Raw genomic sequence first — 72,089 nt, forward strand, 5'->3', positions numbered from 1 at the left:
GATATTTAAAAAGCCACATAATAATTGAATACTATTCGCAAGGTTTCTCCTAAAGAGAAAAGCCAAAGACCTGTTCTTGATTTTATTTTCCATTTTACTTCTTCCTCCATTAACAAGCATAATGCCTTTGAGATTTGATAAATTCAAGAAATTTGGCTTAATGCAATTTCTGTGTATTGAGCCTACAAGTTCCTAAGGTACTAAATATTCATCCCAGGACTCCAATATTGTAGGTATAATTCATAGGACTCCATGTATTTGTCTCCTCCCTAACTTAGTTTTGTGTATCACAGGAAGCTCCTATCTGACCCTGTATTCATATGAATTCTTAGGACAGATGTTGAGTGTTCATTGGGCACTAGTCATGAAAAGGTATTGGAACCACATGTTTTGGCCATGACCTGCAAGACAATCCACAAGACTCATTCAATTTTAATGGAGATGAGGGGTTGTCAAATGTCTATCAGAAACACTGTTTTCTGTCATGGGGATGAACATGAAATTCTTGGGAGCAAAATGAAATCTGCAAATTTTCAAATATGAATTCTGTACACTTTGTGACTTTAATTATTATGGGGTTCCCCAAAAATCTTCCATTCACTGCCTCCTGAGTATCTCGGTTATTGGCATGAGACACTGCACTCATCCTACCAGATTTTTGGTAAAACAAGAGAGAAATCTTGTTTGCATTGTCTTTATGACTACATAGGGCTTTTCACCAGGAAAATCTTGGAAGTCTTCTGTTTTGACAACTCAACTAGCATTTGCTGACTGTGCTCTGAATTTAGGGATTCCAGTGAATTATAAAGATAGACCTGTGCTTGTTATCACCTCCATCATGTATGGGAAGGATAACTGCAGCTCATAAGCAAATGAACCAGAACAAGGAGATACACAATAATCAGCATGAATCTTCCTATTCTCTGCTCTACTCTATATCCTCCTACAATTCATAAGCATCCTACGAAATACCAAAATGTGAGCTGAAGTCAGAATTTCATATCATTTTATTTAGAATCATGACAGTTTCACTTATTATTTCTTTTTAACATAGAGGATATTTTTAGTATCTCTGTGTCTTAACTTGTTTATTGCTAGTTTGGGCAACTACAGTGAAGAAGGACTCAACAGATAATGTATACTGTCCATGTAGGATGAATACATAATGTAAAACTAAAATTTATTGATTTACTTTTAAAATTTTTGTTGTGCTGGGCAGGGATACATTGTGGCATTTATGAAGGTTCTTACTGTGGTACAGGAGTTTGAACTCAGGGTCGCAGGATTTCTAGGCAGGTGCTCTACCACTTAAGCCACTCTGCCAGCCTTTTCTTGTGTTGGGTAATTTCCCTGGACTAGCTTTAAACTGGGATCCTCCTGATCTTTGCCTCCCACTTGGTTCCAATTACAGGTGTGAGCCACAGGTATCTGGTATATCACAGCTCTTTCTGTGGAGTCTATTACTCACTCTGTTCCACTTATGTGATGTGTTTGGACAAATCCTTCTGAACCTCATTACTGTTTCACGGAAAAACCTAGAGATCTCCCCAGGGATACATTCCAACAAGACCTGGATTGTTAAAAGAAAGATTGTCATGATATTTTGAAACTGTGTCTTAAGTATAATAGAATAATTTTTGATAGTGACTGATTTTCATGGGAACAAAACTGCAGGTGATTAACAGTAAAATTGTTTTGAGTTGGTTGTTGGAGTTTAAACACTCTCCTACTCACACAGTTTCTGGAAACTCTCAATTCTGAGATATTGATAAAGGTATAAAAAGTTTTAAAAGATGATAATAGGGAATTGTGAAACTAATCACATCTTTCCCTCAGGGTCTGCTGTGCAAAAGAGAAGGCTTTGAGGTTGATGTATGTATTTCACAGAGAGACTTGAAGGTACATACCCCTGCAAACTCATACATTTCTGTTAAAATTGGCATTGTGTGGTAGACACTAAGATGGGATTTAGATATATTTAGTTACATTTTTAAGAAAACCATTCTGAATAATAAATTCATATTGACATGAAATATTGATATTAAAATATACATACCAAATGACTGAGTATTGATGTATTGGAAGGATAGGTGTGTAGGAGAATGAAATCATTTAGAAATACTCAGAACAAAAATTTCATAGATAATAACTCAAATCTCAATAAAATACCAGATGTTAAATGCATGTTATTACATATACATAATTTATTATTAATTTATTATAGGTAGAGCACACTATTGACAGTAATAGTAGCAATATTGACGGAGAATTTTTAAATTCCAATAAAATGTAGTTTTCAAAAGTTGCCAAAAATTGTAATGCAATTGCCACCAACCTGGTAAAGGACAAGAACACAAGAACTTCTGATCTCAACAACTTCAAATGCAATGGTCAATTATCAGAGTAACAAAGTAGTATTACCTAAGCACTAGAATATAAAAAAATAAAATCAAAGAAAAAATCATTCACCCCACATATTATAGTGAGTTTTCATTGAATTGATACAAATAATCACATACAAAATTTAAAGAATTAAAAGTATTTTTCAAGCTTTCTTTATTTTTAAATTATTTCCCAGTGCATTGTATACTTGATTACCTGGATCTTATATTTTTATAAACTCAGATACATCAAAATTGGTAGTATATCAAAGGGAAGAATAACTTTTCTATATTGCATATACTTAAAAGACAGTATTTGAGAGATCAAGATGGTGGATAGCAGAGTGAAGCAGAAACTCTGAGAGTCACAATTTCACACAATACTTCAGAGACATGGTAGTTACATTTGGGGTAATTGTGATTAATTTTAGTGAACTTAATTACCAACAACACTTAGGGTGCACATAAAATTCAAAGACTGACCCTTAAAACAGCTTTACTTGCACATAACACCCAGGGAAGTACTGGCATGTCCTGGAACAGCACAGCCACCAGTGTTTCTCAAAGAAAGCCACCAGCCATTATTTCTCTCCTTTTTTTTCTTTTTCTTTTTGTTTCTTTTTTCTTTGAAAAAGCAGAAGACTAAGGATCAAACTGAACTGGATTGTGATGCACTGGACTTGTATCACATGGACACAGCCTACATACACCCCACTGGTCTGGACCTAACTCCACCAGTGAATCTGAACTGTCAACAGCTGAGGACCACACACCACCTTCCCTTGAGTAAAACACATAATCTAATACAGCTGGTGGGCATATTTCCCTGCCTCCACCTGAACAAAACCGAATGTCATAAAGAAAGAACATAATTGATCTCTACCTGGCAGGGACCAGGTGGAACATTGCAACAACCTCTGAGAGTAGGGGTAGGGCAAGAAGTCAACCTCCCAGGTTGGGGAGCGGGAGTGGGGTGGATTGCTGTGTTTACTTCCTTGGACAGAGGGTGGGACACAACTCTGAATTGCCAAATCTTGCTTGGGGAGAGGCTAACCTACCACAGCCAAGGCAGCTATGGAGTAACTCAGCTGCTGCCTGGTGAAAAAATAAACATATCTGACCATGTTAGAGAAGCAGGGGGTGAGCACGCATAGAGCTAAATTGCAAACTGTGATGTGGGTAGGAGAGACCAGTGGATGCTAATCTCATGGTGAGATTACTTCAGAGAACCCACACACACACACCAGATGACTCACCACACCAAGGAAATACTGAGCTCAAAAACCCCAAACTAATTCTTCCCTAAGCTTTCTAACAAAGAGAGGCAATTTCCATTACCACACAGCTCACCATACCAACCTTGACAAGGGACAGGGACACTAAGAATGTCTGAGGCAAAAGCAATAGTACCTGGATTTGATTCCAAAGGATAAGTCCAGAGCTTTTGGTGAACTGTTTTTCTTTCTTTTTATCTCCCTTGTGTAGTTAGTATTTTTAATTTTATTACAACTATTTTCTTATCCTTACTCATACTCTGTTCATTTTCTCTCTTCTTCTTATACTACAAATCATTGATACTTATCTCTCTCTTCTTCTCTTCACAAATATTGACCTGCTTAGCCCTCTCTTGCCCCACTTTCCTTTCTCTCTTCAAACTATTTTTCTGCCTGTTTCTTCCATTATCTCCTCCTATCTTCACCTTTCACTCATCAGCTCTCCCTATTTTTTACACAAAGCCCTTATTTCATCCATACTCACCACTTAACAACTAGTCTGCTGTACCAGTTGTACACAGTTCCCCATCCATCCTGTCCCTCTGCAATCAGTCTCCCCCACAACTAATCTACATTTTAACATTTGTAAGGGTCCTACTACACTACAGCCCCCACACCTGACACCCCTTCCCACCCAACCCATCCCCTATTTCTATCCTCCTTTAACAACATCTTTTTAATTATCTAAGTGTCTATCTCCACCCAAACAACCATTATCCCCTCAATTCCTACAGTTAATAGATGATATCACCAAGGGGCTCTACATGTATTATGTAAATAATTGAGTGTGCAAATTTGTTATTGACAATTTATACCTCTATGTCAAGGAACAAAATACAGTGGAAAGCCATTCCAGCAGACTAGACAGGTAGACAGAATTTCAGGGTTCAACACAAAATAGATATGAAAGAAAACAACAGAAAACTCTTAGACAGAAGACTCAAGAGCTGTGAGAGTAATATGCAAGAACTCAGTGATTCCATAAAAAGGCCAAACCTGAGAATCATGGGCATTGAAGAAGAGAATAGGTGCAAGCCAAAGTTATACATAATAGATTCATTAAAACAATAACAAAAAATTTCCCAGATCTCAAGAAATATATCCATTCAGGTACAGGAAGCCTTCAGGATGCCTAATAGACATGACCAAAATAGAATCTTTCCATAGCACATTATTGTTAAAACAACTAGCTGAGAGAATTAGGAAAGAATACTGAAGTATGTAAGAGAGGAAAGTCAAAGAATATATAAAGGTAAACCCATAAAAATAACAGCAGATTTCTCAACAGAAACCTTAAAACCAAGAAAGGAAAGGAGTGAGGTATTTCAAGCACAGAAAGAAAAAATTTCAGTCCTCTGTTATTCTAGCCAGCAAAGCTATCATTCCAAATTAATGGAGGAATAAGTCTTCCATGCTAAACTGAGACAATATATTAACACCAAACCACCACTACACAAGATTCTGAAAGGAATCCTACACAGAGAAGATAAAAATAAACATAACTGTGAAAAGATAGGAAATATTAAACCTCAAGAGAAGAAAAGTACTCAGAAAGTAACATAGAATTTATTGTAAATGCACAAATACTTCAACAACAAAGAACTAAATGGTAAAAATCACCAAACACTTCTCAGTATTAACACTGAATTTTAATGGACTTAACTCCACCATCAAAAGACACCATTTGGCAAACTGGATTAAAAAAGCAGACACCACAATCTGTCACAAAAACACCCACTTTATTGATAGAAAAAAACTCTGTGTTAGGGTGAAAGGGTGGAAGAATATTTAACAAGCTTATGGCCCCCCAAAACAGGCAGGTGAAGCAATACTTATATCAAATAAAGTGGAGTTCAAACACAAATTAGTCAGAAGAGACAAAGAAGGTCACTTCATTCTAATAACAGGAGCAATACATCAAGTGGAAATAACAATTATCAACTTGCATGTGCCCAAATCATTGTGCTCATGTTCATGAAACATACATGAGTGAACTTAAAATCACAGAGAGACCACAATACCATGATAGTAGAGAATACACTAGAAGCAATAGGAATAGGCTATTTGACTAAGAGAATCAATCAACAAATGGGACTGCATGAAATTAAAAACTTCTTCACAACAAAAGAAATTATTTGTAAAATAAAGACGATACCCACAGAATGGGAGAAAAATCTTTGCCAGCTGTACAAGGGACAGACAACCAGAATATACAGGGAGCTCCACATATAAAATTCCAAAAAATCAATGTCCCAATGAAGAAGTGGCAAATGAGTTGAACAGATCCTTTTCAAAGGAAGGAGTCCATGTGTCTAATAAACACATGAAAAAATTCTCATCATCCCTGTTCACAATGCAGTCCACCTCACTCCTTTTAAGATAGGTACCATCAAGAACACAAACAACAGCAAATGCTGGTGAGGATGTTTGCAAAAAGGAACCATCATACACTGTTGGTGGGAATGTAAGATATTACTATCATTATGGAAAACATTATGGAGTCTTCTCAAAATACTAAAAATAGATCTGCCATAAGACCCAGCAATATCACTCCTAGGGATGTACCTTAAGTGTTATGAGTCAGATTACAACAAAAGCACCTGCACACCCATGTTTATTGCAACACTTTTCACAATAGCTAATTTATGGAAACAGCAAAAATGACCCACTACTGAAGAATGGATTAAGAAAACGTGGCATTTATACACAATAGAATTTTATTCAGCCACAACTAAGAATAAATTTTGTCATGTGCAGGTAAATGAATGGATTTGGAGAACATCATAAATGAAATTAGCCAGGCTCAGAAGGCCAAAATCTGCATGCGCTCCCTCATTGTTGTGTATTGACCTAATACAGCAATATTCTGAAACGCTGGTCACACTAAGGGCAGGACACACATGGGAGGGGTAGTTTAAAAGAAGAAAACTAAGAACTTGAATATGGTTGATATGCTCTGTATACAAGAATGAACATAGAAATCTTAAACTGACTGAAAACACCATGAGAAAGGAATTAAGGCAGAATGAAGAAAATTACAGTAGAAAAATCATTTGGTTTTATAATTCATATAGACATTGAAATGTCACATGGAAACACCTTGTGTCACTACCTTTCTCTCAAACAAGGAAAAATGTCATGTTTTTCTTTTTATCTTTTCTCTTTTTTCTACTACAATGTTGGAGAACAGGAGGGCAGAACAGCTCCTGCCCTGTGGTGGTGGTGGTTGTACCAGTGGGAGTTTGAGGATGGTGGAGAAAGCAGGTAGGAGGTAGAAGACTTGCAAATAAAGTGCACACATACATGTAAATGCAACATGAGACTTGCTGAAAGCACTCCAGGAATTGGTGGAGTGAGGAATAAAGGAGAGTAGTGAAGGGGGAGAATTCAAGTACGATATGCTTGATACATTGTAAGAACCTTTGTAAATCCACATTGTACCCACATCCCGCACATCCATATAGGGAAAAAGGGCAATATTTGAGAAAGCAATTAATTTCGATAAGGGCAGAACTGAGAAATTCAAAGAATCAAGAAATGTCAAGAAGAAAATTGCACATCGTAATGTTTTGAGATTACAAATTAGCAACTTTGATTTACGTACAGATAATTCTCTTCAATAGTTATAAAGTTTCCAATTAAAAGTAAGTGGTTCCATTAGCATACAATAATATAAGGTAGGTTTGGTTGATTTTTACCTTCCTTTAATTTGAACACTTTTTTCTTTAAAAAGCAGACTGGTATTTATTGTGTTTTTATCTTAATTAGTGGATTTATTTCGTGGTGATAGTGGGCTTGTTATATGCCATGCTCATGATCTTTTAACATCCTTCTTTCAAGTGTCTGCTAAGGTATGGTATATAGAATGAGAGGAATAACACAGAAAGCAATATTTAAAGAGGTTTAAGAATGATTAGCCCTAGATTTAAAGACCACATATGAGGGAGAACATGCGATTTTTGTTCTTCTGAGTCTGGCTAACCTCGCTCAGAATAATGTTCTCCAGTTCCATCCATTTACTTGCAAATGATAAGATTTCATTTTTCTTGAGGGCTGAGTAAAATTCCATTTCTTCCTCATGCCCCCCCACCTCCCTTTTCTTCCCCACCCAGCTTGCTTCCATGAAGAAACTGTTCAGCGCTTTTCTCCAGTCCCGTTGAAGAGTATAAATAAGCAATAATAAGAAACACATAGCATTTTTGCTAGTTGAGATAAGGACAGCTATACAGAGAGATCCCAAGCATTGCTTTCATGGACAAATGTAGTACAACCAAGGTTGATTCATCTCTAACTGATCTTTACACTGGTTCCTGATCCCCTTCTCACGTTGACCTCTGTCACTTTAAGGTTTCTGTATTAATTTCTCTGGAGTGGGAACATCAAAGGCTTTCACGTTTTGGGTTTTCTATCTAACCCTGTACCTCCTGTATATGTTCTCCCTTTGTCATGTAACCCAAGTCCTACAACATTGTTGTATTTGCCCTAGATCTAAAGGCTGCATGATGTATGCACAAATGAATAAATGAAAATTAAAAAATCACATAAAAATAAAATAATGATTAGCACTTTTGAGAAGTACTGTTAAAATGTGCACCTCAATTATAAATACATTTAAGTGGGAATATTTGAACCGGAAATATGTAGTGGTTATTTCAGAGGACCCATGTAATTACTTCCTTTTTCTCATCATTTTTTCTTTTTTAAACAGGTGTTTAAGCAATATGCAATTAACAAATCACATTTCAGAATTCCACATCATGACAGTCTCCTAGTATAAAGAACTGAAGCCCATCCTCCTTGGACTGTTTCTGTCCGTGCACCTGGTTATGATGCTCAGGAGCATGACTATCATCCAGAACATGGGCTTTCATACCTATCTCTACACACCTAGGTACTTCTCCCTCTGCAATCTGTCTCTGTATGGTATCTGTTTCATCTCCACAATGGTCCAGAAGATGACTGTGAGCATCTAAATTTAAAGTAGTCATCTACTATGTGGGGTCCCTGACAAGGTGTCTTGTCATTGCTGGGTGTATGGATGACATGCCATATGATTTTCTATAAATGGTTTGTGGTCATCTGTGTTCCCATTTCTCATCCCCTGCACTATTCAGTCATCATGAATCCTAGCCATTTTGTCACCTTCTTTATTCTGGCTTTTATGCTTAGCCTCTTAAACTCCTTCCTGCAGAATTCACTGTAAACTTTGCCCAGTTTTAAAATTTTATTCATAACATTTTTAGCACATAATTGTTGCACAGATCAATATATTGTGACATTTAAATAGGTTCTTATAATATATACTATTTAGATTTGCCCCTCCATTGTTCTCCCTCATCCCTCTTCTTAGGACAATTTAAACAGATTTTATCCTTCTATTTTCATATAAGAATACAAAATACATGCACCATATTCACCCTTCCCTTATGTTCAACCTGAAAAGACCTATTTTACTCCTTGTCCTTCATTTTATTAAATGTATATTGATAGTCCAGGTTTTTTTCCCTGATATTTCAAGCTGGGATATACCATGCTTCAATCAAATTAAACCCTTGTTACTCTTTCTCTATCACCATGCTTCCCTAATATTCAATAGCTTACAGAACAGTACACTATATTATATTCATACATATATAAATATATCTATATTCATATATACATAGATATGTTCTTTCAATATTGTTCATTTTCTAATATTTTCTTTCCCTCACTTGTCTCCCATAGTCCCTTCAGACACTCCCTGACACAGTTTTGATCTGTCTTGCTATATATGTGTACATATATACCTCTGTATGTGATTATATATTATACATATATATATTTAACTTATGTGTCTAATATCCATATGAGAGAAGACACTGACTTTGGATCTTTTGAGCTTTGTTTACTTTGCTTGAAATGACATTTTCCAGTTCCATCTATTCATCTGCAAACAACATAACTTCCTTCTTATTTATGGCTGAATAAAACTCCATTGTGTCTCTATACCACATCTCCAACAAATGGTGCTGGGAAAACTGAATTTCTACCTGCAGAAAACAAAAACAATATCCCAGTCTCTAACTCTGCACTGGCATCAAGTTAAAGTGGATTAAAGATCTTACTGTAAGATTTGAAACAGTGAAATTAATCCAGGAAAAAGTAGAGAACACACGGGACCACATAGGCATAGGAAAAACTTTATGAATACAACATGTTAGCAATTAAGAGAAAGTAAAGACAAATGAAATCATGTTGCCTCTTCATAGCAAAGGAAACAGTCACCAGACTAAAGAAACAGACTGCAGAATGACATGATAAGGGATTAATAGCAAGACATCTGACAAGGAATAAATAATCAGAATATACAAGGATCTCAAAAACTAACCTCTCAAAGAATCAACAACCCACTGAATAACTGGGGAAATGAACTGAGTAGACAATTATCTAAACAAGAAGTAAAAATGGCAAAAAAAAACCACATGATGAAATGTACAACATCTCTGGTCATGAATGAAATACCAATTAAAAGTACATTGAGATTTCACTTTACCTCAGTCAAATGGCTATTATCAATAACACAAACAACAAATGCTAGTGAAAATAGGTGAAAATAGTACACTTTGCCAATTTTAAGACATGTAAATTGATCGTTTATTCTGTTAGGCATCTATAGTCATCAATAGTGTCTGTTCTGAAACCTTCATCAATGTATTTATTTGTTACTATCTCTAGATTTTTTTCCTGTCTTGGAGACTGTTTCTCTTAATGGCAAAAATAATTCCTCCATTCTTAGAAAACCATCTTTGGCTCATTGGATGGATAAATTCCCATAAAAATATTATTTCCTTATCATCAGTTCTAACCTGACATTTGGCACAACCAGATAGGAGGATATTGATATGCAAAAAGTCAGAAATTATATGTGTAAATTTCATGGTCTGTCTTCTGTTGCTGCTTCTAGATAATCCACTCCATTTTTTATATTTTTACACAATTGTTATGCTGGTCATACATATTTCATCCACAAATGTAAAAAATAGATTTCTTTACAGTGTTCAGAAAGCACTGCACAAGTAAGTACTTGAAAGGGAATGATAAGGACAAGGATGAAAGTCACAGTGCCCTTAATATCGTGAATTGTATGATCTCAGATTCCTGAGTTGTAGGCCCTGAGCTAGGTTTTGTACAATTGTTTGTTTCATTTAATTACTTCAGTTGAAAAGTCTTTCACATGCCACAAATCTCCACTTTAGTTTCTAGATGAGGGAGACTTTGTATGTAACTACTGTTTTGTTGTTAGACAAAAAGAATAAACAGCTATTTAATTTTTCATATTTGAATACAGAGTAGGGTGTCCTATGGACAAAGCCAGGCAAGCTGGTCCCTTAATGTAAAAGAAAACTTCTCTGGAATCAGTGTAGGTGTCCACCTTCTGATAAATGGACATAAAAATATTGAATATATATACAAGGCAGTATTCTTCAGCCATAAAGAAGAAATAAATCATGTCTTTTACAGAAAAATGAATAGGAATGAAAAAAAATCAACATATTATGTTCTTAAGCAAAACTTAGACAGATACATTCTTTTTCATATGTGGAATATATGCAAAAAAGGGTGGCATGAATTTAGAACAGGAACTGTCTGATGAAGGGAACCAAAGACAAACAGTGAAAGAAAAAGTAAGGCAGGATTATGATCTAAACACTTTATATATATGTATGAAATTAGAATTATGAAATGTGTTAAATTGGCTTAAAGGGAGAATGGGGGCAAGAAAGAACAATAGAAGAGATGAATTTGGTGAAAGTACATTATATACATGCATTGAAATATCACAGTGGAATTAGTATAGATTAATTAGAAAAACAGTCCCTGCTCTTGTTTTCATCTTTCAATTGTTTGCTTAATTTTTACAACCGAACTGGACAGTAACTTGGTTCAGCTTTATTACATTGTTAAAGAAAAGGACTGTTAATTTCACTGATGTACACTAACATCACTTCTATCCAGAATTCATTCCTCTATAGGTTGAGAATCAGGGATATTAAACATCCTGTGAAGGCATCACACCAAACAGTGGAATTTCAGGATGTCTACCATTTATTGGAAATGTAGGTTGGCAAAAACAAAAATAAATGGGAGCCTGCAAGCCTCGATATTTGTAGGTTGTGGGATTTAATCATCACCAAGTTGCACAAAAAGTCATTACCCGTTTGGGAGGGCAAGAAGGTGAAATTTTAAAAATAGGGACATAATTTAGTTGGGGAAGTTGAAATTTATGGAAATGTATGTTGGTGATAATTGCACGAGATGAATCCCATTAATACTACTGAGTAGTGTGTGTGTCTGTATATTATATACAGCATATACATATATACACATATATATAGCATATAAATATATACACATGTATATATATATACGTATATATGTATATACATATATACACAATCACAATACATGATGGAAATAAAACAGAGATGGAAGTTTAAAAAAAAGTAAAACAGATGCCATGCATAATACACAGAGCTTCCATGTGAATATAGGAAGAGCCAGAAAAACTTTAGTAGACAATGATTTAAATTACTTCTTCCTCCATTAGCTTTAGGAAATCCTTAGAGATTTGGATAACACGGATGGGTATTGCTAATTATGAGCACAGAGCATTGAGCCTTAAGTTCATATAATAGTCAATAATTAACCTATGACTCCAGCTCATTAGTCTGGTGGCCCCATCCTTGTGGTCTCTCTACCAGTGTCTTCTCCTTCCATTGTTGTTGCATTAAGAAATTTTTATCTGACCCTGTGTTCCTGTAAGTCTTGAGGAAAGATTCAAATTTCACAAGGCACAAGGCAAGGAAATTACGTTGGTTCTGCATTCCTTCCTCATGAATCATCAGAGGAGTAGCCTAAAGCAGTAAGTGTTGAGTGAAAGTTGAATGGAGGAAGGCCCATTGGAAACACTGTTTACTCATCATCATGAGAAACATGAGGGTTAGGGAAGCCAGATATGAGGATAGGGCCAAAAATTTTCAGCTATGATTTTGAAATTTATATTGTTTGTTTTGTTAAGGATTCCAGATAATGCAATTAAAGTTTTGCTTCTTCCTGCACTTGTATACTGTATATAAGCCCTCGAAGTGGACTTTAGACAAGATGATGTTGAAGGATGAGGTTGACAGTAATAACATGACTCATATTTAAGGAATTTATCAGTTCTGGTTTCTGAGCGAAGTGTTCAATGATGCTTGTTTCATTTCAGCATTTCATTTATATAGTATTCCACAACTCATAAGTGCCCACATTATTTTTTGAAAAAAGAAATCACAGAATTTTCCAAAACTAATATATGGTTGTTATAATCAGTGATGAAATATTGGAATTGGTGTGTCTGAATATATACACAGGTCATCATTTCAGGAGAATCCTGGAGAGTTGTCTACTAAACAATTCTATGAGAATCTTTTCCTTCCTTGAAACTTCAGGAAGCATTCACTTGGTTGCTGCTCTCTTACTATTGGGGATTTCTAATTTCTTGCAGCACAAAGCTGTGGATGGAACCTGCTAAATCAAGCATAGAAAGGTAGTTGTATTTCAAAGGATAGGACCATAAAAAGAATATGCATGTGATAATAGAACACAGAATTCCTCCTCTCCCCTCTCAAAAATATCCTTGCATCTTACCACATGCTCCTTCATGGTTATTATCACATATTCTACTCAGAAAATGTAATGGAGTTTTAATACACACCACAGGTATAATTGTTTGTACAATTGGCTTAAATACATTTGAGGTATATTCAAGATGTACTCACAAATTTCTGATAGCTGATCATGGTTGTACATACATCTAATCCCAGGATTTGTGGAGATGCAGAAATATTACAAATTTGAGGTCTGTCTAGGCAGATCATTGAGGTTCTGTCTCATAAAAACAAACAAGACAAAAAAGTGGCTTGAAGGCTTAGCTAAGGTTCTGGAGACCTTGCTTAGTAAGCTTAAGTGTGTGTGTTCAATGCCCAATACTGTAAAATAAAAACCTTTCTGGTACAGGACACAATGAAGTTTCAGTATATCTTACACAGAGCCTGCCAACTTAATGTTAAGTGTATTGGCTTCATTTATTATAGGCCACATATTTACTCTCTCAGGGTCTTAACATTTATATCAGAGGTGACTTCATATTGAGACAACTGCATTGAAGAAGTAATAAACCAATATAGGTGCTTATTATAAGACAAAAATGTGATGAAGATATAAAATAAGCATGAAATATGTTTTATATATTATTAGTTATAATGCTAATCATCTTGCCATTTGATCAAAATGTCTTAGTTTTTTAAATTACTTTATTTCCATTTCTTTAATGGGCCTTTGTATATTTGTTCCTAGATAAGTTTAGGTTGCATATTTGAAGATGAATGCCTACTTCTCTCTCATTTGGGATTTTCCAGAGTCTTTACCTTGCTTGAGGCAGAGGTGGCATCAAATATAGAATCCTCTGTTAAACATTGAAAAGGCACTCTCTCGGGTCCCCAAAATTGACTGTAATTAGTGTGGCTTTGACTCAATTGTTGTATACCTGTCTGTACTTTCCCACATTACAGCAATATATAGCAGAAAAGAGACAAGAAATGATAGGTCTTGTTTGTGTCTGGCCCCCTGAATTTCATTTAATAGCATCTACACTAATTAATTCTTGAAAAATTATGGTAAATATTTACATAATTCTTCTTCCAAAAAACAGGCAGGAAGAGAAGTGCAAAAATAGCCTTTATTGTTGAGTTGATTTCCAGTTTGAGGTCCCATCAACCTACATTTTACTTTCTTTTGACAATTGTTCTCATGAATAAACTAATTATTTCTATGAAGATGAAATTCTCTATCAATTATTAGGTTCCAAAATTCCCTTTAGTAGCACCCATGTTGGGAAGATGGGTGTTAATCTTCCTTTTCCCCTTAAGCAGTATGTGTACTTAGTGATGGAGAGCTTCATATACATTTTGCATAGAGTCATAAGTTTTCCTAATTAAATCCTTGGGTAATATCTTCTCTATGGGAGTCAAATAGTAATATTTGCTATGTCAGATGTAAGTTCTTGGTCAATAATCATGCAAAGTGTTTTTATTAGATACATATAACCAATGTTTTTGACACTGTACACTAACACTAGTAGTTTCATTTTATTGGGACTGATTTTTACTGTGCCAACAAATGTAGATTAATAATAAAACAGAACACGCATCAATTGTTGAAATTCAAATAAGTATCTCCAACCCACATATTTAGCTGCAAAAGAATGTTTATATGGTATGGGAAGAGACAAAAGGATTTAAAAATACTGCTGAAAAAAACAAATCCTCTAATAAAATGATTTTCCTCCTCAAATAATGCTGTACATCACTTAAATTTGAAGTTTTTGCATATACCTCATAGTGCAAACATGGCAATATAAACTTTTACATTTCAAGGGAGCTAGATCTTAGGGTGAAGACTACTTAGATGAGTATTAGATATATTTTAAATAAAGCATAATAAAACTTCCATATGAATACACTAATCACTGCTGACACACATACATTAATGTACCCATTGAATTCATGCCAGCAGGACTTTCTTATTGTTTTGCTGGATATAAGTACATTGTGGCATTTACAAAGTTCTCACAATTTATCAACTATATTATACTTGTGTTAACCCCCTCCACTGTTCTCTTGTATTCCTATCATTCCTGGAATAGTTTCAACAGATATCATTTTTGCATTTGTGTACATGTGTATTGGGGATAAGAGAGGTAGGTAGTAGAATGGAATCATACAGAGATGCCACATATTCAAGTTATAAAATGATAAATCAAATTCATCCAAAGCATTCACTTTAATCATCCATTAAGAAATATTTATTTTACAATATAGTGTGTGGGTATTACTGAGTATAGTTACAGTCAATATTTATTGGTCACTTTCCAAATACCAGGAAATATTCTAAGACTCATGCTATTAATCCTTGTATAAGAACTGACCCCCAGATATACTGAAAGAGATGGATTTAGCCCAATATCACTGTATCTTGGTATTTGAAAATATACACATGTTAATATACTTACAAATGAGATTGAGAATCACTAAATTATGCAATTAGAAAAGGAAAGCCCTTTTTCAATAACACAATAAGCTAGATAATCATTATCTCTATTTTAGAGATGATAACACAGTCCAGGTATGATTACATGGGTTCATTTTTTATTTCTTCAAATTAAATTATAGTGAATTAACACCTGAATTAACCTCCAGTAGCTGAGGTGTGAGAATTACAATCAGAGCATGAAAATGTAAAATCAATTAAATGGTTCAAGAAATAAGGCAATCAAATATGTATTCAGATATATTCCTTGCTGACAAATGAAAGCCACCAATGATACAGAGAATATTTATGATTATAAAATCAATAAAGCAGTCTTCCATTATAGATATTCAGAAGAAAAAAAGGTGAAAGATTCTCTTGCTTAGTAGATATCTGGTTGAGATTATACGAAGTTGGTACAAATAAACCTCCATAAAATAATAAAAATATTCAGATGTGTTTCTTTCCATTTTCAGCTGTAGCATGTGCTAATTTCACATTCTTAGTGATGACATTGGTTATGGGCATTTAACTTAAACATATTTATCAAAATTTGAGGTCTACCAAAACTAATGATACATGTTTTCTGTTAAATAATTTTCAAAAATGAACAAAATTTGGGTGACCACATATCCACAAAGTAGGGAAATGATAATCATATGAAACTGAAAATGTCCTGGGACATAACTGCAATTTAATGTTCAGATAATTCTGTCAAAGCTCTTATGCGATGTTTTAAATATCTTAAGTTAAAGTCATTGCTATCATTGTAGAAGTACTTTGTCCCTATTTCTTTTTCCAAAGGTGCCCAAGCAAAACAGAAGCACATAATCTAACTCAGATTTCAGAATTCCATCTCATGGGACTCTCAGAGGATCCAGAACTGGAGCCCTTCCTTTTTGGACTGTTCCCAACCATGTACCTGTTTACAGTGCTTGGAAACCTGCTTATCATCCTGGTTGTCAGCTCTGACTCCCACCTCCACACCCCCATGTACTTCTTTCTCTCCAACCTGTCCTTTGCTGACATCTGTTTCATATCTACCACAGTCCCAAAGATGATGGTGTGCATTAAAAATCAGAGTAGGGTCATATCCTATGTGGGCTGCATGACACAAATGTCTCTATTTTTTGTTTTTGGAAATATGGATGATAAGCTTTTGACTGTGATGGCCTATGACCGGTTTGTGGCCATCTGTCACCCCCTGCATTATTCAGTCATCATGAACCATTGCTTCTGTGTTTTCTTGGTGTTTGTGTCTCTTTTATTTTGCCTTTGTGAATCCCAGCTACATAATCTGATTGCCTTATATTTTACCCACTTCAAGGATGTGGAAATTTCTAATTTCTTCTGTGAGCCTTCTCAAGTCCTAAATCTTGCCTGTTCTGAGTCCTTTGCCAAAAATTTAATCATGTATTTAGTTGGTGCTATTTCTGGTTTTCTTCCTCTCTCAGGGATCTTTTTCTCTTACTATAAAATTCTGTCTTCCATTCTGAGAATCCCATCATCAGGTGGGAAATATAAAGCCTTTTCTACCTGTGGGTCTCATTTGTTGGTTGTTTGCTTATTTTATGGCACAGCTATTGGCGTGTACCTTGGATCTGTTGTATCAACGTCTCCTAAAAACAGTGCAGTGGCCTCAGTGATGTACACTGTGGTCATCCCCATGCTGAATCCCTTCATCTATAGCTTGAGTAACGGGGACATCAAAAATGCCCTTTTTAAACTTCAGAGCAGAGCAATCTAGTTTCTTCAGATAATGCTTCATTTTCATAATTCACACTGGAAACCAAACTTCTATACCTGATTATTATTATGATTAAATTTTAGTGGTATCAGGACTTGAACTCAGGGTTTCTTCCTTGCTAGGCAGGTATTCTACCACTTGAGCCATGCCCCCTTCACTGTTTTGCTTTAGTAATTTTTCAGGTAGCATCATGAGCTTTTTGCTTGTGAATGTTCTGAGACTATGATTCTCCTACCTATGCCTCCCATGTGGCTGGAACCACAGGTGTGAACCACCATACCTGGAATATTTATTGCTTACTTTTGCTCTGAAGGCATAGAATTGCTGTCTGCCTTACCTCCACCTCATCAGTAGCTGGGGTTGTAATTGAGAGTTCTCATACCTGGGTCTGGACATTCCTAAAGAGGATAAAAATATAGACAGAATCATGGTTGTTGAAGCCACACTGCAAGCAGCCTTTTTTTGTGAAACACAAAGACTGGTTTAAAAGAGCTATGTTTGAAAGAGGATTTTTTCCATTTTTTTATGAGTACATATTACTTGTACAGCATGGGGACTTTCATTATGGTATTTCCACATATACATATAATATAGTGTGCTTTGATCCTATTCACCCCCATATTATCACACTCCCTTTATATCTTTCTTGCAATTTTTAAGAGATTTCATCATCTTCTTTTGATATTTTCTGGCCCTTTACCCACTCGTATCCCTTTGCCATCTCCCACTGTTCCCAAAACACCCCCTAATTGTGTCATGTCTGTTTTCCTCTTTAGCTCTAGCATCTACTTATGAGAGAAAGAATGCAGTGCTTGGATTTCTGAGGCTAGATTATTCTACCTTACATCATCATCTTTTGTCTGTCCATTTTTATACAAATGGCATAATTTTGTTCTACATGACTCAATAACATCCCATAGTGTACTTCACTTTTCTTCTCCATTTGTATGTTGATAGAAATTCTACACCTTGTCACATTCTGCTAGCATTATTTTTTAAATATTATTTCATATTTTTGTCTGGGCCAGCTACTGACTGTAACCCTGCCATCTTTGAGTCTTCTAGCTGGGATTACAGACATGCACCATCATGCATGACTTCTTCATTGAAATGGAACCTTACTAGCATTTTTCCTGGCTGGCCTTGAATTGTAATCCTCCCAATTTTAATTTCCAAGGATTAGCATTACAGGCATGAACCATTATGCCCAGAACATGAACACGTTTTTAAAGTGAAAACAGCATGAGAAAAAGCAAATAAATACCTGGACTTCTAGCCCTCTGTATATACCTTCAGTTCAAGTAGTCACCTGTAATGCATTCACAATTGATGTTCATACAAATTAGAAATACTTCTCAGTTATCACAAAATCATCTTAAATTTCTTCCAATCCTACTTTCTGCATTATTCATCTCCTGATAAACATATTATTTTGGAGACACTCGAACAATGATAGAAAACCAGGAACATTTATAAATATTAGGTCCATTTACACAGTAAAATAAAATCAACACTTAAGTGAAAAATAGAGAACTTATGCATGGTGGCACACACTCCTATTAAACCTACTCACTAAGCAGAGGTTGGGAGCATCGTGGATACAGGTCACCCTGGCCAAAGTGTTCAGGTAACCCCATCTCAACAAACAAGCCATGTGTCATGGGGTGTGCCTGTGTTCCAAACTCTGCTTGAATGAGAGGTAGGCAGGTTTGGTCTGATGCCAGCCCTGGAAAAATAAGACATTGTATCTCTGTGTCAAACCCCAGGAATACTGAAAAAATAATGGAATATAAGTATTAGGCTTCTTTCTTTACAAATAAAACAATTCTAATTAAAGGAAGTTGAAAAGCAATTAAATATACCTTATTTTCTTCCAAGTTGTGGGGAAACATTCTTTTTAATTAACATTTTCAATCACTGTGTAAGGCCAAGGACTGAATTATCTGATCACCAAATGAGAGTTGAATGTTTATAATCAGAGAAATTGCTATGTACATTTATCTTGTTATTTCTTGATTCTTTGAATTTTTGATTTCTCTCCTTTGTGAATTTAATTTCTTAATCAACTATTGACTTTTAAAAATATGTAATATATAACATATATTATTGCCTTTACTGAACCTCCAATTGTGGTAAAGTTGATTTAGTTAAATATTTATAATTTATCTCATCAAGGATCACAATTGTGACTCCATGAAATCTCACTCTAATATCTGGAGTCAAGGATGCACTTTGGCCTTTTCTCTGTATGTTTTAGTGGACAGGTAACATTGCTTCATTATTTTTCTGATAATCAAACCTGAATTTGAAGTTGTAGAGTTTGGCAACAGGGAAGTTGTCAAAGCCCTGCTTTGAGTCTGAACATTCCTTTGCACTTTTCACAGATTTGAAATCTATCCTTCCTGAGACATGGATTGTAATTCTCTCAGTTCAACTACCTGGAGGGCTTTGGGTTTATTATTGTGCCAGGACACACTCTGATGTGTTTGTGAAAATTCTGAAAGAGAAAACCATAGAGAATAATGTAAACACATGTGGGCATTTCCCTAATACATAAATGGATATAACAATCACTTAGGTTATAGGGTTATTGCAAAAAGTTATAAAAGAAAGTATTTAACAATGAACAGACTAATGGTATTTAGACTTGTTTATCAATACAATATATAACTGTGTGAATTAAAAAATATCTAGAAACTCTGACCACAGTCCAAAACCTATTTGATCAGAATATCTCAATGTGAAATTCTTGGTGGTCCTGCCTTGCTTGCATCAGAGTTCAGGACAAGTACCTTAGATTATATCCTGGTACATAAAAAAGGCCTATTTAATATTTCTATTATTGCTGTTAGTGATGTCCACTACCTCAACTGAAATATATATATTTAGTAATGTGTCATTAAGAGCTAATGTTTGATTGAGAGTTGAATTTCTACCAGCAATATTTGAGTTCTGTGTGTTTATGAATGCCTCAGCACTCCTGCTCATCTTTTCTCCCAAGACAGCTACAGTCATTCATTTGTTGGATGCATTTTGATGGCAATGTTTTTGTTCCAGAATGGACTTAGGTATCTAGAATGTATCTTCTTAAAGCTTCATTGAAAATATCTAAATCACATCTTAGTAGTCTAAAACAAAATGCCCATTATCACTGAAACACAATAGTTTACATGGACATGTGGTTTTCAGTCTCTTTGTAAAACACATACATCAATGACAAAAGCTTCTTTATGCATACGTACATCTGAGGGAGAGTTGTGACTTAATTTTCACATCATTATTATGTTAATCTTCTCAAAATTCTCTTTCCTCTTTCATTATAAAAGAAATAAGAATTTCCAAAAACTCCTAGGTGGAGGAAACATATTAAACTTCTGACAACTAATGCAAGACCAATTTTACTATTAATCATCAACCTTTGTGTTTCAATAGAAAATTAGTTTTTATCAACTCAATTCTCTTATGCTTTAGATATAATTCAAAAAAATCACTGCAGTCATTATTGTAGCAATCTTTCTGTCACAAATCACCAAGAATTTCATCTTGTGCAGGTTGTAACATTCCATTTGGTTCTAATAAAAGATACTTATTGGGAAATGAGCCTTTTTTAACTGTATAATTTACCTGTATATTAGTTATATTTGCAGCACTGTGATAAAATAACTCTCAGAAACACTATATGATTATAATACTTAAGTATTTATTTCTTTTAATTGTTTCAAAAAATTTAGTTCAAGGTTGTCTGATCCTTGCCCTTGGAAAGGATATCACAACTGAGGTTCCATGTGGCAGAGGGTCTTCATCACCTTTTGGCAGACAGGAAGTACATAGTACATAGAGTGAATACAAGAAGAGTGCACATAAGTTAGAGACCCCCAAAGACACACCCTACTGACCAACTTCTTCCAAATAAACCCACATACTGCTTCTTACTATTTCTCCATAAGGCTGTCATATTATAAACACATCAAGGGATAAATCCATTCATCATGTTAAAACTACCATAATATAGTTATCTCTGAAAATGCTCTCATACTCACATGCAGATGTGTGATTTCTTAATCTCCTATATGATTGTCAGTCAAAAAACCTGACAGCTGAAATTAACCACTTGACAATTATTTCCAGAGTATGTGTACCCATCATCAAATTAATTTGCTCAAAATGTTTAATGGAAATAACAAACATAATTCCCAAATCTGGAACATTTGTGCACCTAAAGGAAGTTTGGAACTTAACAAATCTTCATTGAATCTTTTACAGCAAGGTAATGACAATTATTTTGGTATTAGTGACTTTATTCATGAATGCAATTTCTAAGGGGCACTTAACCATGTTATAATGTGAAACTAAATTGTGTATGAACTCAATACATAAAATTCACTTGCTTCTATCTCTTTCTGCCTTTACTTTGGTATTTATACCCATTAAAATATATCCTAGGATTGTTGAATAAATTTTGCCAATATTGCTTAATGAATTTGGAAAGCCCAGTTGTGCATCACATAATATAGACTTTATAAAAAGGCAGTTTATCTTGTCTCCAGTTACAAAAGACACTCATTAATGGGATATGAGTTCTGAGAGGAAAGCACCAAAATAGCTAAAATCATGCATACCGAGGGAAATCTTTGTGAACCAAGAGGGGAATATTCCATGTTTAGTGGAGCTTATTTGATGTCACCTCTGTTACAAGCAAGATACTGATTGTGGGGATTCAGAAGTGAAAGTTAGGCATTTCTGTTAAATGTATATGTTATCCTTAGGGAAGGAGAAAAATAAAAGGTACTGTTACTGAACTAGGAAACAGAAATAATAGATTGCAGGATATTTTAGTAGAATGGTACGAAGTTTAACCTTATCATTAATACTAGTGATATCCAAAATATATGTTAGCCATATATTTTACATTCATCCTAAATGGAGAGCATTATCTTTTAAATCCTTCTTCACTGCAGTTATCTCAACCAGTATTCATCCTAGATGAAAATGTGGAGTCTCAGAGACACTTCAAACCTGCTAGCATGTGGAGCTAGTGGGATTCTAAATTAAATGATATGAAATTCTGATTTATCTGTCACTTGGATGATTAGTAAGATGCTTGTAAAATGGAGGATGGTGGGGACAGGTACAAACACTACCTCTAGTAGGAATAATAGAAATATCCATGCTCATTATTGGGTAGGTAATCTCTGTGATGTTAGCCTGTGATCTATAGTAATACATTCTACATTTAATGTAATTGATAACAAGGTCTCCCTGGTATTTCATAGAAATAAACAACATGTAGAGGTCTCTTTCTTGAGAGACAGGAAGTGAACTTGCTGTTTGTGATGTGAAAAGGGAAACCTTCCAGGCTGCTTTTAGCAAAATTCCCTGTGGTTCATCATAGACACAATGCACACACAACTTCTTTGTTTTTTTACAAAAAGAAGCTGGTAGGCTGAGTACAGTGGTTCATGCTTATAACCCTGTTACTCAGGAGGCAGAGATTGAGAGAATTTTTTGGAACCTCATAATAAACAAATACATGAAGTTCATAGAACTCATATTTGAAAATCTGCAGATTGGTATCCTCCCATTTTCCCCAGAGCCTTCATATTGGTCATCTCTTTGGGAAGCAATGTTTCTGATAGTCATTTCTTCATCCTCCATTCAAATCAGAACTTAATGTGTTATGCTGATTTTCTGCCAGGTCATGACTGAGGAATGTGGCTCCAATAACTTTTTCATGACTAGTGTCCAATAAAGTGTCAACATCACTCCTTAGAACTCACATGAACACAACCTTAGCTAGGAACTTGCTGAAATGCAGAAAACCAGATGAGGGGACACAACCATATGGACTGCAGCAACCATATGGACTGAACTGGAACTACCAAATTGGAGGCCTGGCCTGAATATGTATTATTATAGGAACTTGGCAGCTCAAGGCACAGAAATCATAATTAGCTGAATTGACTCATTTTATGACAATATCGAAGAATTATACTTATCAATGGAGAAAGAACTAGAATTGCAAAGAAAATCAATAGCAGATTTTTCACTTTTCTTCTGATCAGAAAAATTTTGTGTGTAATGTTCACTTATTTTGAGGTTTTCTAAAAAGATCTATTTTCTTTTTATGCAGTAGCATATTGTAAATACTTATACACACATATATCATAAAAGTTACTACTATAAACATGGGTAAATGCATAGTTCATTCACTGATTATGTTTAAGTTTTTATGCAACAATCAGCATCATCAATTAATTTTTTAAAACATTCACAACCTCAAAATTATAGCCATTTAAACATAATTCTTCCTCTTGTCCCAATATTTCTTGCATGAAATATATAGGGGAAATGATATTATTTAATTACAGAAATAATGTGCTGAAGGAGGCAAGATTTATTTTCTGCATGTTTGAAATTACATTCTAAATGGATGCCAAATTTCCTTAGACTAGATCGATCCATTTTGATGTCTCCGTTGGGTAGCTTTTATTGACCTTATTTTTTCAAGCTGAAGGTGAATTAATTCAGTGGCAGAATGACCACAGAGGACATGACCGAGGTCATTCTCTTTCTGGAAAAAAACCCACCATTTTCTCCTGTATTCATTGCATAAAAATTAAAAATGTAAAAAGTAAAGTTTTAACCGTACTAACTGCTTTGACATTGTTGTTTTTTCCTTTTTGTTAGTGTATGCTAATAAATTGTACAAAGTAAATTGTTTTACTGTGATATTTGCATACATGTATACATTACACTTTGCTTCTATTCACATCTTATGTTTCTTGCAACCTTTCTACTTTGTCCCTTTTCCTTATCCCTTTCACATCTGTAGTATTCCTTCACTTAATGTCGTGTTTCCTTTATTTTGTTATTTTTCATCTATAATTATGAGAGAAAATTGATTTTTCTAAAATGAAGAATTCAATCACTAAGATTAGTGAGATAAATACAGTTGTCAAATGGCAGTGGAGCTTTGAAATTTTGCAAGTGTCAAATTTGTGTATCAGCAAAAAGAGTAAGTTCCACAGAATCTCTTGCCATTATGCCACTTTTTTCTGTTTTTTAACCATGGAATTTATACCCATGGGTTTTTAAGTAACTAATCTTGTTACTGATGTTGAATATAATTAAAGGTTATTTATTAATTTCTTGCAACTTCATGGCATCTACTTATATAAGGAAAATATATTACAGAAACAGCAATACTAAGTTAAGGTCACAAGATACTTTTCTTGACTGATGTAAAGATTGATCATCAATTTAGAAACTATCCCACTCATATTTGTCTTTAACTTGCCCTTTTCTTCATTCATAAGATACATTTCATAAATGGCGCACCATTACTTATTTACTCATTATTCATTGCAGTTGGATAAGCTTGAAATCAGCTTTGATCATAATGCTGGGTCCCATAGAAATTTTAAAAATCTATGCCAATTCACAGAAACAGTGAGTGGAGTCACAACATTCATAATCAAATCGTCACTTTCTGGGTTTTAGTCACTAAGTTCTGTCAGAAAATTTTAACCTCTTACAGATGTCTTTCGTATTCAAAGGGTCACTTGAGGAGTTTTTAAACATTACCCAGGTTCCTGAGTACAAATGATACAAATACTTGATATTATTCCTCTTTTTGAAATCTAATGGACTGATATATATATAAAGAGATTGTGGTCAGTTTCAAGAATATTTGACTGGGGCAGGAGAGTGATCTGCACTGAAATATAATACACTTCTTTTCTGTGATCTTTTCTGTAATCTACAGATACACTTCTTATAAATCACATAGCAAGATTTCCTATGTCTCTAATTAGACTATTGAATTTCAATGTAGCATCACTTACCTCTACTTAAGATACTATTTCAAAGGCGTTGCAAGTACATTATTTCCTTACTATGGTTTATAACTGTGCAGAACTCTGTACAGATAAAATGAAAACAGATTCCTACAGTATATAATTCACAGGCTGGCATTTGTGGAGGACGAAAATAGAACTCATGATGACATTTGGTGTTATTCTTCTCATAATAAATCTCATAATCACATACATAACTTATAGGATTTCTATAGGAGCAATTACATGGCTCCAATTTCTGGGATCATGGATTAAATGTATATGGGAAATACATCCAGGATCAAAGGAAAACAAAAATTTGAATAAGGGCTTTGCGGCCCCATGCACAACCATGAAACTAAATTCACTATCACTTTAAACTGAAAATTTCTATACTGGTATATCCCCAATTGGCTACATGAACTATAAATTTTATCTTCATCGAAAAGAAAATGCAAGTGATAGTTCTCCCCTGTCTGTCACCTCCCAGAGTATTTACTGGATTACTGTGCATGCTGCTGTCTCATGAGCAAGGAAATGCAGAAGCAGTGCCCTACTCATCCTGGAGCCAAGTGAAACTTCAGGTATCATCTCCGGGGTTGATGTAAATACCATGTCAGATGGAAGTTTCCATCAGGAGACATAAAGATATGGAGCCCAATGGACTGGAACCCTCAAATTCATTACAACTATATGACTTTCACTGATCAATGTACAGAGGTCGTAGTGAGTCTAAGAATTCCAATTATCCTGAATGTCAAAATCTTTCTAAAAGTAATTACTGAAGAGGAAAGAAAAGAAAATGAATATCCACAATCATCTTGGTCGCTTCCCCTATTCCCTTTGCAATGTTCACTTAATTCACTTCTTTTAGTTTTTTAATGCCAAACTTCTTTATTGCATAGTTTATTGTGATAAAGTATTTAAACAAAAATAGCATTCTACCAACTTTTCAGTGTGCAAGTTAATAGTGTTAACTTTCTCCACATTGTTGTTCAATGATCGTGGTCATTCATTTCAAAAATTGATATTTCCAAATACATTTTATTCTTCACACCCCACAATACTCTAAACCATAATTTTGCTATGTTCCATGGTCAGAAATTAACAACATAACTCTACAAAAATAATATCGTCAGGAGAAAGAATTCACAAACTTAGATATTTAATATTAATCTCTTTGTCCTCAACTACATAGAAATTGGTTTGCTTAGAACCTGACATGAAAATTTTCTGCTGTAGAGCCTCCTCAAGGTATTTAAAATGTCTGTGTTTCTCAGGCTGTAGATAAAGGGATTCAGCATAGGTGTGACAATTGCATACATTATTGAGGACACCACACCCTGTCTGGAAGAATTTGATACAACTGATTCAAGGTACTGTCCAATTGCTGTTCCATAAAATAAACAAACAACAGAGAGGTGTGAGCCACATGTAGAAAATGCTTTATACCTCCCACCTAATGAAGTGATTTTCAGAATACAGGAAACAATTTTATAATAAGAGGACAGTATTATTAAGATGGGGAAAAAGGCAAATATCATACCAAGACAATATGTGATTATGGTTTTGGCAACTGTTTCAGAACAGTCAAGATTAAGGATTATAGTAGGTTCACAGAAGAAACTTGAAATTTCAATGTCCTTTAAGTAAACAAACTCTAAGACAATCAAATTATGCAATTGAGAGTCCAAAAGGCTAACTAAGCAGGATGCAAAAACTAGCATGGCACAGAGGCGAGGGTTCATAATGATTGAGTAATGCAGGGGTTGACAGATGGCCACAAACCGGTCATAGGCCATCACAGTCAGTAGCATATAATCCATACATCCAAAGATTATAAGAAAGGACATTTGTGTGAGGCAGCCTACGTAGGAGATGATTCTGTTGTGAGTCTGGATGTCCACAATCATTTTGGGGACTGTAGTGGAGATGAAGCAAATATCAACCAAGGACAGTTTGGAGAGGAAGAAGTACATGGGGGTGTGGAGGTGGGGGTCACAGTTGACAGCTAAGATGATGAGCACGTTCCCAAGCACTGTGATCAGGTACATGGACAGGAAGAGTCCAGAAAGGATGGGCTGTAATTCTGTATCTTCTGAGAGTCCCATTAGATAGAATTCTGGGATATGTGTTAAATTGTGTGGTCCCACATTTCTTTGACACCTTTTGAGATAAAAAGATATAAAAAGTAGAGACAAATTATTGGAAACCCAGAGCTCTGCCTATATTTTAATTCAATTATTCATATTTGAAGTCTATATTCCATCAGGAATATTTCTTAGTTGTCACAAACCATTGTTTCCAGAATTTTTGCACCAGTGGGTATGTTTTATGCAGTAGTGGATCCTTCTATACATATCTCCTTATGGCACTCAGCCGAACTATGTCAGAATGCCAAGAATATCACAAGTAGCAAGCCCCTTGATAACAGAAAAATACAGCATATTATCCAAAAGATATTAGAGAAAAATCACCATTTCCTGTTATTATCATTAACATCATTCTATTTAAATATATTGAGAAGATTTTATATATTTTGTTTAAGTAAGGAACTAGTACAAATTCTTTAGTTTATGTAATATATAATGATTTTGAAACATAGTATTAGGTTATCTGAAGTTCATCTTAAAATTGACAATGCAAATTGTACTGTGCAAGATTTCTTTCTAGAGATTTTCACCATTCCTGGTTTTTCTGATTTTCCTCAGAAAAGAATGTAAATGTTCACCTAAATTTTTATGGTTTTCAAAAGTTACTTGGTATATACTTAATATAAAACTTATTTTCTTGGGTGAATTTTAAAGTTTCTTTAGTTTCTCTTTTTATGTGATCATTTTTATATTCATTCACATGTGTACACATTGTTTGGGCCACCTCTCTCCCAACCCCACTACATGCACGTTAAGCTATGATAGCACTGACCAAAAATATGTAGTAGAGCGTGTTGATTCTGCCAATGACTTAAAATAAATAAATGTTCCTAGATACATGTTGGAGCAAAGACAGCCTCTTTAACAATAATGCTGCAAAAGTTGGATTTGCTATGTAGAATACAAATCTAGATATACATCTCTTTCCTTATCAGATAAAATGGATCATATGTTGTAATGTAAGTCCAGAAATATAAGTCACAGAAGAAAAAAAGGAAATTACCTAAGGACATTGCATAGACAACAACATTCTGAACAAGATTCCAAGCTGAAGAAATGAGCATAAGAATTGAAAATCCAATTAATCAAATGAAAAGAGTACTTTTGAATCGAGGAAAACAATAACAAGAATGAAGAGAAAACCTATAGAATAGAAAACAATTTCCAACTATTCATCTGACAAGTGGTTGATATAGATAATATATGATTTACTCAGAAAAATACCTAGCCAAAGAATAAATAATCCAACAACAAATGGGCATGCAAAGCATTCAAAGAAGAAATTATAAAGTGTCCAATACACACATGAAAAAGAGTTCAGCATCCTTAGACATAAAGAAATTCAAATCTTAATGATGGCTACCATCAAGAGAACAAACAATAGCAATTCTTGCAAGGATGGAGTGAGGGAAAAACACTCACACAGTATTGATGAGAATTTAAATAACTGCATCCACTATGGAAGTAAAAATGAATGTTCCTGAAATTCTAAAATGGAAATAACATATGATCCTGTCATATCATTCCTGGGCATATATCTAAGGAATTCAAAGTCTACATACAACACAGATTCAGTAACACTCTTGTTTATTGTATTAAAATTCACGAAAGGCAAGTTCATGGACTTAGCCTATGTCCCCATAAACATATGAATGGGGCAATTGTTCAGTCATAAAGAAGAATGGAAATATGTCATATGTAGGAAAATGTGTGGACCTGGATGTTACTATGTGAGTGAAATACGTGAGAGGAAGAAAGGCAAATATCAGGTTTCTGTTATATGTGGAGTATAGATTTAAAAAGAAACATCCTATTTACCCTCATATGTGGAAATTAACCTAAAATATAAATGTATACATAGATCCATACATGATCACATGATCAGATAGATAGACAAATAGATGGATACATAGATAGATAGATAATGATCCTAATAGTGGTACTGTTCGAGAAGACTAAGAGAAAGTGGAAGAGGAAATGAGAATGGCAGAAAGTGAATAATTTTGAAACACACTGTGTCAGTATATGAAGAAGGCATAAAAAACACACTGAAAGCTGCCAAATAATAGGTGGACAGGGGAGATATAGAAAGAGAGAGAAGTAGAGGAGTTTAATCTGACTAAAGCACAATATATACATGTGTGAAATACCATGACAAAATCCCTTTGAACAATTAATAAACACATGAATGATGGACAGAATTATACAACAGGTCCAGCTTGGGTATGAATGTGTGAGGTGAATGAAGAGGAAGAAAGAGGGTGAATATGGTCCATGTGCTTCTTTTACTTGCATGAAAAAGAACAATTAAATGAGTTGAAATTGTTTTAAGAATGGAGGTAGAAGAATGAAGAACAATGAAGTGAGTGTGTGAATCTACCCAGGATACATTGTAAGAATATATGGAAATTTCAAAATGAAGAACTCTTTTAGAACTAGTATAAGTTAATAAAATACAAAATCAAAGGAAAATAACACAAAATAAAATAAGAAACCTAGTAGATCTAAAGAAAAAGTGGACATTAACATCAATGTACTAGCAGGAGGTGGTAGGGGAAAAAGTGCAGGTGAACATGAGAGGAATATGATCAAAGTAAACTGTCTCCACGTAGGGAGAAGTCATAAGGAAACCCATTTCAAAAATGCAAGGAGGCTGCAAGAGCAGGGAAAAGACCTGTGCAAACATGAAGAGGAAGTTTCACTGTGTTTGCAACAGAACTAATTATATTTACAACTGAAATTTTCCCAGGACATTTCTGTACTTTTTATCTCTGCATGATTTTCCTCATCTTCACATTTCCCTAAATGGAATATTTAAATGTAAAAATTTATGTTTTCTTGTTTTTTTAACCTATATTTTACCTAATATTCGTTAACATAGTATACAAAAATTATAACCTATGAAATGTACTAGTTTTCCTTAGCAAACTCTTTTAAGTCTCTCTGGGAAGCAATACATCTATTTCCAATGCCTTTTTAAAATTAATCTTTAACACATATTAATCATACATATGAATGGGATTTACTGTCATATTTGGAGGTATACATATATCATGTATCAACCATATGTATCCAGCCTTCTGTTGTGGCATTACCAAAGACAAAGGAATCATTAGCTTGTAACTATTATTACAATAATCCTGTCAAAATTATTGCACTTCTCTTATGTGACACAAATTACAATTTGTATATAAAAGGTTATATGAGCATATTTCTCTAATTTCCAATAAATAGTGTATATTCAAATTTACTATTAATCACCTATTTTTGTTTTGCCAATAAAGAGAGTATCTTTATCATGCATGTATATTTCTCCTGAGATGTACATAAGTATACACTGAATATTATTCACCAATAATTAGTTTATGACATTGCAACAAGAATCCTGTACAAAGATTGATATTTCCACATGAATTCTGTAGAAGAGGAAGTTTCTGGGGATTTGAATCAGAAAAGGAGCTCGTTTTCTCTGCTATCATTGAGCTGCTAACATGAACAAAAGATGTGTGAGTCTCTCCATCTCTTTCTACTTCTACAGCTTGATGAAAATGGAGAAAATCACCACTTCCACACAGCATACATTGCACCAAAGGAAGTGACTAATTTAATAAATATTGATTTTTGTGTTTTTAGAATAATAGTGAATTTCATCAGTATGAAAATAATGAAATTATTGAGGATTATGGTTTGCAAACAGCACTGTAGTGGTCCGTGGAGCTCTACAGTGTCTCACTCAGACATGGGGTTTAACTCCACTCTTCTCATTGTGCTCACTTTTTTATTATTCATTTATTCACTTGTTCTTACGTTGTTTGGGTCATTTCTCCCTCCTGCCCAATTTTATTCATTTCACCATGAAAATCTCTGCTATGTTTTTGAGTAACTGATTGACATAGATATGATTTAATAGGTTATAAGGTTAAGGTTCCATGACATAGACAGAAACAATAGCTATTTTATTTTTTCTCTACTTCTGAGGGACATTCCAGAAAGTGATGAAAGTGAGGACAGAAAATCACAAAATGTGTTGAAGCCACATTAATTGTAAGCAATTACTGCGAACTATGGAAGGGTGTTTTCATTGGTAAACACAAAGATTTTTTTGTTTCATTACACTTTTGTGCCAGAAAATTATGGCTTTGAAGAATCACAATGGAAAGTGAGTGATTCTTCAAAATATACACAAATGCAAATATAAAATTCCCTCTTTCAGAAGTAGGTAAATGATAACTTCGGATCACATAATATTTACTTTAATCATTTTGACATTTAATCTTATCACTATTAATAGTAGTATCTAATTTTTGTTTATTTTATACATATATCACACATTAGCTGTGCATGTAGCATCCATTATCTGTTTAAGCCTTTCTCAGGTATGAATCAACTTAGACAGTAATGATGATTCTCAGAGATATTAGCAAACATCCCTTTATTACAGTAATGATATATTGGGTAGGCAGTTTTTCAGATTAAATTACCAGATCTGTTTTCAATGTACTAAATAAATTCATTATTTCCCAGTAAAAACAAAGTTTTAAGTAGAGATCCAAAAGTCTTAACCACAGGTATACCTGAGGTGCATTTTCTCATTCCATTTTCCTAAGTTGGAATGAAACCAAGACCTGAATTTTATCATTTTTGAGATAGATTGAGCTGATTACAACATGCAAGAAATATGTGGGCAGTCTTAATGGTATCCTAGAGTGTGGGCACTAGAGGTCTGTGTTCAGTATCAAGTTCTTTCTCTTTTTGTGATGTTTGCCTGTTATCTGTGGCTTTACTTCCTGTATTGATTCATCTGGTGACACACTGCACAGTTTTGTGGCCAATAAGGGTTCCCAAAATAACAGTGGACAAGGGAACTCTTCCTGAAGTGGTAGGAAATGAGACAGCTCTTTGAGTTTTTAAAAGGGGCTTTCAAGGTCTTCAACCTGCCAAGATTTCCTTCTATATAACTCTGTGTCCATAAGTGGATAGCTCATTTCAATCATCACTTCACTTTTTTTCTCTAAGAATATACTACAGGCTACATTTAACATGCTCTATCATTTTCTGTAAGATAATAATGTGGACACCTAACTAGACAAAGCACATGAAAAGAAATAACCTACATAGAGCATAGATCTCAGTAACAATTCATGAGGTTATAGTTACTATCATCCTCATCCTTATCATCACCTTCAAAATCATTTTGCAGAGTTTAGGAAAGAGTTTGGAAGGACACATTTTCTGCTATTGTGAATCAGGCTTCTGTGGAGTGCAAAACCTTATAGGTGGAAAGCAGATTTTAAGTAAGTTTTCTGTTACCCACATCAGAACAAAAAATATAAACTTCACAGTTCTCATTACCAATACTTTTAATATTTATATCCTCCATCTGACTACTCAAAATGTTGTTTGTCCTCAACATTACTTTCAACAGTTTTTCCCACATCTGTCATTTCTGTTAGTACATACAGCATTGAGTTGCTTCTCTGCTGGGTCATGACCATGAAGTGCAGATCTGAAAACCCTCTCATGCCTGAGATCCAATAAAATCTCAGGTTCTATCTTCAGAATTGATATCAGCAGAATGGCAGATAGGAGCTTCCTGATGCAGTCAGATATTGAGGAGGAGACACTGCGGGAGACAAGTGACTGGAGACATCAAACAGCAGGGCTCAAAGGACAGGCTGAAGGACTCTCATATTACCTTTCATGTTCAATGCATGGCACTCATAATTAGCATAATTGGTCCAAGTTACGTAAATCTCTTAGGATTTACTAACATTAATGGAGAAAGAAGTAGGAAAAAATGAATGCCCAAAAGAGATTTTGGGCTTTTCCTTTACTAAATCAAAGTTTTGATATAATAACTTTTTCTTTCACTTCTGTCTTGTCTTATTTCAAATTTATTGGGACAGCATATGGATAACAAAAATCTGCTATTTTAACCATATTTGGCACATGTGTCAGTGGTAATAATTACATTTACATTATTGTTAAAATATTGACAGAATATGTCAGGGAAATTAAAAACTTTTCCAAACCAAAAATTCATACTCCTTTTTACAGAATTCCCTACTCATCCCATTACCCAACCCTGTCAACCAGTATACAAGATCAAAAATGGCTAATAACAGTGATTAAAACAGCACATGAGTTTAAAAGCAGAACTTGGATGGGTGGAATCAGTGTGGGAGGGCAGATAAGAGAGGTTAGGGGGAGGTGAAGAGATTCAACACAAAATGCATGTATATGTATGAAGGTAGCATAATGAAACACCAAATACTGTTTGAAAAGGGGGAGATATAATGGTGGGGTGAAACTTGTTCAAAGTACACTGTATGCATATATGGAATTTTTCCACTGTGATTCACTTGTACTAATATTGATTACTATAAATTTTAAAAATAAAGTCATGAAAATTTAAAAAATTGTGTGACAAATGGCATGATTTATAAGCCTAGATATTCTGTCTTATTGCATTTTCCAAACTATATTCTAAATGCATGTCTGTAGGTCTCAGATTAGATTGCTGTGTATGGAGCCTCCACAGGACACTTTTGATATTTGTGTTCCCTAGACTGTAGATAAAGGATTCAGTATAGGGGCTACCACAGAGTAAATCATTGAGGCCAGCAACTATTAATGGGAGAATGTGATACAAATTAACGTTACAGTGCTTCTCCCATAAATAAGCAAATTACTCATGAGTGAGACAAATAGACAAAGGTTTTATAATTTCTACCTCATGGGATTCTCAAAATTGAGGAAATGGTTTTCTTTTAAGGGTAAAAAAGACCCCTAACATGGGGAACATATGACACCAACAATAAAATTCATTGTGATGAATTGGAGAAGTTTTCAAAGCAAGCAACATTAAAAATTTGGACAGGTTGAAGAAAGAAATTTCCATAACTCTGAAGATTGTAAATAGTAAAGCAATAAAAATTCACTGATGGGAGTCCAAATATCTAGTAAAAAGTATGCCAAAAGTAGATGCAATTGGAGGACATCATGTTAAGTGATGTTAGCCAGGACCAGAAATACAAAAGACACATGTTTTCTCTCATACAAGGAAGATAGCTCCAAAGATACACATATACACAAAAACAAGTATGATCATATAAAAACTCCCAGGTAGAGCATGTTTTTAATAGCAAAATTACTCTATGGAACTCAGAGAAAGAGAGAAAGGAAAAGAGAGTGATAGAGCATCAGTAATATCAAATACCATAAGATGTGAAGGTAGAAGATAGAAAGATGTGTATTGAAAACAGCTGAAAAATGGGGGAGGGAGGTAAAGGGGTAAGGGAGAGTATTTGAAGGGATTGAAAAGACTAAATGAAAGCACATCTACAGTGGGCATACATTGAGTCACCCCTTTGAGCATCAACCCAAATATTAATAATGAAAATCAGGACTGTAAAACAGGCATAGTGTGTGCAAGGTGTGTACTCATAGGAGGGAATAGAGTGAAATAAGAAGATTAAGGTGGTGGCATATTGTTGATTAACTTCATATACTTATACGAATCAGAACTTAAAAAGTTCTTACACTGTTGGTGGTAATGTAAACTAGTACAACCACTCTGGAAAAAAATTTGGAGGCTACTTAAAAATCTAGACATTGATCTACCATTTGATCCAGCAATACCACTCTTGGGGATATACCCAAAAGACTGTGACACAGGTTACTCCAGAGGCACCTGCACACCCATGTTTATTGCCGCACTATTCACAATAGCCAAGTTATGGAAACAGCCAAGATGCCCCACCACCGATGAATGGATTAAGAAAATGTGGTATCTATATACAATGGAATTTTATGCAGCCATGAAGAAGAACGAAATGTTATCATTCGCTTGTAAATGGATGGAATTGGAGAACATCATTCTGAGGAGGTTAGCCTGGCCCAAAAGACCAAAAATCGTATGTTCTCCCTCATATGTGGACATTAGATCAAGGGAAAACACAGCAATGGGATTGGACTTTGAGCACATGATAAAAGGGAGAGCACACAAGGGAGGGGTGAGGATAGGTAAGACACCTAAAAAATTAGCTAGCATTTGTTGCCCTTAAGGCAGAGAAACTAAAGCAGATACCTTAAAAGCAACCGAGGTCAATAGGAAAAGGGGACTAGGAACTAGAGAAAGGTGTAGATCAAAAAGAATTAACCTAGAAGGTAACACACACGCACAGAAATCAATGTGAGCCAATGCCCTGTATAGCTATCCTTATCTCAACCAGCAAAAACCCTTGTTCCTCCTGTTATTGCATTTACTCTCTCTACAACAAAATTAGAAATAAGGGCAAAATAGTTTCTGCTGGGTATTGAGGGGGTGGGGGAAGAGGGAGGGGGCGGAGTGGGTGGTAAGGGAGGGGGTGGGGGCAGGGGGGAGAAATTACCCAAGCCTTGTATGCACATATGAATAATAAAATTAAAAAAAAACAATGCAGTACATGTTTCTCAATGTTGCTTAAGGCCATAATACTAGATATGTGGGAAGCAAATGTAAAATGATCACAGGCTGAAGCCAGTCCATGGTAAAAAAGCACAATATGAGTTCTGAAAAATAATTATAGTGAAAGGGCTGCAGTCATAGGTGACATGACAGAACACTGGGCGAGCAAGTGCAAGACCCTTAGTTCAAACACCAATATGAGCAAAAATATATTAACTCATTCTCCCTAGGGGTTCTCATTGACTTTGATAAAAATATTTTCATTTGGACAAATCCCCATTGTATACTGAAGACCCCAGGACAGTGCAATAATGGTAGACAGTTAATCAGTGGCTGACTGAACTTGGAACATCAGTCTTAGAGCTGTGAAATGACTTAAAAATCCAAGAGTAGAAAGCCATTTGACTACCTTGCTGTACCATAGTTGTCAGGTTTCCATCAACACTGGGGATCAACCACGAGTCCAAAATAATCACATTTCTTATACTGTTTTCTCTACTTTATTTTGAGTAATATTAAAATTCCAGAAACATCAACCCAAGCAAAATCAGTAAGGATAAGTAACTGAATGCGTCAGCTCCCAACCCTTTGCTATACGCTCAGAAAACTCTTAGGAAAATTCAACTGGATGGGATTAGAAACACAGCTGCCTTGACAATGTGGAGGCTCCTGACAGGTACACACGTTTAGTCAGGGGCATGAAAATGAGCATAACATAAAGATACATTTTGTTATAAAACTCCATTTTTGCTATATAATGCTAAACAAGTTTCAAATCATGCTGATAAAGTATTTCAGGTAATGAATAAAATTATAATGACAGAAAAATAAAATAACTCAGATACCCTGGCAGGTAATTTGAAAACCACATCTTATATTTCCTGGTGCTTAGTAAAGTTTCAATAAATATGAACTATTGTTTCATTCAATATATCCCATTATCCATTCTAATAGATTAACATTTAATGCTTTTTACATAAGAAATTGTATTTTATAAAGTCTGAAATATTGCTCAGGTAATATGAGTTCTTGTTATCACTGCATGATTCCATCATCCTGTATAGTTGTCTCTAAAATTAGAAACATTTAATTGCTTTGGTTAATAGATTTTTCTCTCAGAGTTTCAATATCAATATTCACTTTTGAGTCCAGAAGGATAATTAAAGTTCATCTATATAGCATAAAACACAAAACCGATTACCCATGAAATGTACTAGTATCAACAAGACGTCTTAAGTCTTGTTGTGAAGTATGCACATCTACTTCAAAAGCTTTATCTGACACATGACATTACCAGAGGGAGAAGGATGTCATTTAACTTGCAAGTTCATTACTAAGAGAACACATTCAAAATTCTTGTGACTTTGTTCACCTCACAGAAGCAGGAATTATTTTAAAACATGAGTTTACTTATTTATTTATTTATCTATTTATCTATCCATCTACCTATCTATTGATTGATTGTTGGCAATACTGAGAATGAATGCAGGTCCTTAGGCTTGCTAGGCAAGTGCTCTAGCACTTGAGCTCTGTCTCCAAAAACAAGTGAGAATTTTTAGGAGGAGAAAGTTCTCTGATTTCCAGTGAATCCTGCCTTTGCAATTTTACTGTTAGTCACATACTTTTGTTTTTCCAACAAAAGTGAAAAACAAAGTCTCAAGTTCAATCACCATATTGGTAATAAATGTCCTATCCTCTTGCAGTAATAGGAAACCATATCTTCAAGTAGTAAGACTTTTTTCTAATCTTATCCAGAGTAACCATAACATTACTATTAATAATATGTAAATTTTCTTCCTTTATGCATGCATTACTTTTGTGCAATATGAGAGAATGAATTCAAGGCTTCACACTTGCTAGGCAAGTGCTCTACCACTTGAGCCATGCCCTTAAACCTTCTTGTTTTCATTTAATTTTTGTACAGTGGATCTTATCCATCAGTATGGTTAGAATGGCTTTATATTTGCAATCCTCCTGTCTCAGCCTCTAGCTGAGATTACAGACATAACCCACCACACCTGGCTGCATCAATCACATATTAATGAAAACATAGCATCCGTTATGTGGTTAATGCTTACTCAATACAGTTGAAGCCACTAGATTTCAATAAAATGATAGTGCTGTCTCTAAGAACTGCTAATAAACTGCTTACTTCTGAGAAAATATTAACAGATCAGGGAGGATATAAAATTAAATTGTAAGACTGCGTGTCCAATGCAGTACATGTTTTTATTGTTTTCCAGACAGCATATACTTTTAAACAAATCCAAAGGTCTCACCCATAGGAACATCTCAGGTAAATTTTTAACTGTTCAATTTTCTAAATAAAATCTAGTCAGAGAATATTATGTCCCCTTTAGAACTTTCTTGGCTAATATGAACAAATTGGGAAGTGGAAATCTACAAGAATATCCAGAACTTGCAGACAGGAAGACGTCTGAAATGGATTATCATGTGCCTACTCTTCCTGTGATTATTTCCTATGGTCTATGGCTATCCTTCCTATATGGGATGCATAGTGCCACTTACTGCTCTGCTCTGTGATCTATGAATAATCCAAAAAAGGACGTAGACAGTGAACAAGAGGTTTCTTCCATGTGTGAGGTGGTAGTGAAATTGCTTTATGAGTTGTCAAGGAGGCATCTTTCCAAGATTATCCTGGTATGGTACCCTGTGGCTGTAAACCACCAGCCAACGGCAAACAAGGATTCATCCATTAGTATCTAAACCTGTATGTTATTTTCCATCAAAATAAATTGTATGTTCATTTTGTAAGTTCACAATCATGTGGGGATATTTAACCACAGATGAAGCATGTGAAATGAAACATACATAGAACACACAACTCATGTTCTATGGGAACACATGGGAATTTCTGAAAAAATGGTCTATAATGTTGTGTTTACCGTCATCCTCATGCTCATCGTCACCTTCAGTGTCCTTAGTACACTTAGGAATCAGTTTAGAAGGGACCACGTATTTCTATTTTGGATTAAACATCTATTGCAAGTAGAATCAATGTGGGTGGAGAGATAAAAATGATTAGCTTCTCTGGTACCCCAAACATACTAAAATAGAAAATTTGGAGTGTGGGTTTTTATATTTTCACCCTCCCATGTGGCTCTGAAACTCTCATGCTTGTTTTCATAATGATGATACATACTTCCATGATAGTTTTGCACATTTATCACTCAGCACTTACTGGATGATGCTACTATTCTGGTTGGTCATTACCAATTCATGCAGAAATGAAGACCTTCCTAGGCCTAGTGTTCAACGAAGGGCCAGTGGCTCCCCACAACATAGGTCTGTGTACAGTGTATGGCAGGAGCTTTGGAAGTGGGGACAGGTAGGTAAACAACTATACCAGAGATATCAAACTCAAAGCTCAGTGTACGAGGTAGCTATTGCCAATTATGTGACCATGAAGCTCAATGCAAAGAGCCTATTAACAGTTAAATTTGCTGATATATGTAAAATCTCAAAGGGATTTCTAACAACAATAAGGAAAGATAAGAAAATTAATGTCCATAATTTTTCAGCTGATACTCAATTCCAGTAAAGTTTATGTGTTTTTTTAACCTTATTTTCTGCTTACTGTTTAAAAGTTGATCAGCTTTTTATATACATGCCTGGAAAATATATATCACAAAACTAGTCATTTTAACCATCTTAATCCAGAACATGAGTATTATTTATTGCATTTATTATGTTGTTATCTATCAATCCCATTCATCCCCAGACACATCATTTTCCACAATGGAAACTAACAACATTTTTAAAATTCCTTGCCCAACACAAAACCCAGGCTATCATCATAATGCTACAAAAAATTATGAGAATTTAAGCTCTGGGAGTACAAAAATATTATGACCAAAACAGTGGACTTTAAAATGTAGATGTTAAGTTTTATTTTTTATCAAAATTATATCTCAAATATATGATATTAGTAATGGCAAGTGTGGCATTAATATACATGCACACCAAGTTGGGATTAAAAATAATGAAATACTAAAAAACATTTTTTGAGATTTTTAGTTTTATACATGTCTATTTTCTCACTGCTATTAAGTTATGATAAAATATCTGGTGAAGATTTCTACTTTTTGCCAATGTATATAAATAGGCATAATGTCAACTTGTTAAATTTTATTGCTTCTTCAAAAGTACATTAAAATGGATAAATGTTCTGATATTACACTATTGTATTGTATAGACTAAATAGGGCATTTTTAATGTCTCTGTTCCTTAGGCAGTAGATGAAGGGATTCAAAGAGGAGTGACCACAGTGCACATCACTGTAGGCACTGCACAGTTTCTTGGAGAATGTGATATAGCTGATCCAACATATTCTCCAAGCCCTGCTCCAAAAAGTAAGCAGACCACTGACGAGTGAGACCCATAGGTGGAAAAGGCTTTATATTTCCCTCCTGATGATGAGATTCTGATAACTGAGGAAATGATTTTATACTAAGAGAAAAGAATCCCTAAGATGGGGAAGAAACCACATACGGTACCAACAAGATAATTATATTACTGCTGAAGGTGTCATTACAGGAAAGACTAGGTACTTGTGAAGGGTCACAAAAGAAATTGGAAATTTCCACTTCTTTGAACTTTGCTATCTGTAGTACAACCAAAACATGCAGCTGCGATTCTAAAACCTACCCAAAAAAGATAGCAGAACTGAGAAAACACAGAGATGAGGACCATGATAGCTGGGTAATATAGGGGATGACAGATGGTCAGAAACAGGTCATAGGCCATCACAGTCAGAAGCTTCTCATCCACACATCCAAAAAGGACAAAAAAATACATCTGAGTCATATAGCCAACATAAAAGATGGCTCTACTTTGAATCTGAATGTTCACAATCATCTTTGGGGCTGTGGTGGAGACAAATCAGATGTCAAACAAGGACAAATTGGAGAGAGAAAAAGTACATGGGTATGTGGAGGTGAGAGTCAGAGCTAATGATGATGAGTAGGTTCCCAAGTACTGTGACCGGGTACATGAATAGAAGTAGTCCACAGAGGATGGGCTGCATGTCTGGATCCTCTAAGAGTTCCATGAGGTGCATGTGCTTGGTTTTGTGCTACTACAGTGCTTACACACCTTTTGCAAAAGCAAATAAGAAAATGGTACTATTCTGTACATAAAGTGATCAATATATTGACAGAGAGGGATTTTTCCCTTTCATTTTTTATCATCATATATTACTTATACAGTAGGCTTCATACGCTATCATACCAGGGGGTTAATTGTAACATTTATGTATGTGCTTACAATGTATCTTAATTAAATTCACCCCTCTATAATTCACTTTTATCCCCCTCCGCTTTCTGAAAACAATGTCAACAGGTTTCATTGCTCAATTTTTATACATGTAGGCCAAGTACATGGACCATATTTGCCCTCTTATCCCTCTCCATTTACCAACACCCCTTCCAGTGGTATATCCCTGGTACAAGACTGTTTTACCTTCCTGTCCTTCATTTGGGAGTGTATATTGATTATTAAATGAGATTTCACCTTGGTATTGCACACATGCATATATAGATTAACTCATTCTATTATTAGCTGTTTCTCTATTGCCCAGGTCTCCTATTATTCAACAACTTACAATGCAATTTTATTGCATTGTAAAATCTATCATAGGAAGATTTTATTTTCATTTATATTTTGATATAGGCTCTATCTATATTACTCAGGATGTTCTCCAAGGTGGAGCTTCAAGTGATCCTTCAGTCTAAAACTCATGAGTGCTAGGATTATGGCTGTGTTCCAATGCACACATCTCTTTGTATATATTTTGTTACTTATTTTGAGACATGGAATCACTGTGTATCCCACATTTTCCTCAAACTTTCAGTCCTCCTCTTTACCATCTACAGTGCTTGGAATATAAACAGAATCCTCCATACCTAATCGTAAATATATTTAATAAAGTATTCATATGTGGAGTCTTCATACTTGAGGTCTACACATCTTCATCATTCTTTTCACTTGTTAAAAGCCTAATCTTCTTGAGTCTCTTTCATTAGTGTTTTCTGTATATTTCTCACCACCTTCTATATATACACCTTCATGACAGACATGCAATTGAACAATATTTGAGACAACAAATACTGGCCATAATAAGTCAATGTTTATAGTATGATACAGTCTACTCTTCCAAAGAAGCAGTTAAAAAATGATATTCTCCTTTTTAAAAATCTAGTAAGATACACTGAATTATGGACAAATATGCCTTATAGTATTATAAATTTCTGTAACTATATATATATACATATATACATATATATTATATAGGAGTTAAAACTGCAACTGATGAATAATTCAAGAAAATGTGAAATATATACACAATAGTGTTTCACTCAGCCATAAGCAATAAAGATGTGGTTTGAAGGCAAGTGGATGCAATTGGAAGATATCATGTTAAGTGAAGTCAGGCTCAGAAACACAAAGACCAAATGTTTTCTCTTTGTGGAACATAGATACAAAAGATAAACATATACTCAAAATTCTCATGATTATCTACAAATTTATATGTAGAAAATGTTTGCAATACTGGAACTAGTCTATGGAACTCTGGGAAAGAAGTAAAGGAAAAGAGAATGACAGAGCATCAGTAACTCATAAAACATAACATGTTCAAGTGAATCTAGAGGATATAAGGATGTGCATGGAAATCTGCTGAAAAATGGGGAGTGGGAGGTAAACGGGTAAGGGAGAGTAATGGAAGGGGTTGAACAGACCAAAGTAAAGTAGACTCATAGTAGAGATACACTGAGAAACACTTTTGGAGATCAACATAAATATTACAAAATGAAAGTCAGGACTGTAAAATAGGTACATTGTTTATGGGGGTACTACTGGGAGACAGAGAGGTGATAGAAGGAGATTAAGGTGAAGGTTTATGGTTGACGGACTTCATATATGAAGTAGAGCAAAGAAACCTCTTGAAATTGCTTCAGTGGGTTGGGGAGGGGTTTAAGGGGGAGAGATGATGGAGGTGATCTAACTAATGTACAATACAAGCCAATCAGAATTGTCAAAAAAGGTTTTTATTTAAATAGAAAGGTACAAAATATTAGCTTAAAATTTCTCAGTTGGTTTAATGTAAAAAAATCCCTTCATTATTTAACATTAAATATTTTCTAATGGAAATATATTCTAATTTACCAGTTTTATCCAGGGTTCCATTTTTCCTACGTTTTCCTATTTGTCTCCTTTATTAACATAAATGATGTTCAAGCTTACATTTGCTTTTATTTGACAGACTTTCAACATATTATTTCTATTATTAATATTGGTTGAATTCAAATTTTAAAAAGTATGGATAGTTGAATGGATATTGTCAATAATACCAGATATAATGTCACTAGTATTCATTATACTTGTTCATGAAAAATAATGGCATCAATTAAGAAACACCTTTTCACAAATATACAACTTTTTAAATCAGCATCATAAATACTTCATGAGGAAAACACATTTTTTAAAATTTTTATATGGTATTCTATTGCAAACTGCTGAAAATGTTTCACTGATTCCTTTGACTATGAAGCCTCTCATTTGCAGTTGAAAACTTCAGCAACAGGGAAGCCTTCAAAGTCCAGGTAATAAGTCTCAAATTCTCTATAATAGCTTAGCATATATCCTTGTTTCTTGTCATAAAACATGGACCAAAACTCGCACGTGAGCTACATTGAAGCTTATTTTGTCAGGTTCAGGTATCCTTAAAATGTCATGGGCATAAAGATAAAAGAAAAGCATACAGAAACTATTATAACACATGGACCCCTTCTTCAGATGGAAATTGTAGATTACGATTACTTTACTTATAGGAATTTAGTAAGAAAAATTTGTAGCATTTATATTAAATCACTTAGGTACTGATTTTCAAATTCATATGTCAGTGCATTCACCTGTGTAATATGTAAAATATTTAGACACTGTACCATGAGAACAAGTTGATTAAACAATAATACTTTCTTTTTATACTCTTGTGTTTCTTTCTTATGCCAATTTTGAGAGGGATGATGGAATAGCTCAAGTGGTAAAGCACCTGCCTAGGAAGCATGAAACCCTGAGTTTACACCTCAGTTCTGTCAATAAAAGTAGACCAAAAACCACTGCCTTAGAATATTTTGTGGCCTTTATAGAAAGCTTCAGGACTACTATTTTTCATTAATAATATCCACAATGTATGTTAACATACAAACATCTAAGCATAGTTTCATCAGAACTTTTAAAGAGCTATGAAATACACCTATGAAATTTGACTTCTTGGTATTGGGATGATTATATTTTCTGTACAATTATACTCCAAAAGTAGCAATTCCCAAGGGTTTGGTGGGTAAAATTGCCTACCAACATTTCCATATCATTACTGATTTATAAATCCAGAAGCAGTTTTATTAGAAACTTATGTAAAATATTCCTAGAGCTCACCCAAATAGTATACAACATATTACCATTTTCCCATAACATCTAATACTTTATATGAGCAAGAGGCTTTAAGTATCTGTGAAATTATATATCTCTATATCCTTCTATCTATTTAAAATGCTTTATATGATGCATGTAATACTTGATTAATAGGGACATATTTTTATTTTTGTGTCATTTATTATAAAAGTTCTTCCTAAATTTCTGTGCCTTACCTCACATCACACAAGTAAGAATTACTGGATTATATGTTGGTGATGGGATGGTTCTCTGATTTACAACAAATTGTACGTTATGAATTTTACCTTTGATCATGTATATTTGTGTTCCAACAAAAAGGCAATAATTATCACCTACATTTTATTATGTTTGAGATGTACCATCAAATATCTCTGCTTTCTCTCTAGTAATAATCAATTTATGATAATCTCCCAAGTAATATCCTGTATATGGAGTAATATTTCTACTAGACTCCAGAGAGGAAACATAACCTGACATAAAAGTCACAAAATGAATATTTTAGTGCCTGTATGATTTGCTACTAAATGAAGAATATGAGTCAATCTCCATTTTTGCTGGGCTCTTACTGCTTAAGGGAAACAGGGAGGGTAGACCCATCTATAAACATGTGTGACAATTAAAGAAAGTCTGGAACTTCATAAACACTGATTAAAGTGTTTCCTTAAGTATTATATTCACTGGAAACAATGAATTCATGTATGAATTTAGTTTCCAAATAACAGGAGGCTGGAAACTCGTGAAGTTCAGTAAGGTGCCTTAGCCTGAGGCAGAATATTTTCCTGCTCCTTTTTCTGACCCTATTTTTCTGCTTCCATCCATGAAAAGTGAGAAGAACACCATTTTTACAAGATTTTTTGTGAAGTAATTAAAATTTACAAACTATTATGCATTTGGTCATTACAATATTTTGAAAAATGAAGAAGTCAATCCTTAAGTAGTGTGTTCGTTCATGCACACAATTTTCACAGTGCACTGCAAAGTAAGAATGATATCAAAGTTTAAAACGGATCTCATCCCCAAACTAAAGGTTAATATGATTTTTTATTTCTTCATCTACTTTATTTTCATACTCATTAAAATCTCCATTACAATCTTTGAATAATTGAATGTTTTGATACAATTAAATGCAATTATAGGGCATTTATATTAGTGACATAGACACAGACACAATATTTTTCAGTCTAATCTCTATTTTCTTTATCTGAACATGATGAAGGTACAGATAAGAAAGCACATATTTGAAAGATACCTGATTATGCCATTTTGTGAGCCAAGGCCTACTTCATCCCGGTATAACATCAGATTTTATCTTTAATACCCTCTATAGGACTAAGCAATGTGTAGGCTGTGGGAAATTAGATATAAACTGATTAAGACACCCTTCTTGCCACATGACCATATAATTACACTAAGACAAAAAATGTCCAGCATAGAAATAAGAAAATGGCAGCATCAGGATCAGAGCATATTTTAGTAGAATACTCTGAAGATTACCTTTATCTCTACAATTAATAATGTAAGTATTTTCCTTAATTTTACATATATATGATACATTAAACCCATATGCAAGACACATTAAATACTCAATACTCAATGCTGAGGTGTCAAACAAAACTCAACCAGAGGATAATGGTGCATTTGAGACATAATAATAACCTTCCCTATATTACAGAAATAATAAGATGAGATGACCAGATATAATTAAAACACTGCATTGAAAGTGCACTAAAGTTTTTTAAAGTGTTTAGCAGATGCCTCAAGGTCTACAGGTACATCTAAGAGCACTTTTGAATTCTGTCCACTTTCCTGAATAGGAATGAAATCAAGACCTGACAGGATGTCTCCTTTTGAGATTGTGTGCATTGATATGAACATGGAGAGGAATATGGAAAGCAGGAAGGATATCACGGCTTGGCAACAAGAGAGATAAGGTTGCTTAATCATCATGTTCCTATGTGTTCTGTGATCTTTGTCTATGATCTAAAGTTAAAGTTCCACAATGCTCTGTTCTGTGATCTACATAGAATCCCAGAAAAGAAGTCAGGTAGACAGTGGTCTGGTTCTGAAGTGACAGAAAGTGAAATAGCATATTGGGTTTTTCAAGGGGTCAACTTCCAGAATTGTCCTGACACCATATGTCTATAATCAGAAAACCATATGCATGCACTGTTGGTTTGTTCAGATCTAACAATCTAGAATCTACTACAGGTTAGTACGAATAATAATATGATCCTTCTATTCCTGCAATATAATGATAATAAACATGGGGGGACCTCTTTTTAAAATGGAAAATGGAAGGTGTGAAATAAAATAAGCACCATGTTACACAGTGCTTAATTCCTAGAATGTAGGAAGTTCTCCAAAGCAGTTCCTGATACTTGGGGAACATTCATCCTCAACTCTACCCTTATCATCAACATCATATTTTTGGAAAATTTAAGAATCAGTTCAGAAGGTCATATTTGGTGCTATTTTTGGTGAGATATCTATAGAAAGTAGAAAGAATGGATATAAAACATATTTAAATATAATTTCTGGAAACCACCACTGCAACCAAGAATATAAATTTGACATTCCTCATAAATGATATATTTAAATAAGTACCTTCACATTTGCCTTCAGAAACTGTTATATTTTTGCTCAAGATGAGGGAATGTTATTTCCAAAAACCCTCCCCTCATTCTTGGCCTCTCTCTGCACTTACTGTGTAATGCTCCTTTGTTGCTGTATCATGACCAAGGAGTAAGAGCCAAAGAATTTCCTGTGCAGAGTGACCAGTGACACCTCAGACTCTGTCTGCAAGACTGCTAAAAATGCTGCATCTGATAGAAACTTCCTAATGCAGAAAACTATGGAGGAGACATATGTAATCAACTATATTGGAGATACCCCACTGTAGGGATGTGGGGACATCCTCATTATTGACTATAATAAGACTTTGAAGGTTCAATGCTAGAAGACATAATTAGTGAACTTGGTCCATGCTATTGCACAAAGTCCCTTAGGAATTTCTGACATTAATACAGGAATGAACAGAAAAAAAGGAATCCACAGTAAGTTTTAGAGTCCTCCAGTACTTAGGCGAAACACAGACGTACTGCTCAGTGATTTCATTTCTATTAGTTTTTTAAGGTCCATCAGCTTTTTATTTAAATTTTTATTGGGATAAAATATACAACACAAAAACGTACAATTTTAACCATATTGAGTACAAACCTGAGTATCATATTATAATAATACTATTATTAAATAGCATTTAATAATACAGCAAATTTTCACAATCAAAATTTTGCATCATTTAAAAGTTCTCTCTTAATCACATGACTCAACCTTCACAAGCACCATCTGATGTGAATCATAAAATATTTAGTCTCTGCATTGCAGAACTTTTATGAAGAAAAGAGGTCTAACTTATAAATCTAGAGGCTCAGATTTGTTTCTTCTACTAAACAAGGTTCCAGGTAGATTCCCCATGTCCTTAGATTATACTGTTCTTGAACTGATACTCTGCAGGTAATTTTTAGGTCTCTGTTCTACCACATGTAGATGAAGACTTGAGCATGACAGTGACCAAAGTGTACATCATTATGGGCATCTGACAGGTGACAGAGAGTTTGATACGAATGAAGAAATATACATTTTAATCACTGTTCCATAAAATGAGGCAACAATGGACATGTGAGACTCTCAGGTGAAGAAGTTCATACAAAGCCTACCAAATGGTGGGACTGTCAAAATGCAGGGTAAAAATGTTCATGAGAAACATTTTTAAGGCATCTTTTCAATGGAGTACAATGGTGTTTCTGTGAGTGCTTTACCACAAGAATTGATTGTAGGTATACAAAATATCTAAATTATTGGTCTTTACACCAAACAATATAAATATAGTATTTGCAGGTGAAGAATTTGTGATCTTTATTTTTCATTATAATCATATATTAATTCCACAAGTAACAGGTTTCATTATGATAGTCCCTAAAAGACATATCATGTACTTACTTTTTAGTCACCCCTTTATTACTTTCTTTTAATATATTACAGTTGAGAGCCACTGCCTTGAAAGATTTCTTCACATTTAGAAAATGTGTTATGAATATTAATGAATACTATTCAACTAATTATTTAAATATAAAAACTAATACTGCTCTTAATAACACTACTTATATTTAAATATAAAATTTTAATAATATGTGCTTCAGAATTAATATTTTGTTGATATTTGGATCTTTCCACAGCAGCAACATTCAGTTACTCCTATCTCTGCATTGTTCCATTCTTCTGTAATAATGATCCCCAAAGGTAAATATTGGAATAAATTTGATGGGAATATTTCCTGATCAATGTTTTCATGTTATTATTCATACATATATATATATATATATGTATGTATATATACACACATATATATACACATATGTATACATATATATATACACATATATATATACACATGAACATTTTTCTCAAAAACTTACCAAAAATGACCTAAAACTTATCTAAGTTATGTAACAACATGAGAAAACAACATGTGAAATGTGCTAGTTTATATTGATATGTTGATTAGAGTTTTTATTTTTGAAGTATACACAGTTACATCAAATGAACTGAATTACTGGACATCATTTAAATTGACAGAGGGGTATTATTACTTTTCCATTTCCTGCTGAGACAATCTATTAAAATTCCGTGTGTTTCTCCTCATATCACAAAAGTGAAATTTCATGTATTATGTTGATAAGGAATATTAGTTTGTCTTCTAATGATGCTTGCTCAATTTTAGTATTTTTTTCTTTTATTATTCATATGTGCATACAAGGCTTGGGTCATTTCTCCCCCCTGCCCCCATCCCCTCCCTTACCACCCACTCCACCCCCTCCCTCTCCCCCCACCCCCTCAAAACCCAGCAGAAACTATTTTGCCCTTATTTCTAATTTTGTTGTAGAGAGAGTATAAGCAATAATAGGAAGGAACAAGGGTCTTTGCTGGTTGAGATAAGGATAGCTATACAGGGCATTGACTCACATTGTGCATGTGTGCTACCTTCTAGGTTAATTCTTTTTGATCTCACCTTTTCTCTAGTTCCTGGTCCCCTTTTCCTATTGGCCTCAGTTGCTTTTAAGGTATCTGCTTTAGTTTCTCTGCCTTAAGGGCAACAAATGCTAGCTAATTTTTTAGGTGTCTTACCTATCCTCACCCCTCCCTTGTGTGCTCTCCTTTTTATCATGTGCTCAAAGTCCAATCCCATTGTTGTGTTTGCCCTTGATCTAATGTCCATATATGAGGGAGAACATATGATTTTTGGTCTTTGGGGCCAGGCTAACCTCACTCAGAATGATGTTCTCCAATTCCATCCATTTACCAGCAAATGATAACATTTCGTTCTTCTTCATGGCTGCATAAAATTCCATTGTGTATAGATACCACGTTTTCATAATCCATTCATCGGTGGTGGGGCATCTTGGCTGCTTCCGTAACTTGGCTATTGTGAATAGTGCCACAATAAACATGGGTGTGCAGGTGCCTCTGGAGTAACCTGTGTCACAGTCTTTTGGGTATATCCCCAAGAGTGGTATTGCTGGATCAAATGGTAGTTCAATGTCTAGATTTTTAAGTAGGCTCCAAATTTTTTTCCCGAGTGGTTGTACTAGTTTACATTCCTACCAACAGTGTAAGAGGGTTCCTTTTTCCCCGCATCCTCGCCAACACCTGTTGGTGGTGTTGCTGATGATGGCTATTCTAACAGGGGTGAGGTGGAATCTTAGCGTAGTTTTAATTTGCATTTCCTTTATTGCTAGAGATGGTGAGCATTTTTTCATGTGTTTTTTGGCCATTTGAATTTCTTCTTTTGAGGAATTTCTGTTTAGTTCACTTGCCCATTTCTTTATTGGTTCATTAGTTTTGGAAGAATTTAGTTTTTTAAGTTCCCTATATATTCTGATTATCAGCCCTTTGTCTGATGTATAGTTGGCAAATATTTTCTCCAACTCTGTGGGTGTTCTCTTCAGTTTAGAGACCATTTCTTTTGATGAACGGAAGCTTTTATAGCTTTATGAGGTCCCATTTATCTATGCTATCTCTTAGTTGCTGTGCTGCTGGGGTTTCATTGAGAAAGTTCTTACCTATACCTACTAACTCCAGAGTATTTGCTACTATTTCCTGTATCAACTTTAGAGTTTGTGGTCTGATATTAAGTATTAAGATCCTTGATCAACTTTGAGTTAATGTTGGTATAGAGTGATATACATGGATCTAGTTTCAGTTTTTTGCAGACTGCTAACCAGTTTTCCCAGCAGTTTTTGTTGAAGAGGCTGCTATTTCTCCACTGTATATTTTTAGCTCCTTTGTCAAAGACAAGTTGATTATAGTAGTGTGGCTTCATATGTGGGTCCTCTATTCTGTTCCATTGGTCTTCATGTCTGTTTTTGTGCCAGTAGCATGCTGTTTTTATTGTTATTGCATTGTAATATAGTTTGAAGTCAGGTATTGTGATACCTCCAGCATTGTTCTTTTGACTGAGTATTGCCTTGGCTATTCATGGCCTCTTGTGTTTCCATATAAATTTAACAGTAGATTTTTCAGTCTCTTTAGTGAATGTCATTGGAATTTTGATGGGAATTGCATTAAACATGTAGATTACTTTTGGGAGTATAGACATTTTTACTATGTTGATTCTACCAATCCATGAGCATGGGAGATCTCTCCACTTTCTATAGCCTTCCTCAATCTCTTTCTTCAGAAGTGTATAGTTTTCCTTGTAGAGGTCTTTCACATCTTTTGTTAGGTTTACACCTAGGTATTTGATTTTTTTTGAGGCTATTGTAAATGGAATTGTTTTCATACATTCTTTTTCAGTTTGCTCATTGTTAGTGTAAAGAAATGCTAATGATTTTTCTATGTTGATTTTATATCCTGCTACCTTGCTATAGCTATTGATGATGTCTAGAAGCTTCTGAGTAGAGTTTTTTGGGTCTTTAAGGTATAGGATCATGTTATTTGCAAATAGGGATATTTTGAAAGTTTCTTTACCTATTCATATTCCTTTTATTCCTCCTTCTTGCCTAATTGCTCTGGCTAGGAATTCCAGTACTATGTTTAATAGGAGTGGAGATAGTGGGCATCCTTGTCTGCTTCCTGATTTTAGAGGGAATGGTTTCAGTTTTTCTTGTTAAGTATAATGCTGGCTGTAGGTTTGTCATATATAGCTTTCATAATGTTGAGGTACTTTCCTTCTATTCCTAGTTTTCTCGGAGCTTTTATCATGAAATGATGTTGGATCTTATCAAAGGCTTTTTCTGCATCTATTGAGATGATCAAGTGGTTTTTGTCTTTGCTTCTGTTAATGTGGTTTATTACATTTATTGATTTTCGTATGTTGAACCACCCATGCATCACTGGGATGAAGCCTACTTGGTCGTGGTAAATAATCTTTTTCATGTGATGTTGAATTCGGTTTGCCATTATTTTGTTGAGGATTTTTGCATAAATGTACATTAAGGAGATTGGCCTATAGTTCTCCGTTTTGGAGGTATCATTGCCTTGTTTTGGGATAAGTGTAACACTGGCTTCATAAAATGTGCTTGCCAGTTTTCCTTCCCTTTCTATTTCGTGGAACAGTTTAAGGAGGGTTGGTATCAGTTCTTCTTTAAAGGTCTGATAGAATTCAGCAGAGAATCCATCAGGTCCTGGACTTTTCTTTTTAGGGAGACTCTTGATTGCTGCTTCAATTTCATTTTGTGTTATAGATCTATTCAGGTGATTAATTTCCTGTTGGTTCAGTTTTGGATGGTCATATGTATCTAGAAATCTGTCCATTTCTTTAAGATTTTCAAATTTATTTCAATATAGGTTCTCAAAGTAGTCTCTGATGATTTCCTGGACTTCCATGGTGTTTGTTGTTATCTCTCCTTTTGCATTCCTGATTCTACTAACTTGGGTTTTTTCTCTCCTCATTTTAGTCAGGTTTGCCAGGGATCTATCGACCTTGTTTATTTTTTCAAAGAACCAACTTTTTGTTTCATTAATTCTTTGTATGGTTTTTTTGGTTTCTATTTCGTTGATTTCAGCTCTTATTTTTATTATTTCTCTCCTTCTATTTGTTTTGGGATTTGCTTGTTCTTGTTTTTCTAGGAGTTTGAGATGTATCATTAGATCATTGGTTTGGGATCTTTCAGTCTTTTTAATATATGCACTCATGGCTATAACCTTTCCTCTCAGGACTGCCTTAGCTGTGTCCCATAGGTTCCGGTAGGTTGTGTTTTCATTTTCATTGACTTCCAGGAACTTTTTAATTTCCTCTTTTATTTAATCGATGATCCATTCTTCATTAAGTAATGAGTTATTTAGTTTCCAGCTGTTTGCATGTTTTTTGTCTTTACTTTTGTTGTTGAGTTCTACTTTTACTGCATTGTGATCAGATAGTATGCACGGTATAATTTCTATTTTCTTACATTTGCTGAGACTTGCTTTGTGCCCTAGGATATGATCTATTTTGGAGAAGGTTCCATGGGCTGCTGCGAAGAATGTATATTGTGTAGAGGTTGGATGAAATGTTCTGTAGACATCTACTAGGATCATTTGATCTATTGCATATTTTAGATCTTGGATTTCTTTATTGATTTTTTGCTTGGATGACCTATCTATTGATGATAATGGGGCGTTAAAAGTCTCCCACAACCACTGTGTTGGCGTTTATATATGCTTTTAGGTCTTTCAGGGTATGTTTGATGAAATTGGGTGCGTTGACATTGGGTGCATACAGGTTGATGATTATTATTTCCTTTTGGTCTATTTCCCCTTTTATTAGTATGGAATGTCCTTCTTTGTCTCGTTTGATCAGTGTAGGTTTGAAGTCTACTTTGTCAGAGATAAATATTGCTACTCCTGCCTGTTTTCGGGGGGGATTGGCTTGGTAAATCTTCTTCCAGCCTTTCATCCTAAGCCTATGCTTATTTCTGTCGGTGAGATGGGTCTTCTGTAAGCAACAAATTGTTGGATCTTCCTTTTTAATCCATTTCGTCAAGCGGTGTCTTTTGATGGGTGAATTAAGTCCGTTAACATTAAGCATTAATACTGATAGGTATGTGATTCCTGTCATTTAGTTGTCTTAGTTGTTTGAAGGTTTGATTGTGTGTACCTAAGTTGTGGTTACTCTCTACTGTCTTGCTTTTTCTTTTCCTGTGGTTTGGTGCTGCCTGTCTTTTCATGGTTAAGTTGGGTTTCACTTTCTGTGTGCAGAATTCCTTGAAGAATCTTTTGTAGTGGTGGCTTTGTGGTCACATATTGTTTAGTTTCTGCTTATCATGGAAGACTTTTATTGCTCCATCTGTTTTGAATGACAGTTTTGCTGGGTAGAGTATCCTGGGATGAAGTTATTTTCATTCAGTCCCCGGAAGATCTCACTCCATGCTCTTCTTGCTTTTAATGTTTCTGTTGAGAAGTCTGCTGTGATTTTGGTGGGTTTACCTTTGTATGTTACTTGTTTTTTCTCTCTTACAGCCTTCAATATTCTTTCCTTAGTTTCTGAACTTGTTGTTTTAATGATGATATGTCATGGGGTAGTTCTATTTTGATCTAGTCTGTTTGGTGTCCTGGAGGCCTCTTGCATCTGTATGGGAATATATTTCTCTAGATTTGGGAGATTTTCCGTTATTATTTTTTTGAATATATTACGCATACCCTTTACTTGCACCTCTTCTCCTTCTTCGATGCCCATGATTCTCAAGTTTGGTCTTTTGATGGAGTCGGTGAGTTCTTGCATTTTCTTTTCACAGGTCTTGAGTTGTTTAATAGTTCTTTGGTTTTTCCTTTAATTACCATTTCATCTTCATGTTCTGAGATTCTGTCTTCTGTTTGTTCTATTCTGCTGGATTGGCCTTCCATTTTGTTTTGCAGTTTTGTTTCGTTCTTTTTTCTGAGGTTTTCCATATCCTGGCTGGTTTCCTCTTTAATATTGTCTATTTTTGTCCTGAGTTCATTTATCTGTTTATTTATCGTGTTCTCTCTCACTTTGGTGTTTATACAGTGCTTCTATGGTTTCCTTTATTTCTTCTTTTGTTTTTTCAAATTCTCTATTTTATTGTCTTGGATTTCTTGAGTGTACTCTGTACACTTTGGTTGACCCTATCCAGTATCATCTCTGTAAAATTCTCATTGAGTACCTGTAGTATGTCTTCTTTTAAATTATTCTTGTGGGCTTCATTGGGTCCTTTTGCATTGTTCATCTTCATTCTGTTGGAGTCTGGATCTGAGTTTCTGTTTTCTTTATTCCCCTTTGGTTCCTGTACTAGTTTATTGCTGTGGGGAAACTGGTTTCCCTGTTTTTTCTGTCTTCCCATCATTGTCTTTGGTGTTGTTACTGTCCCTGTACTGTGTGCAATTAAGTATTTTCTAGCTTGTAATAATAACAATGGTAATATTTAGAATGGAAGGGTGAGCTGAGATGGAAAGCAAGAAGTTAAAGAAATGGGAAAAACAAATACACAGACTAGAGGGAGAAAACAGAACAAGGTATCAGACAAGAAAATTTCAAAGGTATAAACAGGGAGCTTTATTGTACTAATTGACAGTAAGCTGAACAGACATTAGAGAAACAGAGAGAGTTTTGAAAATCAAAACTAAAAACAATAAGGTAAGAATAAAAATTAAAAATAAGTAAATTAAAGAAAAATCTATTTATAAAAATGTATTAAAATAAAATGAAAAAATAGAAAATTTCAAAAAACCAAAAAACCAAAAAACCAAGAACCCTCCAATTCAAATGCAATGAAATTTCAGTCTTAATAATTTGGGTGTCTGTCTCAGTCTCCAATCCTGGAGATGGTGCCTCAGATGTTGTTCTGTAGTTGTCTCATCAAAGGGGACGCATAATGTAGAACAAAACTACACACACAGGCACAAAAAAATAACACCACCAAGTGTCCCAAGTTCAAATGCAATACAGTTTCAGTAAGTTTTTCAGCTTGCAGGTGTAATTCGGTTGTTCTCTCATCAAAGGTAGGGAGATAAAGAAAAAAAAAAGAGTCTGGAGACAGTTCTGAGAATGGTATCTGCAACTGTGGCTTGCCTGCCTGCTGCTGTCAGCCTGCTGTTGCTGGAGGCATTATTTATGCAGATCTCTGGGGTGAGCTTAGCACTCACCTGGCCCTGTAGGCTTTGTTTGCTCAGATTGCTCCTGTGTGTGAGCCTCTGCTACAAGCTTTCCCCTTTCCAAGCACTGGCACCCGTGTTCTCAGGCCTGCGTGAGTATTTTCAGTTCATGTGGGAGGTGGGTCTTTCCCCTCTCCTGTGCAGTTCTCCTCCCACCTCCTCTTTCACAAGCATTCCTGCTCCTGATTACTGGGCAGTGCTGCTGCTCCTGCCAGCCGCCATGTTTGTTTACAGCTCATGTGGGAAGTGGGTATTCCCTCCTCTCCTGTAGTGTTTTCCTCTCTCCGCCACTCTCACAAGCTTTCCCACTCCTGGTTGCTGGGCATGTGACCCTGCTCCCACCAGAGGCTCTCCAGCCCACCCAGCTTGTTATTTACAGTCCTGGAAAGTATTCCCTTTCCCCAGTCTTCGGCGCTCAGTGCGCCCCACCCTCTTTCCTGAGTGTCTTATTTGTTCTTATTGCTTATTACTCAGTTTCTCTTTTTTCCCCGGGTGGAGGTCAGTCTGTCCAGGGGTTATGCTGCTCTGGCCCAGGCTTGTCTGTGTTAGTACCATGGCACCACAAAGCTCACCTGGTCCTCGTCTTCCCAAGCCATCTGTGCACCAGCAACTGGTGGCCCAGGGGCCCTCCTGGTGTCTCCGTTTAATGTGAAGTGGAGATTCTCTGCGCTGGTTGGAGTTGTGGAGGGGTCAAAGTTATGCCTCTTCTCAGTGATTATGCCTGCAAAGTGTGTCTCCAGTGTCTCTCCAAGACACTGCATCTTGGACTCATACTTCATCAGTCTTTTGAATGGTCAGGTGCACTGCTTGATGGTTTCACAACTTTCTTTTTGCTCAGTTGTCAAAATTCCTCATTTCTTTTGTGAGGCTTCCCAACTTTTCAATCTTGCCTGTTCAGACACCTCCACAAATTACATATTAATCTATGTTTTTGGTGTCATTTGTAGTGGTGTTCCAGTCTCAGGAATCATTTTCTCTTATACTCGAATTTTTTCCTCCATTATGAAAATCTCCTCAACAGGAAGGAGGTATAAAGCCTTTTCCACCTGTGGGTCTCACCTACCTGTTGTTTGCTTATTTTATGGAACTTCTATTGGAGTTTACCTCAGTTCACCAGTCTCACATTCCCCTAGTATGGTTGCAGTGGTTGCTATTATGTACACCATGGTCACCCCCATGTTGAACCCCTTTATCTACAGCCTGAGAAATAGGGACATCAAGAAGGCTCTCTGGCAGGTTTTCAGAAGAGCAAAATTTCAATACCTCTTTTATCTATTTTGGATCTTATGTCTGGAAAAGGTAGCAAAGAGAGGAATGGGGAAAGAAGGAGATAAAGGAGAGTGGTGGAGGGGGTGAAGTCAAATATTTTATATTTGATATATTGAAGGAAACTTCGTAAATGTCACAATGTATCCATACCCAGCAAACAATAACACATAAACAAATGAACAATTAAATAATTAAAAAGAAATACTGATTCTTCAGACAAGGTTTATATCTTTCTGTCTGCCTCTCAGTTCTGTGTTTATACATTTTATTTGTTACTCTGAATGTAGTTTATTACTTGTTCCCCACTTATGTCATTGTCACTTAAATTTATACAATGTATATAAAAATACCTTCTTATCATCCTTATTCATTAAATGGCCCAGGCTTCTTAATCATGAGCAATCTTATTATCTATCATTGATATATAACCCTTTCTCTTTATTTCATCTCACTTATTCCTTCTAGAATTTTCTTGCAAATATTTTCTACTAAATTTGCTAGAACTCACATCTTAAGAACAAGACACTTAATTCTCTCAAATTATCCTGAACAGAATCTTAGGATTATTGAATGACTTCAATTTCCACTGTTAACCCCAATGCTTTGAGATTGACAATGGATATATTAATATTTAATTTGAATAAACAATTGTGAGTTAGATCATTCCTAGAACTGTCATGAATTATTTGTACAGCTAATTAGCAACAAGATCTGACACAGCCCATTCCTTTTCTTGACATTTCTTATAATGACCAATTGGTCTATCCAGTAATCATTATATTAAGGTGGTGATTATTATGCATATATATGATCTATAGCTGCATATGAAAATATTAATAAAATCTATGAATTTTTGGCAAGATACATCAATAAAATTCAAAAATATATAAATAACAATATGAAAAAATTGAGAAATGACAGTAAAATACAGATATGAATCAAGAAGGGAGTGCTATAAACATATTAATCAGCTCAGTAAATTAATAAACTGATCAATCATTAATTGACAAAGAAAGTATTAATTTATGAAAAACTAGCAAAAATGACATGCCTTTTTATTATCTTTTATGTTTGCTCTTCAAAAAGTTGTAGAAAGAGAGGACAGAGCAGTTTCAACCTGAAAGGTTGGGAGGTTGGGAGAGGAGGTGACACAAACAATGTATACACATGTAAGTAAATGTGAAAAAGATAAAACAAAAGGAGAAAACAATAAATGGAGCATTTACTAAAAAATTTTAGCTAATTTGAACTGTAACATGAAGTATTCATAATCAATACTTTAATGCTTAAATGTATCACCATTTTATGTTTAAATATTATCAAACTGTGCCTTAACTACCCCACATTGGAAGGAAAATATTTTATGTAAAATTCCAGGTGTTTTCACAATTTCCCACAATCCACTTTTGTGGGAATGTTTGTAAATAGCAACAAAAGAGCATATTTAGTAAGGGTAAAAATAATCTACATGAAAAATAAACATAAGCAGATCTCATTACTGACAATATATTTTTTAAACATCCAGATAAAAGACCAAATATGGTGAAATGCAAATTATGGATTATAAAAAAGCTTTTAAAAATTTTATGCTGTTTATGTCATTGGTTTTTAAACATGAGAGATCTCTTGATTAAGCATTATATAGCATAATGTTATACATGTTACAATACAGAAGTCAAATTCAAAATATCAGAACATATTAAGACTAGGTGAAAATGTAATTTCAGCAAGATGTTAGAATTTGAGTCCGATACTTCACTCTCCTTACAAAACTTCCAGCTAGCAACTGTCCACTGATGAAAATACCTTTGTAAATAAGTTGGTAATTAGACACCACCAGAAGTTGGTAATGAGACACCATCTGTGTGGTCTAAAGAAAATGGTTATTACAATGTCCTTGTAGCACCTCTGACTAACTAGAGAAGATGTTCACTGGTTTCAAAAGCATTTGAACCTAGGAGTAGAGGCAACAACCAGGGCAAATGCACAGGCTGACAACAAGTTTTCTTGCCATTAGTTGACATCAATTTGCCCATTTTTACTCTCATCCTTGATGAAATACATCAGGGTTATCACTGCCAATGAATTTTCATGAAATAATGAAGAGATATGTTTCTCCTGAAATGCACATAAAACAGTAAAAAGGATTTAAAAGAACCAATGAATCATGACAACACAAAAGGAGAATAACAGTGTTCCAATAATGCTTTTGAAACAAAGAGAAATCTATCACATGACAGTAGAGTCCAGGATTATGCTTGAGGTAAATTCAATAAACTATAAGCATATGTAGATACAAAATTATATATATATATTGGCTATACTTGGTCAAACTCAGGAACTCAGGGCCTCATGCTACTAGACAGGTGTTTTACCAATTGAGCCACTCCACCATTAGACAAAAAAATTAAATAAAAAATTTAAAGAAGATGAAAACAAAACTATACAAAAAAGTAACAAAAATAAAAATCAAAGAAATCTGAGAGGTGAACAAAGCAATGACTAGGTTGAAAAATTAGATAATGAATCTCAACAGAAAACTCACTTATGTGGAAGAAATTGTGAGTTAAGTTGAAATCAGAATATATTAAATTATCTGTTCAGAGGTGTTAATGACAAAATAGAATGGAAAAACTGAGGAAAGTCTATAAAAACTATTCAAAATCATTCAAACAGCCATTGTTAACACAACAGGAGTTTAAAAGGAGAATAATGACAAAAAGTTTCAGAAAGTATATTCTAAAAATAGTTACTGGAAGGGCCAGGAGTAGTGGCTCACACATGTAATTCCAGGTATTTAGGAAGCAGATAAGATGATAGAGGTTTGAGGCCAGCCCAGGTCAAAATTTATTAAGACAGTATCATTAAACAAGTTGGATATGGCACTTGCCTGTCCTACTCCTCTACTGCAGAAGCGAATGTGAGACTATAATTTAAGGTTGGCCTGGATAAAACCGTAAGAGCTTCCTGAAAAATAAACTAAAGTGAAAAGGGCTGGGACATTGCTCATGTGGCAGAATACTTGTCCAGAAAGTATGAGGCTCTGAATTCAACTGTCATTGCTGCCAAAATAATAATAGCTGCAAACATAGCAAATCTTGGGAAAGATTCCAACATTCATCAATTGGATATTCATATAGACATGTGCAATCATTTCCAACCCAAGGAAGAGCTTTCCAAGTTCCATAAGAGGAGTAAGATATAAAATACATATTATATCCAAAGGAATGTCTTTCCTACTCTCAGTGGGTTCTCAGACAAAACCTTGCAGATAAGAAAAGACTGGAATCAAATATTCAAATTTACAATGGAAAAACATCCTGCTGCTGAAATATAGTTTATTTGACAAAGATGTCCTTCAGACAAGAAGTGATGTATAAAATAATGTAAGGCAGACAAGTGCTAATCAAGGTTGAGTATGTCTTGCTTAAATTAATAAAGGGACTCCTTTAAGTTAAGATAAAAACTGGCTCCTTAATAGCATAATCTATATGAAATCACAATGGAATAGGAACATGGGATCATATTCAAAGTATTCTAGAACTGCAATGTTATATAAAGGAATTTTTTCTCTTGTATAAGTATTAAAATTAAAAACAAAGTTAGCAAAATTAAACTGTTACATGTTAGAATTTATAAGATAATATATATTTGACATCAAAATCACAAGTTGCATTTTATTTTAAATGTGGCTTGATTTTATCTCCTTTTTAGCCCACATGTTTTCAACTCTAAGAAGTGTAGAAATAATGAATTGTCCTGGAATTCTGTGTGAGGAGAAACAAATTCCATGTTAAATAGAACTGCTCTATGGCAGTCAAAAACTAACCTGCCTATTATATTGATAATAGACAGAAGTTCTCTCATGATGCCTGCTTCAGATTCATAATGCAATTCAATTTCAAACTATTTAGGTCTATATGATACACTTACTGTAGAAGTGATTTTTTTGCAAGTAGAATTTTAAATAAATTTCCTGTACTCAAAGTTATGATAATTGGCAGAAAAAAGTTATTTCAGGAAATCTAATTCAAGAATTCAATTAAAATGATGTGTGTATGCCATGGGAGCATTAGATAGACAAAATCGTTATCACAGAGGAGGGTTTTTAGGAATTTGTAATTTTTTATTGCTGTGCGGGGTGGTGTACATTGTGGCATTTACAAAAGTTCTTATATTTAAAATATATCATAGCTGAATTCATCTCCTCCACCATTCTTCTTTATCTTCCCCTTTCCAGGAATAGTTTCAGCTGATCAGTTTTCCATTTGCATACATTTTGTACACAGTATTTGCACTGTATTCACCCTCCCATGCCCCCTTCCCACCTACTACACTCTTCCTCTTCTATCAGCCCTCTCAGGCAAGACCTGTTCTGCCCTCCTGTTCTCTGATATTGTAAAAGAGAAGCAATGACACTTTAGTTTTTGTTTGTTTTTAAAAGCTACATAGGGAATTTCCTTGTGACATTTCCATGTATGTATGAGATATAACATGAATTAATTCATCTCCTCTGTTTTTTTTCTTTCTACGTTTATCCTCTATTTATGGTGCTTTTAACAGTTTTTAAAATTCTGTGTTCATTCTTGTATAGAGAGACCATCAAGCATAATCATCTTCTTAACTTCCTTGTTTTACACTCTCCCTCTTATATGTGACATCCTGTTAGCCATGACCTGTTTTTCATAATACTGCTGTATCTTTATTAGATCTATATTCCACATAAGAGAGAAAATATGAGGCTTTTGGCCTTCTGAATGTGGCTAATGTCACATAAGATGATGTTCCCAGTTCTACCCATTTACCTGTAAATAACAAAATTTTATTCTACTTCGTGGCCGATTAAAATTCCATTGTGTATAAATATAACATTTTCTTAATCCATTCATAAGTAGTGGGGCATTTACAATGTTTCAATAGCTTTGCTATTTGGATAATGCTGCAATAAACATGGGTGTGCAGGTGCCTTACTGAAACCTGACATATTCCTTTGGGTATATCCCTAGGAGTGGAATTGCTGGATAATATGGCAGATCTATATTTAGTTTTTTGAGGACCCTCCATACTGTTTTCCACAGTGGTTGTAATAATTTACATTTGCTAGCAGTTCATGAAGGTTCCTTTCTCACCACATCCCAGCCAATATTTGTTGTTTTTTTGTGTTCTTGATGGTAGCCATTCTAAGAGGAGTGAGGTGGAATCTTAACCTGGTTTTTACTTGCATTTTCTTTATGGCCAGGGATGGTGAGCAACTCTTCATGTGTTTTTTAACCACTTGGACTTCATCCTTTGAAAAAGCTCTGTACAGATCACTTGCCAATTTCTTCATTGCTCATTGAGCTTTTGGGAGTTTAGTTTTTTGCTATCCCTGCATATTCTGTTAATTAATGTCATGTCAGAGGTATATGTGGCAAAGATTTTTTCCCATTCTTTTAAAAAATTTTATTCATTTATTCATGTGTGCATATATTGTTTGGGTCATTTCTTCCCCCTTCACCCAACTCCCTCCCTCTTCTCCCCCTTACTACCTAGCAGAACCTGTTCTGTTCTCTTCACTAATTTTGTTGAAAAGACCTAAACAATAATAATAAAGACATAGCATTTTTGATAGTTTGAGATAAGGATAGCTAAGCAGAGATTCCTAGTGTTGCTTCCATGCACTTGTGTATTACAATCCAAATTGATTCAAGTTAGAGAGCTTTAATTTGTTGTGCAGAAGCTTTTTAATTTCATGTAGTCCCATTAGCGAACACTTTCTCTTAGACCCTGAACCATTTGAGCTTTATATAGGAAGCCATGGCCTATTCCTATTAAGGAATTAATATTTTGACAATGATATTTATCATGCATTGAAACAATATTTTGCTGAAAGACATTTTAAAACTTCATTCTTAAGTAATATTAATAATCATATCTTTAGAAAATCATGCACTGAGAATTAAGTGTCACATCAGAAGGAAATGCCAGTCATATTATAAAGGATGTTTGAGTTGAATTCCTGTTTAATCACCACTATAGAGCTAGTAAAATTAGGAGTGTTAGGATAATCAAGGGGAAAGTAGGAAACATCCATTTTTGAACTGATTATGTTAAAGAAGAAATTACCTATGTCTATCAATTCCAAAGTATAAACAAACCAGTCCATCAATGATAAAAGGAAGCTATTTCTACCAAATTAAAGAAAGTTATAGTTACTATAGACATGTAAATCTGCTAACCACTGCTACTTGTGTGAAAAAAGCATTGTTAGTGGCTGGACAAAATACACTTTGAAGGATGTCCAACCAAGTATCATAAAGTGGTAACTCCTTATGGAGCCAGTAGGCTGGTCTAAGAACATTGATTTTTCCTGTACTCAGCATGTACACTAGTGTCAGGAAGACAGAAAAATTACATGATTGATGTCACTTCCATCAAAGTCTCCTAATCAGACATTGTGACAAAGTGTCCCCAGGCTTATTGAGCTACAATTGTTCTTAGTTTTCAAGTCCCTGATATGTCTTCTTTCTCTAGGATAGAATGCCACACAGGAGAAGTCACTATCACACAAAATCCCAGAACTGGATTTAAAGTTTTGAGAACCATGGGTGTCTCCTTTGTCTAGGACTGCCAGTTTGCTGTTGGCACGGTTGATTGTGGTTTCAGCTTTCCCTCCCCACGGTAAGTTGGAGCTCTAGCTGTACACTGCTTCTTTCCTAATTCTGTTTTTAATATATTTTATTCATTTATTCTTATGTGCATACATTGTTTGGGGCTTTCTCCCCCCACCATCCACCCCATCCCCTTCACCCCCAACCTCCTTACTTCCAGACAAAACCTGTTCTACCCTCTTCTCTAATTTTGTTGAAGAGAAGAACTAAGCAATGATAAGAAAGACATAATGTTTTTGCTAGTTTGAGATAAGGATAGCTATACAGAGTGATTCCTAGCGTTGCTTGGAATTCCATGCACATTTGTATTGCAACGCAAATTGGTTCATCTCTACCAGACCTTTTCAATACTTCCCAGTCACCTTCCCATACTGACTTCTGTCATTTTAAGGTTACTATATTAGCTCCTCTACAGTGGGCACATCAAACACTCTCAATTTTTGGGTTTCCTAACTTTCCCTATTCCTCCTGTATGTGTCCTCCCCTTAGTGTGTGACCCATGTCCAATAATGTTACTACATTTGTTTTAGTTCTAAAGTGTGCATATTTGGGAGAACATAGGATTTTTGGCCTTCTGAGCCTGGGTAGCTTCGCTTAAGATGATGTTGGTCCAGTTCCATCAATTTACTTGCAAATGACACGATTTCATTCTTCTTTATGGTTAAGTAAAATTCCATTGTGTATAAATAACATATTTTCTTAAGCCATTCGTCAGTTGTGGGGCACATTGGCTGTTTCCATAACTTGGCTATTGTAAATAGCGTTGCAATAAACATAGGTGTGCAGGTGTCTATGGAATAACCTGAGGCAAATTCCTTTGGGTATATCCCTAGGAGTGGGGTTGCTGGATCATATGGTAGATCTATGTTTAGTTTTTTTAAGAAACCTCCATAATGTTTTCAAGAGTGGTTGCACTAGCTTGCATTCACACCAGCAGCGTACGAGGGTTCCTTTTTCCCCAGATCCTCGCCAACACCTGCTGGTGGTGGTATTTTTGATGATAGCTATATTCTGAGAGGGTGAGGTGGAATCTTAGGGTGGCTTTGATTGGCATTTCCTTTATGATCAGAGGTGGTGAATAATTTTTCATGTGTTTTCTGGCCATTTGGAATTCTTCTTTGAAAAAGTTGTGTTTAGTTCACTTGCCTATTTCTTTATTGGTTCATTGATTTGGGGGGAGTTTAGTTTTTGAGCTTCCTGTATATTCTGGTTATCATTCCTTTGTCTGATACATAGTTAGCAAATATTTTCTCCCACTCTGTGGGTGATCTCTTCAGTTTAGAGACCATTAATTTTGTTGTGTTGAAACTTAAATTTCATTTTGTCCAATTTGTGCATCCTTTCTCTTAGTTTCTGATCTGTTGGGGTTCTATTGAGGAAGTCCTTGACTATACCTACTGCTTCCAGAGCATTCCCTTCTCTTTTCTGTATAACCTCAGATTGTTTTTGTCTGATATTAAGGTTCTTGATCCATTTTGAGTTGATATTAGTAAAGAGTGATAAACATGGATCTAGATTCAGTTTTCTGCAGGTAGAGAACTACTTTTCCAAGAAACATTTGTTGAAGAAACTGTTTATTGTCCATCATAGTTTTTTGCAAACTGTTGAAAATAATGTGGGAATAGATGTCTGGATTCATATCTTGGTCCTCCATTCTGTACCACTGGTCTGCACATCTGTTTTTGTGCCAGTACCAGCTGTTTTTATTGCTATTGCTTTGTAATATAGTTTGAAGTCAAATATTGTGATACCTCCACCATTGCTCCTTTTGTTGAGTATTGCTTTGACTATTCACAGTCTCTTTTGATTCCAAATGAACTTTAGGGTAGATTTTTCAATCTCTGTGATGAATGTCATTGGGATTTTGAGGGGAATTCTGTTGAACATGTAGATTGCTTTTGGTAGTATAAACATTTTTACTATATTGATTCTACCAATCCATGAGCATGGAAGATCCTTCCACATTCTGTAGTCTTCCTCAATCTCTTTCTTCAGAGGTTTGTAGTTCCTTGTAGAGATCATTCACATCCTTTGTTAAGTTTACTCCTAGGAATTTGATTCTTTGAGGCTATTGTGAATGTATTGGTTCCATATATTCCTTCTTAGTTTGTTGGAGTGTAGAAAAGCTAATGACTTTTGTCAGTGGATTTTGTATCCTGCTACCCTGCTATAGCTGTTTATGTTGTCTAGGAGTTTTGGAGTAAAGTTTTTTGGGTCGTCTGCAAATAAGGATATTTTGACAGTTTCTTTACCTATTTGTATTACTTTTATTTATTCTTCTTGCCTTATTGCTCTGGGTAGGTATTCCAGGACTATGCTGAACAGGTATGCAGAGAGTCAGCACATTGTGTCATTCCTAATTTTAGGGGAAATGACTCCAGTGTTTCTCCATTAAGTATGATGTTGGCTATAAGTTTATCATATAGACCCTTCACCATGTTGAGGTATATTCTTTCTATTCCTAGTTTTCTTAGAGCTTTTATCAGGAAGTGGTTTTGAATCTTATCAAGGCTTTTTCTGCATCTATTGAGATGGACAAGTGGTTTTTGTCTGCTTCTACTAATGTGCTTTATTACGTTATAGATTTGCATATTGAACCACCCTTGCATCCTTGGGAAGAAGCCAACTTTGTCGTGGTGAATGATCTTTCTAATGTGCTGTTGGTTTCTGTTTGCCATTATTTTATTGATGACTTTTGCATTGATGTTCATCAAGGATATTGGCCTATAGTTTTACATTTTGGATGTGTCTTTGTCTGGTTTTAGGATGACTGTAATACTGGCTTCATAGAATGAGTTAAGCAGTATTCCTTCCCTTTCTATTTTGTGAAAAAGTTTAAGGAAAGTTGGTATTATTTCTTCTTTAGAAGTCTGATACAATTCAGCAGAGAATTCATCAGGTCCTGTACTTTTCTTTTTTGGGAGACTATTTATTACTGCTTCAATATCATTTTCTGTTATGGATCTGTTTACATGGCTAATATTTTCTTGGTTCAATTTTAGATGGTCATGAGTATCTAGAAATTTGTCCATTTCTTCAAGATTTTCCAATTTATTGGACTACAGGTTCACAAAGTATTCTCTGATGATTCCCTAGATTTCCATGGTGTTGTGATATCCTCTTTTGCACTTCTGACTTTATTGATTTGGTTTTATCTTTCCTCATTTTAGTAAGATTTGTTGGGGGTCTATAAATCGTTTTTTCAAAGAAACAGGTTTTTGTTTTGTTGATTCTTTGTATGGTTATTTTTGTTCTGTATTTCAGTATATTTAGCCCTTATTTTTATTATTTCTCTCCTTCTACTTGTTTTGGTTTTGCTTGTTCTTGTTTTTCTAGAAGTTTGAGATGTAGCATTAGGTCATGGATTTGAGATCTTTCTGTCTTTTTAATATATGCACTCATGACTATAAACATTCCTCTTAGGATGGCCTTTGGTGTTTCCCATAGGTTCTGGAAGGATGTGTTTTCATTACCTTTAACTTCTAGGAAACATTTAATTTCCTCTTTTATTTCATCTATAACCCACTGATCATTGAGAAATGTGTTGTTCAGGGTCAATTGTTTGCATATTTTCTGTGTTGCTTTTGTTGTTGAGTTCTAGTTTTAATTCACTGTGATCAGATAGAATGCATTGGATTACTTCTATTTTCTTATATTTGCTGAGGCTTGCTTTGTGGCCTAAGATATAATCAGTTTTGGAGAAAGTTCCATGGGCTGCTGAGAAGAATATATATAGAATTGATGTTGGATGAAATATTCTGTAGACATCAGCTAGGTCCATTTGATCTATGGTGTGATTAATTCTAGAATTTCTTTATTGATTTTTTCTTCGGATGACCTATCTGTTGGTTATGGGGGTTATTAAAGTCTCCCAGTAACACTGTATTGGAGTTTATATGTGCTTTTAAGTCCTTTAAAGTATGTTTGATGAAATTGGGTGCACTGAGATTGGGTGAATATAGGTTGATAATTGTTATTTCCTTTTGTTGAATTTCCCCCTTTATTAGTAAGGTGTGTCCTTCTTTATCTTGTTTGATCAATGCAAGTTTGAAGACTACTTTGTCTGAGATAAGTATTGCTACTCCTGCCTGTTTTGGCAGGCAGGCAGGGGGGCATTGTCTTGGTAAATCTTCCAGCCTTTTATACTAAGCCAGTATTTGTTTCTGTTAATGAGATGGGTCTCCTGTAAACAATAGATTGTTGGATCTTCCTTTGTAATCCAGTTTGCCAAATTGTGTCTTTTGATGGGGGAGTTGAGTCCGTTAACATTCAGTCTTAATATTGATATGTATGTGATGATTCTGCTCATTTACTTGTTTTTGTTTTTTAAAGGTTTGATTATGTGCCCCTGAATCAATGTTATTCTCTGATTCTTTTTCTTTTCTTCTCCTGTGGTTTGATGCTGCCTGCCTCTCATGCTTTTGCTTGTTTTCATTTTCTCTGTGCAGAATTCCTTGGAGAATCTTTTTTAATTGTGGTTTGGTGGTCATATTTTGTTTTCATTTCTGCTTATCATGAAATAATTTTATTGCTCCATCTGTTTTAAATGATAGCTTTGCTGGGTGGAGAAATCTAGGTTGGAAGTTATTTTAATGTAGTGCCCAGAATACCTCGTTCCAAGCCCTTCTTTCTTTTAAGGTTTCAATTGAGAAATCTGCTATGATTTTCATGGGTTTACCTTTGTATTTTATTTGCTTTTTCTCTGTTACAGACTTCAATATTCTTTCTTTGTTCTCTGTGCTTGATGTTTTAAGGGTAGTATGTCCTGGGGAAGTTCTATTTTGTTCAAGTCTGCTTGGTGTCCAGGAGGCTTCTTGTACTAGAATTGGCCTAACTTTCTCTAGATTTTGGAAAATTTCTGTTATTATTTTATTGAATATATTATGAATGAATTTTGGTTGGACCTCCTCTCCTTCTTCAATGCCCATGATTCTCAGGTTTGGTCTTTTGATGGAGTTGGTGAGTTCTTGTGTATTTCTTTTGTAGATCTTTAGTTGTTTGACTAACAGTACTTCCATTTTTCCTTGAATTTCTATTTTATCTTCAATTTCTTAGATCTGTCTTCCACTTGGTCTAGTCTGTTGGAGTGGCCTTCCAATCTGTTTTGTGTTCATTCTTTTTTCTGAGGTTTTCCATAACGTGGGTCACTTCCTCTTTGATATTTTCTATTTTCATCTTTAACCATTTATAGCTGTATTTATAGTATTCTCTATTTCACTTTAGTGTTTATGTAGGGCTCCTATGAATTAATTTATTTGTTTCTGTGTCTTCTTGTATTCTTTACTTTTGGTGCCTTAAATTTTTTTGAATGCATCTTGTATGCTTTGGTTAACCATGTCTTGTATCATCTCCATGAAATTCTTAGTGAGTTTTTGAAGGATTTCTTCTTTGAGGGTGTTTTTGTGGACATTGTTTTATTCTTTGGTGTCATTTATCTTTGCTTTGTTGCAGTCAGGAACTGGGTATCTGTTTTCTTCATTTCTCTCTGAATCCTGTATTAAATTTTTTAAGGAGTTTGGTTTCCATCCCCTTTTCTTCCTCTCATCACTCCACTTGGTAGTGTGCAACTATGTTCTTGATAGGCTAATTTGTGGTTTCAGTCACCTGTTTTCTTTCCCTTGATTTTATTTGTTTTGTGGCTGTCTTGGGTTTATAGCTAAGTTGGTATGCTCTTTCTGTCCCTGGTCTGGGTGTAACTAAATCACAGGTTTAAAACCTGACCAGTAGTTTATATGTTATATAGAAGATCCCTTGGTGGTAACATCTATATGCAGTGGGAGTTGGGGGATTAATGTTTATTAGGCTAGCTATAGAAATTTGGGGAGTTGGATAGGGTGGCACAAGAATGTGGGAGATGGGAAGGGCATGATGAGGGGGGAAGCTGTATGGGGCTGCTGGTTTTTGTTTTCCTTGTGTGTGTTTGGGTGTATTTTTGTTATTTTAGAAGAAGTTGTTTGTGTTAGGGATTGCAGGACTTTGGGGTTGTGTAATGTTGATATAGTAGGTTGGTCAGCAGGTGATGAGTGTGTGTGAGAGGGGTAGTCTGGTGACAGGTTAGGAGATAATGGGATGGGAAGGTAAGGCCTGGGGAAGAGAGTGGGTGAGAAAGGGCAGAATAAATTGCTAGGGAGGGTAGTAATGGATTTTAGCACAGTAGAAGGAGGGAGAGTGAAGTTTTTGAGAGTGTGGATGAAAGGATGATAATGGTAACATTGATAGCACAGAAAGAAAAGAAAAGAACATGTTAGGAATAAAAGTAAAAGTAGAAAATCCACAATAACAAAACAAACAAGCAAAAATAACTAAGGAAATCAGTGGGAAAAATGAACAAACAAACACAAATAAACCAACAAAAAGAAAAACACCAGGTTCAGGAACAACAAAATTTCAGTCTTAGTTTAAGTTCTTGAGCTACTCCTCCAGCATACAGTCCTAGTATTGTCATATAAGCAGAAGCTCTGATGTGGTCTCACCCAGTGATTGGTTCGTGAGTAGTGTTTTGCTCTTCTTTCTAGCAATTAAATTGAAATTGTGAGGTGAGATAGCTTTACTCGATCAGGCAGTGTGTTCGAGGAATTGATTTCCTCAGCTCACAGCTGTGTTACCTTTCCGCTCCAGCTGCTTGGTCAGCTCTTCTCCCAGTGAGGTGTGGCAGTTTACTTTTGAATGCTGTCCTGAGGTTCAAGAGATCATCTTTGTAGTCTGCTAGTTGTCCTGCTTTGGTGGTGGCTTTTTGCTGTGCTTGTTTACTGGGATTTCCATGCTGGGAGCTTATTTCTTTGCCTGCCCCTTTCTCTGGGGCAGGGTGAGTGTTCTGTCAGTCTTCTCTGCTATGAGTGTATTATAATGGCTCACTGTTTTTCAATTTTGCAGAGCAGTTTGACTTTGGTTGCTTCCCAGTGGCTCAGGAGATGATCTTTGTGATCTGCTACCTGCCCTGCTTTGGAGGTGGCTTATCACCTGACCATTGTAGGCCTTCCTTCCTGTTCTAGGCCTTCCTGCCTTTATAGCATTTGTTTATTGATAGTTTATGCTGAAGCCAGTTGACCTTCTCCCTTTCTCTGGTCCACTTTCAGCTATCCTGCCTGTCTGCTCTGCGCTAGATAACAGTTCACTAGTTGTTCAGTTTTTTTTGAAGGGAGCGGTCAGTCTGCCAGAGGGCTCTGCTAGTTTTTCCCAGGGGTGGTCTGGGAGAGTACCACATGTCACTGGTGCTCACATATTTGGTCTATGGAATGTCTCACAAGCAGGTCTATAGCCAGTGGCAGCAACTTCAGCAGTGGTGGTGGCAACCCACAAGTTTTCAAGGTGTAAATTGGCATGGAGAAGCTTTCCACAGGCTAAGAGTTCAGCATGTCAAAGGGTGTTTTATTTTTATATGCTAATTAAAAATTTATTATTCATTTATTCACATGTGTGTACATTGTTTGGGTCAATTCTCCCCCCTGACACCCTCCCCTACTCTCTGTCCCCAATGACCTCTCTTCCAGGCAGAACCTGTTCTGCCCTTATCTCTAATTTTGTTGAAGAGAACACATAAGCATAATATGGAAGACAAGGCATTTCTGTTAATTAAGGATAGCTACACAGAAAGATTCCTAGCATTGCTTTCAAGTACGATTGTGTTACACCCCATGTTGATTCATCTCTAACTGATCTTTGCACTGGTTCCTGATCCCCTTCTCATGTTAACCTCTGTCACTTTAAGGTTTCTGTATTAGTTCCTCTGGAGTGGGGACATCAAACACTTCCATGTTTTTGGTTTACTTCCTATCCCCACACCTCCCATATATGCTCTCCCCTTGTCATATGATCTAAGTCCAACCACATTGCTGCATTTGCTCTAGATCTAAAGTCTACATATGAGGGAGAACATATGATTTTTAGTCTTCTGAGCCTGGCTAACCTTGTGTAGAATGATATTCTCCAGTTCCATCCATTTACTTCTGAATGATAGGATTTCATTCTTCTTCATGGCTGTGCAAAATTCCATTGTTTAGAAATACCACATTTTCTTGATCCATTCATCAGTAATGCATTTTGGTTGATCCATTCATCAGTGCATCTTGGTTGTTTCCATAACTTGGCTATTGTGAATAGCGCTGGAATAAATATGGGTTTGCAGGTGCCTCTGGAGTAACTTTTATTGCATTGCTTTAGGTACATAACACAGGAGTGGATTGCTGGATCATATGGCAGGTCTATGCTTAGAATTTTAAGAAGCCACCATTTTTTTTCCATTGTGGTTGCACCAGCTTGCATTCCCATGAGCAGTGTCCGAGGGTTCCTTTTTCTCCACATCCTCACAGGTTGCTGGTGTTTTGGATGATGGCTATTCTAACAGGTGTGAGGTGGAATCTTAGTGTGGTTTTGATTTGCATTTCCTTTATGGCTAGAAATGGTGAACATTTTTTCATGTTTTTTTTTGTCCATTTGAATTTCTGCTTTTGAGAAAGTTCTGTTTAGTTCCGTTGCTTATTTCTTAATTGGTTCCTTGATTTAGGGAGAGTTTAGTTTCTTAAGTTCCCAGTATATTCTGGTTATCAGTCCTTAGTCTGATGTATAGCTGGCAAATATTTTCTTCCACTTTATGTGTGGTTTCT

General features: G+C 35.1%; 2 protein-coding genes and 1 pseudogene across 2 annotated transcripts; 1 reads left to right on the forward strand and 2 right to left on the reverse strand.

Annotated features, from left to right (window-relative positions):
- The first annotated feature begins 16,556 nt into the window (after nucleotides 1-16,556).
- On the forward strand, nucleotides 16,557-17,510 carry LOC141416364 (olfactory receptor 7E178-like). The gene has a single exon (XM_074053420.1). The coding sequence runs from the start codon at nucleotides 16,623-16,625 to the stop codon at nucleotides 17,508-17,510; it is 888 nt and encodes a 295-aa protein (XP_073909521.1). The 5' UTR covers nucleotides 16,557-16,622.
- A 9,025-nt stretch (nucleotides 17,511-26,535) lies between these two features.
- On the reverse strand, nucleotides 26,536-39,178 carry LOC141416182 (olfactory receptor 7E178-like). Its single transcript, XM_074053278.1, has 2 exons — nucleotides 39,150-39,178; nucleotides 26,536-27,511 (listed from the first exon to the last, which is right to left on the reverse strand). The coding sequence occupies exons 1-2, from the start codon at nucleotides 39,176-39,178 to the stop codon at nucleotides 26,536-26,538; spliced, it is 1,005 nt and encodes a 334-aa protein (XP_073909379.1).
- Nucleotides 39,179-40,216: 1,038 nt separating this feature from the next.
- On the reverse strand, nucleotides 40,217-56,163 carry LOC141416183 (putative gustatory receptor clone PTE01; annotated as a pseudogene).
- Between the last annotated feature and the right edge of the window lie 15,926 nt (nucleotides 56,164-72,089).

The sequence above is a fragment of the Castor canadensis genome, chromosome 14 (genome assembly GCF_047511655.1).
Source record: "Castor canadensis chromosome 14, mCasCan1.hap1v2, whole genome shotgun sequence".
NCBI lineage: Eukaryota > Metazoa > Chordata > Mammalia > Rodentia > Castoridae > Castor > Castor canadensis.

What these genes read in the sequence shown, in the direction of transcription:
- LOC141416364 (XM_074053420.1), top strand. Translation starts at nt 16,623, where the DNA reads ATGGGACTCTCAGAGGATCCAGAACTGGAGCCCTTCCTTTTTGGACTG.
- LOC141416182 (XM_074053278.1), bottom strand. Translation starts at nt 39,178, where the DNA reads ATGACCAACCAGAATAGTAGCATCATCCA. An exon ending in CAGAATAGTAGCATCATCCA is followed by an intron (nt 27,512 to 39,149) that starts GTAAGTGCTGAG and finishes TTATCTCAAAAG; the next exon opens with GTGTCAAAGAAATGTGGGAC.